The 72,089-nt window shown below is 44.7% G+C and overlaps 2 protein-coding genes across 3 annotated transcripts in view; both read right to left on the reverse strand.

The window, feature by feature from the left end:
- Positions 1 to 15,097: 15,097 nt before the first annotated feature.
- LOC147886715 (Leucine-rich repeat (LRR) family protein) lies at positions 15,098 to 32,679 on the reverse strand. The gene is made up of 6 exons (XM_087395506.1): positions 32,404 to 32,679; positions 16,520 to 16,750; positions 16,256 to 16,402; positions 16,007 to 16,149; positions 15,779 to 15,893; positions 15,098 to 15,691 (listed from the first exon to the last, which is right to left on the reverse strand). The coding sequence occupies exons 1-6, from the start codon at positions 32,668 to 32,670 to the stop codon at positions 15,614 to 15,616; spliced, it is 981 nt and encodes a 326-aa protein (XP_087251632.1). The 5' UTR covers positions 32,671 to 32,679; the 3' UTR covers positions 15,098 to 15,613.
- A 37,769-nt stretch (positions 32,680 to 70,448) lies between these two features.
- The window catches only part of LOC147886716 (uncharacterized), a 3,043-nt gene continuing 1,402 nt past the window's right edge, over positions 70,449 to 72,089 (reverse strand). For both annotated transcript variants that reach the window (XM_087395590.1, XM_087395592.1), the window contains one exon: positions 70,449 to 72,089. This exon is cut by the window's right edge and continues 556 nt beyond it. In XM_087395590.1, coding sequence (XP_087251716.1) covers positions 71,564 to 72,089 — 526 coding nt within the window. In that variant the 3' untranslated portion in view covers positions 70,449 to 71,563.

Genomic DNA, 72,089 nt, shown 5'->3' on the forward strand with positions numbered 1-72,089 from the left:
ATGAAATTCACCACCTCAATCTAGGTTTCTTGACATAGATACGACTTCACCATCTCTATCCCTTCCCCTTCAAAAAGACTTACAATTTGGCATAGGCACTGCAAAACCATCACGTCCACAACCAAAGAGATTTTGCAACTTATGCAGTGGGGAGGTAATTTCCAGGCTGGTGTTGTATGAAGCGGCAGGCCATACAAGAAGCTAGAGCATATCAGGCCAAGGCAAAGAATTAGATGATATGCTGCTGCTGTATGACCTCAATCAGGGCAGCCAATCGGCTTCCAAGAGCTGCTGTCAAGTTCTAAACAGGACAGCAAGACGATTCCACAGGAGTAGCCAGCGACAGTAACAAGCAGATGGCAGACTTGCTGCTGGAGGTAGGAGAGCTACTATTGGCCGACTTCTAGTTGCTAGAGTAATTGATTCTAGGCAAATGTATACTAGGCTATTTGCTCTGCTGAACCAGTTGCCAACAATAGTCTCCTAGGCCACAAATAGACTAGGTCGTCTGGTTATAGGTGGATGCTACAGAAAAACTTAGCTTCTTTTAAGAAAAGCTATATGCAGTTGACTGCTACCTTTTTTTTTTTTGCGCAGAAAGTAGTGCTAGTTATATTGCTTGAAAACGAGAGTACAAGAGGGCCTAAAGGCCAGCAGGCTGCAATCATAAAACGGATACAGCCCGTGGTAACAAATACTAATTACAAGCCTCTCAGGGCATAATCATCGGAGTGTGGACAAACAGCCACGGTGGGGGGGAGTAATGCCACTGAAGACTCTAAGTAGAGTGCTGGAAGAACAGCTCTCGATGGTCCCAGTCGCGAAGGAATCTGATCCCACTGACCCTTGAGCGTGTGAATGATCATGCTCCAAATGTCCGCTAGGGTCTGGGTAGCAGAAGAAGCCTGATCTCCTAAGGTCTGCGCGCATCTGGAAGTCCAGACATGCCAGCCTACAATACTCCCTACGATCTCCCAAACTGGGTGCCGAGTCATCGCTCCTGCATTTGTCTCTATCAGATGCCAAGGGAAGCTGTCCATGTATGCCCAGGTGGCCTGCATGATGAAGAAAACTGGATCTTCCCTAGAGAACTCATAAGCCAAGTGATGTCCCATCTCGGTGCTGCACCAGCAAACGGCTCCCCAAGTGACCGGTCCTAGCTCGGGTGCAGCCCTCGCTAAGATCCCCATGACTCCCTTCCACACTGTCTGAGCATGCGAGCAGCTCCAAAGGCAGTGCTTCAAGGACGACTCCTCCTGAAAACACATCTGGCAGTGCCCCTCCTGCCCCATCTGCCTCAGCCAGCTGCCAACTGGTAGCCCCTTGTGGGCCACCATCTAAAGAAAGTAAGAGATCTTCCTCGGCCGCCAGCTTGCCCGAAGAGTCTTCCAGAATGTGCGAAGAAAAACCAGAGATATCCCTTGGGCATACCAACTATGTGCCTGTGTGGGTAGCCTCCGCTGGAGAGCCCCAAGAGCACGCCTACCAGTACGCGCACTGTATGAGAAGAAGGGGGTAGGGTTCTCGGAGGTCTCCAGTGGTGGCCAGCGCACTCCCCTAGGTCCCACTCCACCTCTGTCAAGGAACGGCCCTCCCAAATCCACAGTCTCCAGTCCTGGTCCTGCATAATCAGGGGGTCTATATGCCACGTTTTCCCTTGCAACCCTATGATGCGAAGGCATTGCCAGGGAAGCTGGGGGTCGATCACGGCCTCCCTGCTCTGAAGACGGCTACCATCGGCAACGGAGAAGAAGTGAATCACGGAGTTCGAGAAAAGGCCTGCAACCACCAAAGGAATGCCACGGGGTGTGAACTGCCCTAGCCACCTCTCATCTCCCGGGAGGAGCTGTCTGGTGATCATGGGAATCCTCCAACCTGCAGGAATGGCAGCATCAATCTCCACTCGCCGAGCCTGGATCCCACGTGCTGTACCTATTGCTGCTGCCAGCTCGCTTGGGCTCAACTGGCTATAGACGTCCCTCCAAACCCGGAGCGAGCGCGCAGGCCCACGCGCCCATGGGATATGGGATCTCTCTCCAAGCTGGCGACCTGTATCATCTGTCACATGGATGCTCCAGATCAGGGGCTGTCTGTCTATCTCCTCTCGGCAGCCGGGGGGAACCTGAGAGAGGCTGTGCCGCAACTTCCTCCAGACCGAGACGAGGCTACGGAGGAAGGGGGAACGAGGCTGAGTCAGTGGGACAGAAGTGAAAATCCACCGGATAGACGGCTGCCAATCACCCCCTTTCTTGGGGATACACGCGCTGAGACCATGCTGAAGCAAGAGCTTCCACGTCTGTCCTCCTGGGGTCAGACCGCGGATGATTAACTTGCCAAGTAATGCCTGACTTTGCAGTTCTGGATCTACGATGCCAAGACTGCCCTCTGTCTGGGGGAGAATGACCGTCTGCCAGGCGACCCGGGCTCTGGTGGTGCCGGAACCATCAGAGCCAAACCAAAGAAAGTTTCGCACCAGTCTCCTCAGCTGGGCTACACACGATCTTGAGAAACACCAGCAAGATGCCACATACCAAGCGGTGGCAAGAAGAACGTGGTTGACCACAAGGGCCCTACCTGCCAAAGATAGCCGAGCCGTGCTCCAGAAGGCTAGCTTCCGTTGTATGGAGACTAGGACCGGTAAGAACTGCTGAGCCGGAGTGATATCCAGGCCCACCTGGAATCCCGAGTAACGTGTCGTCTGTCCTCTAGGGATCCAGCGAAACCCCATGAAAATACCCCACTGTGAGCTGGCTCCCGGATCCGTAAGAAAACCAACTGACTTATGCCAGTTGATTTTCGCCCCAGCGGCTAGGCAAAAAACCTCTAAAGACAGTCTCACTTGCTCCAGTGACTCGATATCATCCTGCACATACAGGGCCGTGTCATCTGCATACTCGGAGTCCAGAAGTTCTGCATCGTCCCGAATAGGGAGGCGCATCCCTTGAAGACCAGTGGTACAGGCTCGTAGGAAGTGAGTCATGGCCTCCGCAAAAAATAGGAAGAGGTAGGGCGCAAGCGGGCAGCCCTGACGCACCAAGCGCTCGAGGGTGAATCTCTCCCCCATTCCGCCGCTGATGATAACCTGACTGGAGGCCGACCTGTAGAGACTAGCAATACCTCTGATCCACTCGTTCGGAAAACCGAATCGAGAGAGTGTACCTTCCAAGAAGGACCAGTCTACCCTGTCGTACGCCTTCTCAAAGTCAAGAAGGAGTATGGCAAGGTGCTGGCCACTGTGCTGGGCCCACTCCGTCGCCTCTGAGAATGTGAAAATGTTGTCCAAAATGCTGTGATCTTGGACAAAACCAGTCTGGGTGTCATGGATCAAGTCATGTAGCAGGGGGCGGATGCGGCTACTGATCATCTTGGCGAGGATTTTGTAAGCAGTCGGGAGGAGGGTGATAGGGCGCCACTGTCTGATCTCCTGACGGTCCCCCCCTTTGGGGATGAGGCAAATCAAGCCTGTCACAAGGCTCTCTAGCATCTGTCCGCTGAAGAAGATATGCTGGAAGGCTACGAGCAAGGGCTGGTGGACCTGCTCCCAGAAGGTGGTGAAGAAAGCTCTAGAGAGCCCATCCTCACCTGGGCATTTCTGCCCATCAATAGCGCTCACCGCATCCTACATCTCTGCCACGGTGAAAGGGGCGAGAAGGGTTTTACTCATGCTAGGCTGCACGAGCGACGGTGTATACCTCCACACCTCCTCCCTGCAACGGCGGGCACGAGGGTTTGGAGGCTCCTGCTGGAACAGGGATCTGTAGAAATCTGTCGCCAAGTCCCGGACCTCGTCTAAATCTATCCTGACACTACCATCCTGCGCTCTAAGAGATTGGAGCTGTTCCCTGCTGACCTCTGGCCATGAGTCTGAAGAACTCTCTGCACATCCTGTCGCCTTTCCTAGCCCAAAAGGACTTGGAAGCATGAAACGAGAACTCTGAGCGTCGCTGGGTGATCTCCTCTAGCATGGCTCGGGCTCTAACCTCTTGTCGTCTGAGCTCCTCAGAGCCTGGAGAAGACTGCTGCATCCGCTGTATCGAGGCAAGATCTCGTGTGAGACCCCTCTCCTTCGCCCACCACTGCTGCCTAACCTGAATCGCCTCCTGCTGGCAGATGAGACTAGACTCGGCAAGAACCTGACATACGTGAGCTACCATATCCCCCATGGGGTCCCAATCCTACTCCCACAGGTCCACTATCCTGCTGCAAACTGCTGCTCTGGAGTAGATGGAGTCTGGGATCCAGCACGAGCGTGGAGGTAAGGAGTGAGAGGCTGAGTCCAGGACTAGGATGACTGGGGCATGGTCAGAGAGGGTCATCCCTGGAACCACTCCTGACTCTCCACCTCTGCCTAGCGCCCAATCGCTGACATAGAAACGGTCCAACCGCTCCAGAAGTCTGCCTCCCTCCCTCCTGTAACCCCAAGAGAAGTCCAGACTCCCTGTCCATCTACAAAAGGAAGGCTCCCTCCAGCTGTCCCGACCTCCCACAACGAACAAGGAGTCCCAATCTGCCTGCTCCGCCTGAGCTATACCGAGGAACTCTGGGCCCCGTCCCTGCTGATCCTCTAAAGTCTCAAGGTTATTGAAGTCCCCTCCTACAATCCAAGAATCCATCTCTGGCAATAAGTCTGTCAGAGAGCTCCAGAAAGCGGCTCTCCGTCTGAGGTCAGTCGGGGCATAGATATTGAGGATGCCGATGCGAAATTCCTCAATATTCAAGCCCACCCAAAGCGCTCGTCCTGCGATCAGGGTGCCAAAACCACACATGCTGAACTAGAGAAGCGTCAATGGAGGTACAAACACTCGCTCCTCCCCTGCTCGCCAATCGAAGGTTCCCAGTAGGTGTGGGAGCGTCCTGTGAGGACCTTCCCACACTTACTGGTCTGAGAAGCCGAAAGCTTGTGCTCCTGCAATAGGAGCACATCTACCCTTCCCACCAAGGCTGGCTGGAGCTCCTATCTGAGCACCATCTTCCTAGGGCCGCGGGTTCCTGATGAGTGGAACCCGTTGACGTTCCAAGAGATAATGCGTATACTCATGAAGAGGGGAGATGGGCCACAAATAGCTGTCTGCTTGCGATCAATGTCGAGGTGGTCGAAGGATGTCCAATGTGCAAACGAAGGCGTTTCTGTGAGGGTTTCGAAGGAGAGGCCAGATCATCGGACCCATCCTCTAAAACCTTCAACAGAGGGGAGAGGCCCTTCGTCCCATGGTGGTAAGCTCTCTCTAACCAACTCGAAGCCTCCACCAAGGAAATACTGTAGAAGCCCGCTATCTCTGAGGTCCTCCACGGGCGGAGCCCTTCCGCGTAGATCCACTCTAGAGGCGGTCGAATGATGACCAAAAGGCGGAATCGTTTGGCGCTGTGGCGCCATCTCAGACGAACGTCACCCTCCTTCCACTGCTGCTGAAGAAGCTCCGCTGCTCTGCTACCGATCCAGTCTTGCACCTGCTCCTCGGACTGATCTCGAATCGTCTCCCAAACATTTTCATTCGTCCATTGCTCATTCCCGTCACTGGTGATAGTGAAGGAATAGCTAGGACCATCATGGGGGGCAAGGACAGACACCTTACCCTCTGCCCCCTTTCGGAGGAAGAAGATGCTGATGTCTAGGCATGCAGGGAAGGAGCCAATACCCGCTGCATCCAAATAATCCCAAGGTCCTGCTCGGTAAAACTCCAAAGGTAGAGCTGTAGGAGCTGCCCTTGGGTGTGGGGACGAGGATGAGGAGTCTGAACCAGAAAGAGGGGTGTTGGCTGTCGAACAAGCTGGAGTGGTGCTGGCCATCTACGGGGAAGGGCCTCTCCCCTCCACCGGGCCAGGAGGGATAGGCGCGGAGGAGGTGTGTGCTGGCTTCGGGGCCGCAGGCGGCGCAGGCGGAAGGAGGGGTTGCCTCGGGATCATGCTCGAGGGAGAGAGGGGGGCTGAAACCAAAGGTGCTGGGGGGGATCCTAGAGGGGGGGGAGGTAGGGGGACCGAGGAGAGGGGGGGGGGGGGGCGGGGTGAAGGATGAGGGGGAGGCTGGCTGATCTTCTCCTTCCGTTTCTCCTTCCCCTTACCGGGCTGCTGCTGATTGGTGACCACAAGGGTCTCTTGCTGTAGATGGGAAGGCTTTTTTGGTCCTGTTTTGTTTCCTTTCCGTTTTCTTTTGACCTCAGTCCAGCCTTCCCCTTCGGGAGGGGGGGGTGTCGATGCTTGGCAGGGGGGATCCTGAGTTGCCTGGATGGGGCCATCTGAGGTTCTGTCCTCATGAAGCGAGGGTAGGAGCGCGCCTGGTGCCCAAAGCCGTGGCATCTCAGACACTGATCTGGGCGACCAGTGACCATAATGCGCTGCATCACCACACCTGTGTCCGTCTCAATCTCGAACTCCGAGGGGATACTCTGCGGATCTAGGACTGCCACTTTGACACGTGGCACCCCTTGGGCTGCCGCCGCATCAACGTAGGTGTCCTGCATGAGCCAGCCAAAGTGCGCCCCCAGGTCCTTGATGATCGGGCGAAGCTCTGTTGCGAGGCCTGGGAAAATGAGGGTAATTGGATGGCGAGGAATGCGGAAGCAGGCATCGAAGTCCGCTACACTGAAACCCCTATACCATGGAACCATAAGGATGATCTGCCACCCACAGAAGGATGACCATATCGCTCCAGCCTGTGCTGAGGAGAGCTTGAGGAAGAAGATACCACGTCCCATGAGTGCAACCTCCTCAATGTGACTGTCCTCAAGGTAGAGGGTGGACTGCAACCAGTCCCTGATGTTTGCTCGTGAAGGGGCGTAGCCAATGACTCTCCCATAAACGGACGTCTGGGATGGGATTGACTTGAGCTACTATATCTTGACAGGGGTCTTCAGTTCCTATATTTTATTTTCCACCTAGTCATTATTCACACACAGATGTAATGTTCCCTTATAGTAGACCATAGCTAGCCTATAATAACTCTAGAGATGCAATTTGCACTCCCTAGAGACCAAGAGATCATTTGGGCTGTCATGGCACTTTACGAGCGAGTTGCAGGCAGAGTCCGAGCAGGGGCTGGGTGGACAGATGAGATCATGAGCACTATTGGGGTCAAACAGGGGGGTTGGTTGCTCTCTAACTGGCATGTTGATCCAAATATTGCTTTATGCAGACAATGTGGCTCTTCTGTCTTCCTTTGCAGAGGGACTTCAGAGACACCTTGACGCACTTCAGTATTTTTGTACGGGTCACCTGTTGAGATAGTTTCATCATATACATATCTAGGGGTTGTCTTCTCCAGGCCCATCTTCACACTAAGACCTGCGATGCAGCCACGCTTGGGCAGAGGATACGCATCATTGGCCAAACTAGAGAGGCAGTGCTTCTGCTCACACTTCCAGGATCCACAGACCAAGGGGCTGCTGTTTGACTCCTTGGTCCGCCCAGCGGGCATGTATGGCAGCCCTTGTTGGGGGCCAGATCTATCCGATACAGAGTGGGCACGGGTGGAGCGACTACAGTGCTCATGCTATCACGGATGATTTGCAGTAAGCCATCAGTTCCTCACCAGATCATACAGGCTGAGTTTGGGTTATCTCCACTACAGCTAGATGCTGCATTTCACGTTATCACATATATGTACCGAGTCAGAGAGTATGGGGATTACCCTTCCGGACACAGGAGACTGCCATGGTTGGCATTGTCTTCCTCTATGACACTCTCAGCAAGAGGTGACCAAAGATGCTGGTATGCACGCACAGAGAGATGGTTTGAGAGGTTGGGACTCCCCATGGACACACTCCCTCCCTTCCAGTACAGTTTGGATGCTCCTTCCTCCCCCCTCATGTCACACGATGTCAACCAAGTGATCCGTGAGGATCTCTTATAGCTACACACATTCCGGCACTGATCCCAGTGAAGCTTAGCTTCTACAGAGATCACTGCTTACATATCACAGATGAGGGTTTCATTAATCCACCAAGGTACACGCGGATCCACTTACCCCACTCATTGAGGATCTCTATTGGGCAGTTTCGGGTCTCTTCACATAGACTTCATGTAGAGAGCCGCAAGGTAGAGCAGACGTCTACCTAGGGAGAGGCGTTTATGCACATTATGCGATATGCAAGAGGTTGAGACAGAGGAGCACTTTATCTTCAAGTGTCCCATCTATTATGAGACCCGCAAGCATTTCTACTGTCTCTTCAGAGATAGTTATAGGGCCCTGAAACCGGCCTCTAATTACTCAGAGGGAAGTGGAACTAAACCTTTAATCACTTCAACACTTATTTACAGCTCACAAAGCATATATCACAACCATTAACCATTGCATGATCACCATTTGGCATTACCTATTTGTTCACAAATAAAACCACTAAAAAAGGGATGGAGGCTAGAATGCCCCTGCTCAACAAACATAGACAAGTGCACCCGATTGACCCCAAACACCATGGCGTCCCTTTTGGTATTTCTTTATATTTCACAGTGAAATGATTACAAGTTGCATTTGGGAGACCTTCCCTGCAACTGAGCACGCAGCCCCAATTCACTGAGCCTTCGCAAGGCTTTCAAGCATAGAACACCATCACATAAGTGCACTTAACCCATAGGCTCAATCCAAAGGCATTCTCTTTTCCAAGTGCAATTCCATTGGCTGTCCAGATGCAATCACACTGCACCCCAGCTGCACTCTCTTTGAGTGGTTTCCAAATGGCATTCACAAAGCTTTTCAAAGCTCCAAAATAAAATCAGCAAAGTACCCAACCAAAGAATGACTCATGTAGCATTGCCTGGGTACTTGTCAACCAAGAAAGAGGCGGCACACGAGGCCAACCAATAGCTTATGGAAAAAAGAAATTGCAACAGCAACTCACCAAGCCTGGAAAACTCGAACCAAGTCCTCAATCACCAAGAGGACATAGTAGCCAATGCCCAATTGCATTCTCAGCCAAAGAGGAGTGCAAAGGCATGAAGAAAGAGCATTTACAAGAGCCGACCAGCAAGAATTTCACTGAAAAATGCGAAAAGAAGCACTTTTGTCGCGAAGAAGTGAGAGTTCTTGGGCTCAAAAGAAGCGTGCTTCAGAGAGGAATGCATTGAGAAGGTTTTGGAGAAGTTTCATCGCCGAAAAGTCCTCCACAACTGAGAAAAACCAGTCAACCAGCGCGTGGGACCACTCGAAATTCAACAAAAAGCTGTAGCTTTGCAAGAGGAGAGGCCCAAGAGGCTGTAGAAGCAAAAAGGTAAAAAAAAAGCCACTTTTGCAAATTCGACCAGCAAAAGAAGTGCTCAGCTCTGCCCGTTCTACCAAACACATAGAGGGAAAAGCATATCGCTGCGAAGGGGAGGCAAAGGGAAAGCCATCGGGCCAAACGGGTGTCGAGGAATCCAAACGGGTGAGGAGTTATGAAGGAAAACAGAATTCAGCTAAAGGAGGCTGAAAAACCAGTCCAAAATCTCAACAAAGGGAGAAGCTGAGAGAGAAAACCACACATGTGAAGTTTAGAAGACCCAGGAAGGTCCAGGAATGGCAAAGGAGCATGTAGAAGGCACTAGAGCCACCTGGAACTCTAGGGGGGCCACTGAATGTACATGGCCCTCTAGGGGACCCATTAAAAATGCCACGTCATAATTTCCCAACAACCACTCTTATTCCTTGGAATGCCTTTGGGCCTAGGGATTAATTACGCTTATGTGCTAGGCACCATGCCGCGTTTAATTACACATTATTAAGCCCACGCTTGGACTTTTAAAACCAAATTTGTCACAGTCTTCTAGTACATTAAAGTACTTAGAATTTCACGCCCCCGTGACATACCCCTCTCTTGAAACAGCAAACCACAGTTTGCTGCCCCAAAACACAGGAGTGAGCATAAAATATACCATGAAAAAGTATACAAGAAAGCCGCAGCTATAGTATACAGAGACAGTGAAAATATGGCTAGGAGAGGCATGCATCTATCCATATACACTGCTCAAAATCTATGTGATCCTCAGCGATCAATAGTCGAGATGCATCAATGAAGTCTCACAGCAGAAATACTGTCAACTCAGTATCTCGGATGTAACATACAGTGTCATCAAGCGACCTCATGAAATCACGATGAGCCCGTCTGTACTGAGGGAGTGGAGGTGCTACCCCCCTCTCAAACACCAGGTAATGCTCTAGACACTCGCTCTGCTAAACTACCTGTAGGAGCCCAAACCGCAGTCGGCTATAACTGAAAAGCATCAAGATAAAGCTGCAATATCCCAGGTGAAAATATGAGTTCACCTTCCTTCATCCATTTTGCATTAAGTGATGGGTAATTTTGAAATTTTACCAAGTAGCGACGGATAACTTTACCCTTGAGCTTTCTATCTCTGTGTGCCAGAATCTGCTCTAGGACCAGAAGTTCATCATGTTCTTCCACTTCAGCCTGTACCTCATCAGAGCCTGTACCTCATCGGGAACATGTTAGAAAATACCCAACAGAGGGTACACGCAGCGGAAGACTTATAGTAATGCCCAGGAGCTCACACAGTGTGCAGTGTGGGTGTGAAATCACAGACTTCTTTACTTATGTGCATACAATAGGTGTGCAGACTCATCAATAGACAATGAACCAACCAGATAGAGAAACCACCAAAATATATATTTCCGTCCACAACAATTTGTAGACCCACCGCGTTCCAATGGCATGCTTGCCAGGAGGGAGATCTACTAATTCCCATGTGTCATTTTTGGCAATAGATTGTAACTCAGCTTTCATTGCATCCATCCACTCTTTGCTGTCAAAAGCATCTTTATGGCACAAAGGCTCTTCATTGCAAGCTGTAGCAAGGAGTGCAAACTCAAGAAAGTGACCATGCTGTCTATTCCCTCATCTTGTCCAGGCAGCAAAAGGCTGATCTTGTTTGCTGTCCCTCAATGTATCAAGAAGCCATCTGGGAACTTGCCTTTGCTGTCTATTGACAGCTCTTTCTTCAATGACTGCATCATGAGTAGTGGGATCATTTTGTGCCAGAAGAGAAACCTGCAAATCAGCATGAGGTAGTGGCTGATTATTGCTTGGTAGAGGGCCTGCAGGAGGCTCATGTTGCTGGTCAAAATCCTCTTCTGATGATGGCAAAGGTAACCAAGATTCAAAGGCATCAAGCATGTCAACATCTGGCTTAGCTTTGCAGTCCACAAGAGGAGAAGCTGAATGTTCAGCAAAGATTACATCTCTACTGACAATAATCTTCCCAGTATTTGGTTGATATAACCGATACCCTCTGCTCTCCTGGCTGTAACCAATAAATATGCATTTGATTGCCTTGTCATCAAGCTTGTGTCTCAGCTGAGATGGTACATGAACATATGCAAGAGACCCAAAAACTCTCATGTGTGAAAAGGTGTAATGGTCTTCAATGCCCGTGTAGGTGATCTATTCAGCACATAGTTGGCACACATTACTGCATCAAGCCAAAATTTATTGGGCAAAGACTTGGCCTTAAGCATGCATCTAGCCATCTCCATTGTGGACCTCTTTTTCCTTTCAGAAACAGGATTCTGCTGAGGAGTGTAAGGAGTAGTGCATGAGTGAATAATGCCCCCTGAAGACAGAAATGCATCAAACTCCTTTGACATATACTCTCCCCCCCTATCTATGTTGAGGGTGACAAGCTTGCATCCTGATTCATTCTCAACCATATTCAGCCATCTCTGAAAGCATAAGAAAACTTCAGATTTTGCCTTTAAAGTATATACCTAGCAATATCTTGTGAAATCATCAATGAGAGTCGTGAAATACTTATACCCCCCAATGGCATTTGTCCTCATTGGGCCACAGACATCACTGTGTACTAGCTGCAATTTCCTTTGTGAGAGTTTTGGACAATTCTTTCGAAAAGGAAATCGATGCATCTTACCCAAAAGACAACCCTCACACACCTTTTTGGAAACTGTGTGAGCCTGAGGTACATCATTTGCCATCTGCTTTGAATGTAGCTTTGCAAGAGCTCTATAATTGAGATGGCCCATTCTCTCATGCCAAAGATGAGTTTCAGCAAGCTGTGAATCTGAAATAGCCAATGCTTCAATAGAAAGTGCAACTGGATGATGATCAAGGCGATAAAGCCCTTTTTGCAAAGTGCCAGTAAGAACTATGGCATTGTCATCACGAAGATCATAAACTAGACATCTCTAGCCATCAAAAATTACTCTAAAACATGAAGTAGCAATTGCTGAAATTGAAATCAAGTTGACTTCAATGCCAGGCACAAAAAGGACATTTGTCAGAGTGATAGGATGGCTTGAAATGGATGTGAGCTGCACATCTCCAACTCCTTTTACAGCATATGAAGCATTATTAGCACATGTAACAGTCCCCCCTCGAGGTGCATCAAGCTAAAGAGTGAAACAACTGTCTGCAAGATGTGACATGCTTGGAAGCACCACTATCAAAGTACCAAGATTGAGCATCATTAGCAGTAAAGAGTGCATCAGCTTTGGAGGGATCAAATGAGCAATGGACAGCCCATGCCTAATCAGCCTGAAGAGCATGTGCATGTGAAGCATCTTCTGGCTCATGGGATTCAATAGCATGAGAGGAATTAACTGTCAATCCTGCTTTCTTTTTCTCCGAAGCAATGTGCTTCCTGCATTCTGAAATGTCATGTCCAGGCTTGTGACAATAGTTGCATCTTTTCTTCTTTGCCTTATCTGCTGTATTTTTAGATGCATGGGAGGAGTTGCAGCTGCTATGCGCAGATTTTGGCTTGCCCATAGGCTTGGAAGCCTTGCCTCTTCTTGTCTGCTGTGAAGCAAATGCATGATCAGGAATAATGGCTTGTCTGTCAGCTCTACTTCGCTCTTCCTGCAAAAGCAAAGTAACTAGCTCATCAAAAGAATAGTGGTCTGGATAACCCATGGCCACTAATCGAAGGGTTGTAGTATTGACAACCTGTGAATTTGGCACCACCTCATCAATGTTGGCAAGCTGTTCCATGAGGTCCTTGACCTTTGTCAAGTATGCATCCATTGACTCACCTTCATTCATATTGACTTCCTCTAATTGCCTTCTCAAATATGCAACACGAGCTTCATTGCAAATCTGATTTCGAGAAGCCAATTTATCCCAAGCATCCTTTGCTGTCCTGCAGGACCAAATGTGTGGAATAATGATTCTCTTGCATGATAAAGCAATGCATGAATGTGCATTTGCATCTCTTGCATCCCATCTTGACTGTTCTTGAGTTGGAAGAGGAGCAGCAGGAGTGCTAGAGGAAGAGACATCAGGAGGAGTACCCCCTGCAGAAGGACCAGCAGTAGAGGCAACCACTGTAGCATTGGCTAGCCTCAGATCAGCCCCAGAAACAATATTCCACAAATGCTTTGCAACAAGAATATGTTTCATGAGATAAGACCACATCGGATAGTTGGTGCCATCCAACTCATCATCTTCACGAAGAACTCCAAATAAATATCCTTTGATCTGTTTTAATCAGTTGGAGGCTAGGGTAAGTTACCGTAAAGTCCTAAATCTTAGAAATTCATGTCCCCGTGACAGCACCTTCATATGGGTCTTCTAGAGACCCTTTTGGCGCAGCAAGAGACAATGTAAGGTCTCCCTTTTTCTGTGGATTGCACATGAAGACCTCTTAGTGGGTGGACACAGTCAAAATGATGATTTTACAAAGGAATGGAAGGCCTGTCGTCAAGAGGAGACCCTTATGCACTACTTATAAAGCCACCAGGCAATGTGCAGCACCTGTCCCACATAGTAAAATGATAACAAAAAATGAAACTCACTCATTAGAGATCCAACAAAACCTATGAGAGAAACATCAAACAACCATTTACAAATATAATGTCAAACAAACCATGGAGCAAACATCAATCAACCAATTACAAGTTCGAAGCAACCAAAAGAAAGGAATTCTTGAGGCGGCAAACTCATTATTGTATCCTATTGTATAGTGTTGCATTCTAACCATTATATAAACCGACCCTATCAATATCATCATCCTCCATCTTACATGAGAAGCCGGAGTGTGGCTTGCTTAGTTTACACAAGGTCTCACATTAAGGGCTGTTATGCTTGGATATCGAGGAGCAAGATCCGCAGGTTCAAAGCCCAATGATCGAGGGCGATGGCGCATCTGCACACATCGCGGTGTTGGCCCAGGGTGGGTTGGTGACGGGGTGTTGAGATTATTGTGGTCACCTCCCCACCTGTGAGCCCCAAAATAAGGACGTAGGGGAGGTGACCAGGAGCACCGTATGGGAAAGAGGGATACCACGTGGGCAGATTGAGAGGCTGCCATGGGGGCAGATCTGACAGAGGTAGCAGGGCTGCCACATAGGCAGCATGCTGCATTGAAGGCCTGCACATGACCTGGACATGGACTGTAATAGCACAGAGAAGACTGCTGCAGGGACCAATGCAGGTCTGCGGCAGCACTTGGACAGAAGTAGCAGTACCCATAGACAGTGGCAGCAACAATGACTGCCGGGCGGCAGTCTGCAGAGAAAGCCCTGCAAAGGGCGGTACAGGTTGGGGCAGAAGGTCACGCAACAGACCTGTCAGCCTGCCACGTGTCAGGTTGGCACATAGGTGGACCCTGCTGGGTTGGACAAGTCTGCAGACTGGTCAGCCAGTCTGCAGATCTGGGTCGCTGTTTTGGGCTCACTCATCCATTCAGTGTGCCTCACAACAGGATGCATTGCAGAGCAGCAAGGAGGCCAGGTGTCATCCACAGGAGCCTCACAATTGGCTGCACGCAGAGCAGCAGGGAGGCCCAAGAATTCAGCAGTCTACTCTGCCAACCCCCTTCCAGTGTGAAGAGCAGCATTCCAGAGGATCATTAAAGGTTCAGGGTACAAACAGTAACTCGCCTTTGGCTGTCCACCGGAGCTGCAAGGTCTGTTTGAAGAGCTGAGTAGAAGCTCTTGGAGAGCACGCAGGCTGACAGAGTTTTGAAGGTGCCAGAAACTAGGCAGTACCTTATTTGCTAGATGGTGGCACACTGTGCACACCTTTGTACAAGGTTTTGTCCATCATTAGAGGAATATATATGTATGGTTTCTACTCTCATGTGCATAGATCATCAACCGTCTGAAATCTATCTACATTCATATTGTGTACACTGTAAGGAACAGTGATTTCTGGGCAGACGTTTACACAACCTTCAGCTGCAGGAGAGTTGGCTACATCACGCAACCTCCATCTCTGTTTTCTAACAGTCTCTGTATCAGTTTCATACCTTAAAGGGATCCAGGAGACGTGCTCAGGTTCATCCCAAGAAGCAAATGTTAAGTGTCAAGCCTTTTGGCAACCTGGTGTCGAGATCTCTCTTCAAATCGGTTTCTGCTGCCCTAAAACTTACCTGCATCTTTCACATGCTGGGGAATAAGCCTAAGCGAACTAGGATACCAGAACTATCTCAAAGGATTTTTGTCCCTTTTCTTTAGAACAAAGCCAAGATGTGTCAATGAGTGATGCTACCACTGATGACATTTTGACAAGACCGTTTCTGAGTCAATCTTTTTATCACATAGATGGTATTGAAAGTATTGTATGGTTTAGCTGCTAATGGGCAAAATCAGAATGCTTATATAGCTTGATATCACCAAAGATGAAGGATCAATCGCTTCTTGTGGTGACTTTATGCAATGGCAACTATCAGTCAATCAAAAACATACAGAGTCGATTTGCAGCAGCTTTGGGAAATATCTTCTCAGTTTATCTGCATATGTGACATCAATTGCCTGCAAAAGTCAGGCAAGTACCAGTTCAGATTAACTCCAAGCACCAACACTAGTCTCTCTATGGAAATGACTTGATTATGCACTTACACAGGGATTGCGTTCAAGGTATATAGTTGTCAATGAGTCCCGTGATCCAGCAATTGCAATTTCGATGCCTTCCAAAGAGACTATTTGGTTGTCATTAAGCCACAAATCTTCCAATCTTTCAGAGAAGCACAGCCAAATATGAAGTACATCAATTTCTGTGGGAACTGTGGGACAACATACAAGCACTTGAAAGCACTCAGCTCTCACACCCATAAGGCAGACAAGTACCGTGTAAGTCCCCCAATGTCTTGAATCGTCGAGATCTTGTTTGATGAAATGTCTAAGATACGAAGGTTGACCAGACTTGAAAGTCCTTCCATTGTCATGATACCATTATGACTCAGATAGAGCTCCTCCAAACAAATGCAATCCTGAAGCCAAAGCCAACAGAGAGACATACTAACTGTCTAAGCCTAGAGCTCCCAGAAAGGAAGAGGCAAACCTGAGGCATACAAGTAGCATTTGAATTGATCATACCTGAAAGCCAAGCATCGAAGTAAGACGGTTACTCTGGATACTTATTTTGACAAGACAATTCAGACCACAAAGATCAACTGAACGTATCCGATTGCGGCCCAGCCACAGCTCTTGTAAATTCGTTAAGTTGTGCAAACCCTCCATCACCTGCCATGCTCTAACCTTCCATTTGTCAGGTTGATGAGGGAAAGAGAAAAGATACATCCATACACTTGATAAAATTATGGAACAGCAAACCCTTCTTTTTAAATGACAGCTGCTCACCCGAATTCTATTGGAACCGAGCTCCAGCAGCTGTAAATTGCACAAGTGTTCCAGCTCCTCCATCCTGGTCACTTCATTTTTTGATACATACAGCTCATGGAGAGTGGTTGAAGCTTTGGATAGACCCTTGAGAGCAGCAATTTCATTGAAAGACACATCAAGGATAGTAAGACTGGCAAATATACTAACAAGAGGGAGCGTCGTCAATTTGTTGTCCCTAAGCACTAATTCCTGCAGCACAAATGATGAAATAAGAAGCTGTCACAAACACTCAAGTGCCTCCTGAGTCCTTTTCCTCCCTCCCCTCTGCAAACCAAAATTCACAGACCAAGAGGTCTATAGGATTCATCAAAAAGTAAGATTTAAGGTACATGGCACCCCCTGTTAGCCAAGTTTAAAATCATATTCCAAGGACAGGTTGGACATCTTATGGGCAACCACACGTCTTAAAGAGTTTCACCGTATTTCCGCCTGTCAAGGGACAAACCACATCTATCTAATAATGTTATTGTTGGAAAACATGTTAGAGAATAGGAGGGAATGAATCACTAAAACCTCCACCCAAGATCTCTCCAACTCTTCCACACACTCAACTCAGATAGATGATCACAGATGCAATAAACACTCACTCAGAGATAACTTAAACGGAGTGAGAGAAAGAGTATATTCATGCACCAGAAGGTGGGCAGAAAATGGCTCCAAGGGAGCAATACAAAACTCAGCGAAGTGCTGGAGAAAACTGATGGAACTCAGCTCTGAGTGCACAGCACAGCCTTGGAAGGAGGCTTTCAGTCTTGCACTGGATGCTGGAATGACTGAAGGAGTGGGCCTTTTATAGGCACTGCCCAGGCCCTTGAGTTGACCGACCAGCAGGGATGGCTCCAAGGGAGCAATACAAAACTCAGCAAAGTGCTGGAGAAAACTGATGGAACTCTCTCTCACAAACTGAACCAGCTCTGAGTGCACAGCACAGCCTTGGAAGGAGGCTTTCAGTCTTGCACTGGATGCTGGAATGACTGAAGGAGTGGGCCTTTTATAGGCACTGTCCAGGCCCTTGAATTGACCGACCAGCAGGGTCGGTGCCCTGTTTGGTGGCCGACCAGATGGCCCTAGAAAACCGACCAGCGTTGGCCCTGGTTGGGCCGACTTGGCCTGCCACAGGCCCCTATTTAAGGGTGCCCTGTGCAGCCAGTCTGTGCAGCTGCAGGCACCTCCAAGTGAGGCCCAAGGCCCCCTGTTTCCCTGCTGTTGCAGGCAGCAACCAGCCCGTGTGCTGGTTGCCTATGATGCCAGCCTGAGTCTCTCTCTTTCCCAGCCCTCCTACCTCTCACTGCCCCTTGTCCCCTCAAATCGGGGGCTCACAGGTGGGCACAGTGAGTTTCTAACAAAACACACCTCTAACCATATCCTGATATACACCACTTGTACATCAACACATGCAAAATACACTGCCTTCATTGATATTCAGTAAGGGTATAGCTCACTTAATTCCCGACATGATGTTTAACAATAATGACTACTGACCACACAACAGATTTCTCAAGAGGCTTCTCAAAGGACACTATTTAATTCCTCAAATAAAGCATCAGGATCAGCCTAATGAGGTCGACTATGGAAAGTTGCTTCAAAAGATATACCTGAAATTTAAGCATTTTTGGAACCATAAGAAGACCAAAGAGGATGTTGCACCTCCTTTGCAGGATTACCCTAATCAACTCTGATGTCAATATCATCAAGCTCTTGATTCTTACTCTGAAGATAAATTATGTATATTTCTGTGACGGAGAGGACTCCTCGTGATGGGTCCATGAATATTCAGTTTTATCAACCCATGATCAATTAGTATCAAAAATCACTGATGAAACATGCACCTGTATCAATGATTGATAAATCATAGATACAAAACCTTCATTGTAGAACGACTTGTTTATTTTAGCCCTTGTGACCATAGTTACGGGAAACGCACGTTTCAGGAGAAAAAATAGGTGAAACGGCGTTTCGGGGTTGATCTGGAACAGAAACGGCGTTTCTGTGGAAAACGTTTCCCCCTAGGGGAAACGGCACGTTTCCCCATTTCACCCCTTGGGGAAACGTTTCCCCGGAGGGGAAACACACCGTTTCTGCCTGCAAACCCTGACAAAACAAAAAAATTCTTGCGCAGCCCGTCACTTGGAATTTTGCAATGCCATTTTGTTACTCTTGAGTCATTATGCAAATTGTAAATGCATGACACATGTGGTGTATATACTATAGTTTATAATGTATTGGAATTTGGCATTGATGATTGATCATTGGTTGAACTTTAATGTTGTCTTTCTTCATGTATTCTCAAATGTGAGTACTAAATGGTGGCTCCTTTTCCCTCTCGTAAAATCCCCTTGCTAACGTGGCGTTTCCCCGTTTCAGCCCTTTCAAAAAATCCCGAAACGTTTCCGTTTCCCCCCTTGCCGTTTCTGTTTCCGTTTCCCGTAACTATGCTTGTGACTGTAGAAACATAGAGAGAAAGACTTGCACACAATGCAGAGTTCACACAATATGCGCTACACAAGGTCAACTCAGCAATCAACTCACCTTCTCCATGCACCTCGAGGAAAGTTTTTAGTAAGCAGAGATAGTCAAGAACAAAAGAGGATAGGCACTGGAAGTGAGGAGAGAAAGAAAGAAAATCTATTAAAAGTCTTTGGAAGACTAAAGGGTCTATGAGACTACAAGAAACTAATACAATGAGCTGACAGGTGGAGCCACTAAGCAGGCATCAACACCCATGACAAATACAAAAGAAAACCCATAATCATGATCATAACAGCATCAGTACACGGAGAAAAATCTCCGAGCTCATGGAGAGGATGGGCATTGGTCGGGGCATGATGTGCGAGGCTGCTATGGTGGCAAAAAACTTGTGGAGCAGCCCCTATTGCAAAATGCCAGTGAGAACTATGGCATTGTCATCACGAAGATCATATACTAGGCATCTGTATCCATCAAATATCACTCTCAAACCTGAAGTGGCAATTGAAATCAAGTTGACTTCAATTCTAGGCACAAAAAGAACATTTGTCAAAGTGACAAGATGGCTTGAAACGGATGTGAGCTGCACATCTCCAATTCCTTTTACAGCATAGGAAGCATTGCACATGTGACAGTCCCCCCTCAAGGTGCATTAGCCAAGGAATGAAAAAAATGTATGCAAGAGGTTACGTGCTTGGAAGCACCACTATCAAAATACCAAGACTGAGCATCATTAGCAAAAAAGAATGCATCAACTTTGGAGGGATCAAAAGAGCAATAGACAGCCCATGCCCAATCATCCTGGAGAGCATGTGCATGTGAGGCATCTATTGGTTCATGGGATTCAATTGCATGTGAGGCATTTATTGTCAATCCTGCTTTCTTCTTCTCCGAAGCAATGCACTTCCTGCATTCTGAAATTTCATGCCCTGGCTTGCGACGATAGTTGCATCTTTTCTTCTTTGACTTATCTCCTGTATTTTGAGATACATTGGAGGAATTGCCATTGTTAGGCGCATATTTAGGCTTGCCCATAGGCTTGGAATCCTTGCCTTTTCCTTTCAACTGTGAAGCAAATGCATGATCAGGAATAGTAGCTTGCCTATTAGCACAACTTTACTCTTCCTGCAAAAGCAAAGTGACTAATTGATCAAATGAGTAGTGATCAGGATTTCCATTGGCCAAATTCTAAGGGTTGTAACAAACCCTTGATATGTGTCTAGCAGTCCATTCAATGTAGTGCTAACAAGATTCTCTTGGTACCTACGACCGTGGCATGCAACAAGGTTGAAGTTTCATTCCTCTGAATGGACTCCATGCTGCCATCCACTCTACTCGCTTTGGAATGTCTGTCACTTTGGATTCCTAGCACCTGCACTGTCTGGATATATTGTTTGGGCAAAGTCTTGGAAGGAGGCGGATTTGTCTTTCGACTTGGTCTCTAGAATATTAGGGATTGTTGTCATTGGTTCTTCTCACGACATCTTTGCTCACCATGACCTTCTTCATAGCTAGCCCCATGAGGATACATTCTTTGTCCAGCTTCTTCCTCTTCAGGTTTGGGATATGAACATGGACTTTAGATCCAAGAACACAAAAATGCTCAACATTCTTTCTATTAGTGATGTGGACCGCAATCTGTACAACCTCATTGTCAAGTTCTTTGGCTCCATCATTCTTTCGTCATCTCCATAATGACTCTGTTCTTGCGCTCCGCTACTCCATGTTGATGAGAAGTGATAACAATTGTCATCTCTCTCTTAATCCCCCATCACTTGTAGAACACCTATGAAATCCTTACCAACATCAATCTATATCTATGTGAAGTCTTCACTCGGTGCCCGCTGTGCCCCTCCATCTCTACTAGCCACTCTTTAAACTTCACAAAAGCATCATAATTTTCCTTTAGGATGTATACCCACACCCTCCAGTCATATAGTTGTTTGTAAATGTAAGAAAATGCAAGTAGCCACCAAAGGATATGTGGACCTGTGCCCACACTAGTTATCGAGTGACCCAGCTCTAAGGGTAGAGTGCTACTCTTCTAGCTTTGTGTAAAGAGCTCCCAGCGTTGCTTACACTCAATGCAAGTTGTGCAAATAAACGAATGTGGGTGAAACTTATGAATTCTTTTCACCATATTCTTTTTGTCACGATCTGTGACGTATTCCTTTCTCTATATCTAGACTTATGGATGGTTTGATGAATGGACACTTGTGGAAGGGTATGCCCTTTCGACGGGACACTTCCTATGAGGCACAACCCTTCACAAGAGACATTCTATGGAAGAGACACTCCTATTGTAATGTACCCTCTCATCAAGGGTCACACCCTTCACAAGGGGTACACACCTCTTCATGCACACACACTTTGGAGTACACACCTTTTCATGTGTGACTCTTCACTCTCTATATAAGAGAGGCCCAATTGTATGGATGACACACTACAGCTACGCTACAGACACTCAAGCAATACAAATATTCCTTGTTCTCTCCTATTTCAGTCTCCTTTCTGTTCCTCAGCACATTCCTAAATATAGTAAATCTAGGATTTCTTACAGTGGTATCAGAGCAAATTTCGCTCTTGCCTGTAGGAAATGCCCCCCCACCTTCTAGCGCCGATCTGATACATCTCTTTCCGCTAGAAGGATATCCGTGCACATTGTGCATGGAAGAGATGGAGAGAATGAGTGTAAAAATTTTTAGCGCCAACACTGCCTAAAGTCATCAATGGCCTCTCCATCTCCCACACATCACGAGTTGATGTGAATGGACACGACAAAAATCGTGTCTTTTCATGTGCTTGGGCTGTCCCAAAACCAAGGGACGTACCTTTTCCACCATCGGACACACCTTTTGATGAAGAGTTTTGACTCCTCACCCAAGGGACACGCCCCATCATGGAAAAGAGGACACACCTCTTCATGTGGGGACACCCCTTTTAAAAACAGGGACACACCCCTTCATGAAAAGGTACACCTATTCCAAGGGTCACACCCCTTCGAATAGGCACACCTTTTGGCACCAAGCACTTATTTTTAAAAAAAGGGTACCTAGAGGGGCTAAAAAGAAAAACCCAGCCCCATACCTTAGGTCTAACCCTAGGCTACCCAAGGGTTAAATAAACCCACCCTTTAATTTAATGGGCAACCACCCAACCTACGCAGCCACAAACGAAAAAAAGGGACGATCCATTTTGACGCCCGTACGGATTTCGTCAAGCAAGCTCGCCTCCCTATGCAGCCCTCTTTCCACGCCATATGCAGCCCCCCCCCCTTCGCCGGTTTGCTGCCCTGGTTTCCTGCGAGTCCCTGCCAGCCTGCAGCACTAGATCAGCGCCAGATTACCTGCCATTGCTGCCGCACATCAGCCTTTGATAGCCCGCAGCCTGTTTCGCCAGCCCTCTATCGCGATCCAGCCTTGGTAGCCGCAGCCTGTTTCGCCATACGCAGCCTGCCCCCTCTTTTTCGCAACCTTACCTGCCAGATCAGCAGCGGTTCAGCGCGATGAAGACAGCCTGTGAAATTCGCCCTGTTGCTGCCTTCCAGTCCTGTCCAACCAGGCCGAGCTCTGTTCCTCACACCCCACAAGCACTTGTTCTCTGAAATCAACGCAGGAAATCTGCCTTTTCTGCATCCAGCCTCAGCCAACGCCGCTATCTGCCTCGAAAGTCTACCCGGCACCTATTTCTGGTTCGCACATCCACGAGGATTTGCAAGGACAGCAGTATGGACCTCCGGACAGCGATCTACAGGCCTTTTCTATGCAACAAATTGGCAGATTAAATCATGCCAGATGGATTCTTTCCATTCTACTTCTAAGGATTCTCTTTCATATCGTCATTTGACGCTTATTATCAAATTACAGCAAATGAAAGACGCTTCCTTAAAGCATGGAAACCCTTGGTAATTCACCCGTCCCTTCAAGGGCACCTCAGGCATCATCTACCACACAATATCGTGTTCAGATTGCACAACCAGCCCATTTCGGAGCTATTGCATCGTGGGTCTTCTATCACGTGCCCTCCTAGTGATCTGGACCACATCCTATACCTTCTGCGTGAGGCACCTCAGTTACATTACTTACTCAGCACAGTCCAGGTTGTGTTCCAAGAGACACGAAGATACCCAGAACCCGATATTCCTCACGAGTTTGATGTCCATCTTTGGAGAGATTTTTACCCCTCAGCTTCAGCATCTCCAGGATACTCTCCACCTCTTTCACCTCCCAGATATCCTCCTATACAGGTTGTACCTTCCCCAAGACAGTATTTACACTCTGAAGGCACTCCTTCTCCTGGATATCCTCCACTTCCAACAACAGCTCCCTATCCCTTCTCAAATCCGTGGACTCTGCAACCTACTCCTGTACTCTCACGAGCAGTAACACCCATTTCAGCATCACCAGTGTTACCTCAGATAGGACCTCCTTTACCAGATTTCCACGGGTGGTTCCATCCTGCCTCGCCTGCCCCCTCCAACATGAGCAACCTCAGGGAGCAGCCCGAATCTTCTTCCAGGAATGGTACAAACTAGAGCGCAGGTTCGTGCTTTTCTCACGGGGACCTCAGATATGTCGCAACGCTCGTGTGCAGCCTCTCCAGAGATCAGCGACTCAAGTCCAAAAAAGACCCCTGAAGTCAACATACAAGGCGAAACACTACTGCAACTTCAAATTTCCCAGCTTCAGGACAGCATCTCCGACTTGGTCCAGAAAGTCCAACAACTCCAAGATTCTCGCAGTACCACACATACAAAGGATGACGTGACGCAACCAGATGACTATGTGGACTCATTCCCACCAAAGGTAGAAAACACTGAACTCCGTGCCCTCTACCGTTTACTCCAAGCTTCCAAAACTAAAAGACTTGACATTAAACTTCTGGAAGCCTACACTGGCTAACGAAATCGCCAAACAGTTGACCAATGGCTCGCGAAATTGCGCATGTACTTTGATACTGTTGACCTCACTGAAGGCAAAAAGATTGCCTTGGCAGCCTCCCTCCTCAAGGATACAGCTTTCCTATGGTGGCAAAGACGCTTAAAGGATGACAAAAGTGTGTTAACTTGGGAATGTTTCGAACACGTGCTCCGTAAGCAATTCATACCTGCCAATGCGGACTTCCAAGCACGTTCAAAACTCCAACAGTTGGAGCAAACAGACTCCCTGTCTTCCTACATCTCTCAGTTCACCACATTGGTGCTGGAGATTGATGGATTAACTGAGGATGATCGCCTTCATGCTTTCATCTCAGGCTTAAATCCCTCGTTACGCATTGATGTCGTCAAAGCAAACATCACCACCATAGCTGGCGCTATTGCTTATGCAGAGCGCATTACTGATTTCCAAAACACAGGGAAGCAAAGTGCTAATAGAACACACAACTCTACTATGGCCAAAGGTGCTCGCCCTCAAGATAACCCCAAGTTTAAAAAAAACTCGGGTAATAAAGGTCAGCGACAGTCTCAAGATCCCCACAAGTCTCAGAAATCGTATGCTGGATTCCAACAGAAGCACTCCTCCAAGGATCGCGCCTCTTCTTCTTCACAAAGTCATTACCGTCATCCCCAACATAAAGATGTGGCCACTAACAAGAAGAACAACTCCAACACAAAAGGACTTTGTATCATCTGTACAGGCAACCATAGATGGTTCGATTGTCCCAAGCGACCAAAGCCAAATTCCAATATGAAACCTAGCACTTCCCAAACAGAAGATGCTACCCCAGCACAAGACAAGAAAGGCAACGCTGTTTGAATGGCAAATACCATCCACCTGAGCCTTGCCAGCAACCCCAAACCTTCCCTGGCCACTCAAGTACTTTGTGTTCAAGGATCGATTCGTGGAGCAACGGTCACTATTCTCATCGACAGTGGCTGCTCTCGTAACTTCCTAGCTAGTTCTATGGTCGACAAACTTCGATTGACCACCAGTCCTAGTCTCATGGACTATCAGATTGAACTCGCAAATGGAACTACCTTCTAATGCAACACCAGAATCAAAAACTTGTCTTTTCGCATCCAACATTATACAGACAAGTTGAACTTCGACATCATGTCTCTTTCTCGGTACGATGTCATACTTGGACAACAGTGGCTCTACGACTATGATCCATCAATCAGTTTTCGCAACCATACTATCCAGTTTGTCCCCCAGGGAAAACTTATTGAGCTAACTAGTTCTAGGGACTGTCCTTCAACCCCAGTTGCCTCTGCCCTACAAGTAAAGAAGTGGGTTCGTAAACGTCAAGTAAAGACTTCAATAGAGGAGACACCAACAAAGGATCCTCCTGAATACCTCAACCAACCTTTTTTCCAGCCCTACCTGGATATTTTTCCACAAGAATTGCCAAAGCAGTTACCACCTCGACGACCAGTGGATCACCCAATCGAACTTATTCCCGGCAGTAATCCACCGTCGAAACCTCCTTATCGGGTTTCTTACACTCAAAATGAAGAAATCCAAAGACAGATGACCGAACTACTCGACAAAGGTCACATTCGGCCCAACAGTCGCAGCCCTTTCGGATCTCCTGTACTACTTGTGGAAAAAAAGAATAAGTCAATGCGCCTCTGCATCGACTACCGAGCCCTCAACAAGCTCACCATCAAAAACAAGTATCCATTGCCTCGCATCGATAACCTCTTCGATCAACTTCTACACGCAACACAATTCTCAAAGATTGATCTTCGTTCAAGTTATCATCAAATTCGCATACGAGAAGGCGATGAGTACAAGACAGCTTTTCGAACAAAGTATGGACACTATGAATGTTTGGTCATGCCTTTTGGGTTAAACAATGCCCCGGCCACATTCATGACACTAATGAACGACATTTTCAAGCCTTTCCTCGATAAGTTCGTCATCGTTTACCTCGATGACATCCTCGTTTTCAGCAGATCCCTACATGAGCACAAACAACATCTTCACCAAGTTTTTGAAGTTCTCCGCGTAAATTCTCTCTACATCAACGTTGAGAAGAGTGAGTTCTTCAAGACCCAACTCGAATAGTTAGGACATGTTATTTCAACTCAAGGCATCTCTGTGGATCCCAAGAAGGTCGAGGTAATCCAAAACTGGCCTACTCCTAAGAATGTTCATGATGTCCGCTCTTTTCTCGGATTGGCAAACTTCTACCATACAAAGGTCTATCAGTTTTCCGAAATCGCAGCTCCTATGTCCGAATTATTAAAAAGCAGTTTCCAACAACTCAAGCAAGCACTCACTACCACACCAATTATGGCTATTGTTGACCCAAGCCTTACATTTGAGGTCATGACCGACGCTTCCGACATCGCTACAGGAGCACTCTTGATGCAAGAAGGCAGAGTTATTGCTTTTGACAACCATAAACATCCTGATATCCAAACCCAATACCCGGTTTGTGATTAGGAGTTTCTTGCCGTTGTACATGCTTATCGCTCTTGGAAACATTATCTCATGGCAGCCGACTCGGTGGTCAAGACAGACCATCACTCTCTAAAGTATATCTTTACTCAGCCAGTCATGATCGCTCGACAAGCACACTCGGTTGAGTTTCTGGCCAACTTTCACATGACCATTGAGTACATTCCAAGACTACGCAATGTAGTTGCAGATGCTCTCAGCAGGTTAACTCTAGCATCAGCTATGGTAATCTCTACAATATCTGTGGATGTTCCGAATTCATTCAAAGGGAAGTATTTCAATGATAAAGACTTCGGCACAGCCGTACAAATTCTTTCAAAAGATCAACCTTCGACTTCCGAACAGAAGATTTTCTCATCCTATTCTTATACGGAGAACCTTCTGTATTATCAAGATCGCGTCTATGTACCACATGACAAGGATGTTCGACGTCTTTTGTTAAAAGCGCATCATCTACTTCCTTATGCTGCCCATCCAGGCATCAACAAGACTTATAGGTTACTCAGTGCAACATACTATTGGCCTCAGATAAAAAGCGACGTCATCAAAATGGTTACATCTTGCTTATCTTGTCAACAAATGAAAGCAAGCCGACGACTTCCAGCAGGACTTCTTCAGCCTCTTCCAGTTCCAACTGAAAGGTGGGACAGCCCTCTTTAGGTCTCCTTCACCTCCTGGGAAAAGGCCCAAGGAAGCCCCGTCTGCTGTGAATCTGCTGCTCCAGAGAATGAGATATGAGGGCACAAAGGCCCTCCTTATATAGGGCACAAGGCCCTCCAGAACCAACCGACCAGCCAGCCCTAATTGGCGACTGGCTGGTCTGTAGCAGCCCTAACCAACTGACCAGATGGTTGGCTGGTTGGCTGCCTATCCAGCCCTATTTAGGGCCCTTTTCCAGCCCTTTGTTCCATGCAGGGCCCAGCCTCTTTGGACTGCTTACCCCGCCACCTGCCAGCCCTGTTTGCTGGCCATAGACCTGCCCAATACCTGCTGCAACAGTGCAACTCCATGCTGCTACTGATCCGCCTCTGCTCAGCCCTTGTCCGGACACTGGCGCATCCTGCACACCTTCCGTATACTGCCCTGCAGCAGTCCGTACTGATCCGTACAGTGGCTGTCCCCTTTCTCTGGGCATACCTTGCCCTAGATCTCCCTCCCCCCCATGCTCTCCTCATTTGGGGGCTTACAAATGGGGAGGTGACCTTTCCAACAGATACCCCTTCATTAATGTCCCTTGAGATCACTCAAGTTTCATCTTCCCATCTAGACCTACCCCTAGCCTATGACCCATGCATCTAACATTCAGGGAAGGAGGGGGATGTTCCCTTTCTATTGTCCCTAGAACCTAGACACGTGGGTGCACACCTTTACTGATAAAATAAGTGTTGCATGTCCAAATTTAGTGCCGTCTGAAGCAATGGCTCCAACTCAACGGGCCCTATCTAAAAATGATCCACCGCCATAACAATATCAGTCGGTGTCTATCATAAATACAAACATATATCACACCATTAAATTGGCATATAATGTAATAATGTTCTTATATCTATTAATCACAAAATAGTGATTTCTCTTATCATAACAAGTAGCTCCACTGTCAATGTACCAGGCAAAAAAATAACTCGTCCTTTGGCAGCATTGGTCGACTAAGTGTCTTTAGAAAATAGTATTCCGATTTTGACGTTCAAGTATTGCTAGACATAGTTGAGGATGGATTCCCAAAAAGCCCATCTACCATATCAGCAACCATCAATTGCCACATTCATAAGTTGACCAGAGACATCAACAATGCCGGCAGCAACCAGTATTGTGCTGTTGCGCTCCATTCTCTTCACACGTCTACTCTCATATGCACAGTTTTGTTTTAAGTTATGAAAGATTACATGTGTACGTGTATAATAGCTAGCATTGCAGATTACATACTTTTATAGCTAGCATTGTAGACTACATGATTTTACTATCTAGGGATGCATCAGAATATTCAACCTATATCCATTGCACAGTTGGATCCGAAACACGCCGCCTATGGTATGAGGTGTCAGAGGCACTTGGTGACTCCTCTTACCCATAAAGGGCATGCCCTTTTTTTTTCCTTTAGGGGCAGGGGAGGTTACACGGTTGGGTTGGTGACATTTGGAGGGGAGGATTGATCTAATTAAGTTGTATTTACCAATTACAAGAACGCAAGTAGTATTTCATACCTTGCAGAGTCAATCTTTCAAAACTTGCACACTGCCCATACATTGATATGCTTATGTCCCTTCTCTCTCCATGGCGTCTCCACCACTACAAGGCCTCTCCATTGCTCAAGGCTGTGATCTCAAGCTTGTTGATGCTCATCCATGCTCAAGTTCTCAATTTATGTGATGAGTTATGAGTTATATCATTTGTGATATATCAGCTCTCAATTATATTCAAACTTGTAATATGTAGTATGTACTGAGTGTTAAACTTATGTGGCCTCGGTTACCATAGCTCAAGGCGATTTAAATTTCTACAATGCAGGCTGATCAATGATGGTTATGTTTCCTATGAGTACATATATATATATATATATATATATATACCTTTGTAAGACTAGAATAAGTCCAATCATACAAATTTAGATTTTTTGTTGTTCTAAAGACCAAATCTGTGATAGTTTTGCAGTCTACCCCCCCACCTAGAAAAATATCAAGTAAAAATATAACGAGCGCCTCTTAGCCTCTAAAATTTACGTGTTTAAAGTCTCATGCCTTATGCGGCTCTTACAGCACACCTCTCACCACCTTGATCCATTGGGCTCTAGACCAAGGGATCGGTATAAAGTGCTTTTAACTTCCCACAGGGTGAAAAGCCTACTTTCTATGAGATGAAAGTGTTATGCACTTTCATGAGGAAAATCTATAAAGCTCATCAGTTGGGGTCAAATTATGTTATGCCATCAAGTGGGATTGAAAATATAGTTGACCATAGTGTCAAAGCACTTCTTTTCAAAGTTTCTTAGGAACTACACTCCTGAAACTCAAGTGAAAGTTTACAGAATCATAGTTTGCTTTCACTAGTTTTGGTGTGAATGCTGTCAATGACACCAAAATTAACTGCTGAAAAATACATCCTGATACTGATGTTTTCATGGATCTACCTCGATAGTATAACTTGATGATAGGGGACACCAAGATATATGATCTGGAAAGGGTATATGCTATTATAGGAAACTTTCATTGAGAATATGTTTCTGTCAATGGTACCAAAATTAACTCCTGAAAAATACATCCTGATACTAATGTCTTCATAGATCTACCTCGATAATATATCTTGATGATAGGGGACAACAAGATATATGATCTAGAAAGGGTTTATGCTACTATAGGAAACTTTCATTGAGAATATATTTAAGAAAGGAGTCCAGCCATCAAATATGTTGTAAATTTTAGACTTGAGTATCTGCACATTGTGCATTCTCCTCGAGGAGACAGCAATATAGTACATAGAATTGTACAAGATGTTTGTATATTCAGCGAGTGTTGTTGATTGTAAGCAAGATTCAAAAGTACTCATCTCAAATGACTGATGACATACCTAGAGTGTTAGAAATTACCCAACACAGGGTACACACAGCGGAAAACTTATAGTAATGCCCAGGAGCTCACACAGTGTGCGGTGTGGGTGTGGAATCACAAACTTCTTTACTTATGTGCATTCAATAGATGTGCAGACTCATTAATAGACAATGAACCAGCCAGATATAGAAGACACCAAAATATATATTTCCGTCCAAAACTATGGACACAATACAAAAGAGATAGATCCAGAGTCCCACCAATGGTGTGGTCCTCTGATCTAACCACAAGGTCCTTCTCCTATCTGCCGGCTATCTCTAGACTCGAGTCGCGTGCTCCACCTCGAGCGTCTGTAGACTTTCCGTCCAGTGTGTTCTTCTCCATCTTACTGCCTGTGAATCAGCCTAGGTGGGCAGCCCCTGCCAAGCTTTGTCTGCAGCACACAGGTCCCTGTCCCACTGCTCCAGACTGCTTGTGAATGGCTGCTCCAGAAGGTATGATGATCACAACACCTTGCTGCCCTAGAAGACAGCCAAGGTCCCAGCCCTTAGGGAACTCAGTCTGCAGCACTCCTTCAACTCTCCTTTACCTCCAAGATGAGGCCAAAGGGAATGCCTTCAGGCTGCTCCTGTCTGCTCCACTTTCTGCTGGATGTTGGATGAATAATGGGGTGTGAAGCCCCTCCTTTTATAGGCCTAGGGGCCTGTCAAAAACCCGACCAGTCTGTCCCAATCTGGGCCGACTGGACAGACCAGGTTGGCTGGCCCAACCGACCTGGTTGGCTCAGCCCAACCAGCCCTTTAAGGGCTCACAAAACTACGGCCCTTTGGCCCACACTTCTAGGGCTTTTGGCCCTCCAATCAAGGCAGGGGCCCAGCCTATATAAGGCATGCCACTGCCCACTGGCAGCCCCATTTGCTGCTCTACCAGGCCCCATGCAGCCCTGTACACCTGCGCTCCTGACCTGCCATGTCAGCGCCTGTTTGTCCTGCTGGTTCTGCCCTCTGCCAGGCTCTTCTCCAGCGCCGTACAATTCCGTACACTGCTGATGTCAGCGCCATGCAGATCCATCCTAGCTCCGGGTACCTTCCATGTTCTTTGATGTGAGGTGCTGCCCGTGTGGCAGCCCCCTCTCTTCTTTTCCTCTTGGGCACATCCTGCCCTAGGTCTCCCTCCCCCACACTCTCCTCATTTGGGGGCTTACAGATGGGGAGGTGACCATTCCAACATAGAGACCTTAAGTACTATGATTAGCACCTGCTAACACGTCATGGTAATTGTGAATGATCATGTGAAGCATTCTGGATAGCTGTCCATGGCTTGGTAGTTGAGATGCGTAACTCATGGTAAGGATTGAATAATGAGGTCTCCTTACTGTTTTCTTCACAAAGTTTTGTTGAATGTGAGTAGAATCAAGCATACCTAGAGACCTTAGGTGTTACCCCTTTGCAGGGTTCCATATAAACATCTAGTCCAAAAACCTAGGAATTTCTACTGGACAAATTGTGCTTTGTGGTGACTATGATTGCCCAAAGACTGGTCGGCCAGAAGGACAGACTGTATCAGCAGTACGAAGGCTTGGTCAGCCAGATTGGAGGGGCATTCAGCCTGATAAAATGCCGCCCCCGGGAGGGCAGAAATACAGTTTAGTCCAGAGTGCATTCTAGTTGCAGGGTGCATCAAAGGCACCAGAAGTGAGTAGATCCAGCAGACCTAAGCTTAGTGTAGAGCTGCATCAAACCTAGAGCAGCAAGGGAGGACATAATGGCATGATAAAAGGCCACAACTGTTTTCAATTTTAAACGACACATAAGTACCAAGTTGCGAATTCTGAAGACTTCAGCTACAGCTGCGAAGGTTTTCTAATTTGTCTCGATTTCTTGATTTCCTGGTTTTTTTTTACATCAATGCAAAAATACTCAAGTTTCGCTCAGTATATCTGGCCTACGTGAACCCAAGAACATGTCGTACAAAAACAACACAAAAATTTGCTTTTCTGACATAAAGACAGTCATCCACACCAGGGATTGCATTTAAAGAAAGAGCCAACAGGACTTGAACTTTGTGAAATAAATTCTGGCCAGATGAATCTGTGACAATGCTTTCTAACTCCGGTGGTGCGTTTCTCCTGTTAGATACCCTGGCTATGCAATTCTCTTTCTTTTGTGGATGATCTTCAGAAGTGGTTAATTACGACAACTGTTTGATGGGGATGTCGGCATGAAGACCTTTGTCTACTATGATATAGATCCACCAGTAGGCACTGATGAAGCTGGAGGGGAAAGCATAGTAGCCATTAAACAACCGCCACTACTAGAAAAATTACCCACGCACGAACCACGTCATCGAAAAATTCGCTAAAAACGAGTGTAGCGCTATTAAACCTAACCGAGTGGGGCTAAAGCTGGAAAGTATGAGAAACGGTCACCTGCAAACCCGTAAGAGCTAGCCACTGTGTGAGCGGTTGAATTGCCTCGTCTGTGAGCAAATTTTGCCGTAGGCTGAGCTTTCGAAGCTGTGAAAGAGACCCGATCCTTTCATCAACAACGGTGAGCCGATTAGTAGTCAAATCCAATTCTTTGAGTGTGACGGGAATCTCCACGTCCGTTAAATCGTGCAGCTGAGAGCCAGTGAGATCCAGGACCCCTTCGTCATCGTCTTCGAGGCAGTCGCTCGCAATCTGTGGGGGGTTCATGTTTGAGATACCCTAATTTTCTACACGAGAGCTGTCATGATTTCCTAGCCCCTCCGATGTGGCCGTGAACGTGTCTTGGATGATCAAGCATTTTTTTGCAGCCAATAACTCTTTACCAACGTCCGTGAGGCCGGCCCTTGACTATGAGTTTAAGTCATACCTTTACATTGACTCTAGGTTTGCAAACTAGCTGGACTTCACTCGGTTCCCTCGTCGCATCCACGAAACCCGGTTGCTGCTTGGGCCCGTACTACTATACAGACATTAAAGTCGTTTTTGAGCTTGATTCGGCTTAGTGCACACCGTGCTCACAGTGGGGCACTGGTGGCTGTTTGCACAGAAATCGAGATCGAGGGAAAAGCCCCTCGACTCCAAATTGACAACTCAATTTTTGGAGGCGCCATTGCTCGCACCAGAGCACCACTGCTTCATCAACCAATGAAAAATCGGCATGTGGTACTGGCGTTGATTTGTACTGCCTTAATGCTTTGAAAAACAATTGATAGGCAAGCCAATCAAAAACCCCCAGCTCTCACAGGCAAAGCTCTCTGCAAAAGTAATCAGACCTGTATTGAATGCTCTATTCAATGCTTGAGGCAAGTTTTGCAATTAGTCATGTGAACACATCAGAGGTAATGAACTAGCTCCACTTCGCTTGTCCATGTGCACTAACCCTTAACCTCAACAAACGAGGCTTCTTTATATGTCGTCTTATCTTGTATCTCCATGCCTCTTTGCATATTTCCCAGCTCACACCCAAGGCCTACGTACAAACTCAGGCACTCTTCGTGAAGAGACAACTTCACTGCCTTACTATGAAACCAAGGCAACTTAAGGAAGAGACAACTTCACTGTCTCACGAACTAACCGCATTATGAAAAACTGCTAACCAATGTACTACAAACACACATATCTTGAAAATCTAACTATGATATGTAAAACTCCTAACTAATGTACTACAAGCACACATAATAACAAAGTAATGCTATGAAACCAAGGCAACTTAAGGAAGAGACAACTTCACTGTCTTACGAACTAACTGCATTATGAAAAACTGCTAACCAATGTACTACAAACACGCATATCTTGAAAATCTAACTATGATATGTAAAACTCCTAACTAATGTACTACAAGCACACATAATAACAAAGTAATGGTGCATTTAGTTAAAGAGAATGTAAGGGATTTACTGTAACTCTCAAAAATAGACTTAAAGCATGAAAATTAACTAGACTGCAGCCAAAAATAGTAGGCCCCAAACCAATATCCAAAAATGAATGATCTTAACCTTGAGAGAAGGACTTGTCATAGAACTAGAAGTAAGAATAAGACCAGCTAAAGATCTACTTAGATAAGTAGCAACAAACCTAGCACACAAGCAATAACAAACTATGGATCATAGAAAGGAGCTCAAGTCATACAAGATTTCCCATATGTTTCACAAAATGACTTTTTATCAATCAAAACAACACATCCAAAGGCAAATAAGATTTACAAATACACCCACATACAATAATGAAACAATGCAAGTCCAGAACCAAAAGAAATAGATATGAACTACTTAGGAAGAGAACAACAAGTGCAAAGATGTGAAAACTATAGAAGCATCTAAAGAAATAATGCTGAGCTGGAAAGTAGTGTGGGACAATCATGTAGGGCCAAAAATACACCTTCCCAATCTACCATCTCAATGTTAGATTCAAGGGAAGGAGAAAGAGCAGTCGGAAACATAACCTGGGAAACAAAAGTACTAAATGGAGTGCTATGATAGCACTGCATTTATAAGGTAGTCGTCATAAAGACCATGCAAACAACAGCCATGCATGAGAAAAGCATGCAAGAAAACCTATAGACTACATAAAAGTACGACAGCTATAGAGCTACCAACTTCGATTGTACCCCCATAGTTGTCAATTTACCCCCTTTCCTTGCCTCATGCAATAAAAGTTGCTCATAAGTGCAAAATGGGATCTTAACATACAAAACCATGAAGGCTTAAGCTACAGTAATCACTGAAAACAAGATACAAAAATGATCATACCAGGGTTGTGCATGAAATGAATCATTAAATTTAGAAACATTTAACTTAGATTCGCCATGATCTGCTAAACACAGATCCATGAAGGAAAGTAAGGAAGGCCTGCCCACAAATAAACACAATGTCAGACAATAAAGTCGGTGAAACAATAACAGTTAAGAAGTCTTTCGCCCAAGCATGAACAAATGTCATGCATCCTAGAAGAACTTTTCTCTTTAGCGTGTATCCATGCCTTTTCTATCTCATAAAAATGAAATCAATGGGTAATACAAAATGCATGGGATGACACAAAGATTCTGCAAATGCAATAAACATGCAAATCTATCACAAGATGCATAGAAGAGAAAGACAAAATGTATACAAGGGCTAGGAAATGGAGAAGGCTAAAAGTTGAAACCAGCCACCACAATGTAGCAGAGGCGCAATGAGAAAAGTAGAGGTAACGATGCGGCCAATTTATTAACATAAGACCAATATCAAAGAACTAAGGTTTAAATTTAGGCTAACATACTCATACTAAACCGCGTTAACACTGACTGATACTAACTAATACTAAGCACTCCTCTAAACCAATAAGCTTGAAGATATACATAGAAGCTCAAACATCTACACAAGCTTAGCACTTTTTCTCCATAGACCCAAAAAAGTCTTGTTGACCAAATAGACATCAAACAAAGCACGCCCCATGACCTGAAAAGAATTCCAACTTTCCATAATACTAACTCCTATAAACCAATAAGCTTAAAGATATACATAGAAACTCAAACATCTACACAAGCTTAGCATTCTTCCTCCATAGACCCGAATAAAAGTCATTTTGACCAAGTAGACACAAAAACAAAACATACCCCATTAGCCAAAAGAAATCCCATCTTTTCATAATACTAAGCGCTCCACAAAACGAAACATACCCCATTAGCCAACTTTCCATAATAACAAGAGCTCCCTTAAACCAAAAAGCTTGGAGATATACATAGAAATTCCAACATCTACATAAGCTTAGCAATTTTTCTCAAAAGACCCCAAAAAGTCATGTTGACTTAATAGACACAAGACCCAAAAAATCCTAACTTTCCATAGACCCTTATGAGGGCCAAAATTGCATTTGGGATTAGTGGATTCCCCCCCCCTAGCCAATTAAAATGAAGACACTCTAGGTCAAGCCGGTTTTTAAATCTCAAAACATATACAGTTGTTGGTATTTACACTAAATTATTCAAACTCTTACTCGGTATTTTGAAATATGGGAAATTTAGTCTATTTTTTTGAATTTCAGCTTCTGTAAAATACACTGATGGTTTGCAAATCACCCTGTCTCACTATCCAAGTTGACTTGTAGCCGGTTTTTCTACTGGCTCCTACTCTAGAGCAAGAGGCTCGAGGAGCAACTAGGATTTCCAAAATAAAGTAGCAATGTGTGAATGAGGTTCCAAATTTGGCGCCCTCATGGTTTGCAACCACCTTGTCCTTGTCAAAGCTGACCAGCAACCAGGTGTTTCTACTGGCCCCTACTGATGTTCCATTTGGACCCTGTGCTTGTTAACGTGTAGGCAATTTTTATTTTGAGATTAGATTTTTGTCAAGATTTTGCCCATTTTTTCTTAAATGAAAGCTTTAAGAAAAGAGTGATCTTTCTATTCCTGAGGGATTTCTAGAGCCTACACTAAAAGTTCTTCCGCACAACTGCTCGCTTCACAAAACTTGCCACACGGCTATAATTGGCACAATTCTGCTTGCATTGCCCACTACCTCTTACTGTCTCCACTCGGAATGTGGTTGCATTGGATGTCTGAGTGCAACCGCCTAAGCCTGTGGCATCACCTTCATCCTTAGGTCCGTGTCTCCTGGGTGGGAGTCCAAGATGCTCCATTGGTTGGTCAAGGGTCTGCAACAAAGCCTGAATTTTGCATAGTGTAGTGACCTTCTATTTTAGAGCTACATTATCCTTTGGGGTCTCTTGCAACTTAGCCTTGGCTCCTCGTAGAGAAAAATTTGGTTCTTCTTATTGAACCATCCTCTATGAAGCATTGCTGTCTTGAGCCTCGTTGCTTCATTGTACTAGTGTAGCACAGGGCTATGGTCGGCTTGGAGCTACTTTTATGTCTGGAGCTGAGTGAATTTTTCATCAATCTTCTTCTCCCGTTTCGAGATAAACTCCACCAACTCATGGTATTATTCTTGCAGCTCTCGAACATGTCCACTCTGTTCTTGGCGTTCGAAGAAGAGGACTTTATGCACACCGTGATGGACCATCCAATTAGCTTCCATTCCTGATTCTTGTAGTTGCCAGTGATTCGCCACCACCGATGGGCTTGAGAGATCTTCACTAACATAGAGGGTTAACACCCTCTTTTGGCAACATAGTTTCTGGTGGAGGAAGTCGTGGCACTCTCTAGGCTAATTGAGGGGGTAGACTTGGAAACCATCAAGGTGGTTGTTGATCCCTATCATCCTCCTTGTCATCTATGACCTGGAATTCCTTTCCCTTACTGGCTTTATGCTAGAGTCATTGGTGGGTACGTTTGAGATCCATGTTATTGCTCCACTCTCACCTTGGGGCAATCTATCTAAATCAAGTTCAATGGCCCCATGATCAACTCGGGATACCATTGTCTCTATGTCCATGGGAGCAACCAAAATTTTCATACCTAACCTTGGTTTGTTGTCAGCACTGGTGGGGTTGCCTTGTACCTTTCTCAAATGCAATTTGTTGAACTTCCTTGAAAGCTTCCTCTAAGCTCATCGGGACAACTACGGTAGCTGGCTTAGTTGATGACTCGGGATTGGCCTTGCCATTTCCTTCTTTTTTTGACTCAGCCTTTGGCACTTTAGATTTTTTTGACTCCTCTATGGCTATGTTGGGTTCCAATGTAGGTGGCTTTTCCTTCATGTTCTTAGCCACTTTCTCTTGCTTCTTTGCTACACCTGTGTTGGTTGCCTCTATTTTTCCTTGCCTAATTCATCTACACCTGGTTCATTTTTATTTGTCTCCTCCTCTGCCGTGGCCTTTTCCTATTCAGGTGAAGCTAACATAGATGGGGGATGAGAGTGCACCTCAAGATTCCTTAGAGAAGTGGGAGGAGTTAGCACATGTTGCTTGGGCTCACTTTCTGATGATGAGGCAATGGTTGTAACAGGGGAGTCCGTTGGGATTGGCTTCAATGTTTGTTGATGCAAATGAGCTACCATTGAATGATTCTTTCTTTAATAGGAACAGGGGATGGATCGTGTAACCTCCACTTTGGGCTCTTCAACTATGGAACTAGCCTCAACCATCATGCTGGATCCACCCACCTCCATCTAGCCTGCCTATTTTTTGAGCTCTGTTGATCCACTTGGTGCTCCAATGATCATCAACTGAGGGGTTGGCCATTCTAGGCTCGGAGTCCCTGGCCACACAACTGCTCCAAAGTCTAGACGGTGCTATATCATGCGATGCGAACCCAATTTGCAATGAGTCTAGTGTGTTAATCAAATGTCTCTGAAAATGTCCAACCAATCAATCTAGACCCTATGTTCATAATCAGCTAGTGCTTTTGCTACAAACTTGCGGGTTATGTGCCCTGGGCTCTTCTTGAGTCTGATATACTCGATGAGGAGCTGGCAAAATGGCTGGGAACACAGAATGGGAGAGACGAGGTTAACACAACGCAGTTATGCATGAGCCAACGGCTTGCTGTTGCTGTTGACGACTCGCATCTAATTAAAGTGTCCCATGCTCGTCCCATGGGATTCCTTGGCTGGAACCCACTGGTTGTAATCCTCATGATTAGTGCCTATAGTGGTGAGTTTAAGAGACTTAGTTCCATGTGGCATCTAATTAAGCCTCTCCCCATTGTCAGCTATTACTAAACTCACTATAGCACTATGATAAGGCTTAACTTGGCTTCCATTGATTAGCTCGGGAACCTCTTAGGAACCACCTTGCCTTCTAGATCAACCAATTCAACCGTCTCATTGTCATGAACTTCCACTAAGTTAAATGGACCATCCCAACCAAATTTGAAATTAGGCTTCACCTTATCATCCTGTATATGGTATAACAACACAAGCATACCCTTCTTAAAATTTTTTGGCATAATATACCTATCATGCCAAGCCTTCCTCCTCCTTTTAATTACTTGCTGTGTCCATGCAGCTCATAGGCACAATTCATCCAACTTAGTGAGCTATTCCAGACATCACTCAACTAACTAAGGCTCTCCTAGTTCAAGTTTTGTAGCTATCTATAAAATTGGAACTAGAAACTCGATTGGTGCAATAGCTTCCAATCCAAAGTCCATATGATAGTTGTTTTGAAAGGACTAATGAAGTAAAGGATCTATCTTTGAAAAGATTCCCAAGGCTCACTAGGTTGCAAAGGCATATGATATGGCTGAAGCATCTGTCCTGTATGCTAACAAGCATCACACTGAATAATAAAGGCACAGGCATCCCAAAACAATGTAATCCACCATAATCCTTCCTGGAAAAGTTTTCGGCATGTAAGATCTCTTTCAAAGTGACCTCTAGCAAGACCCTTATGAGCATTAGTGAGCACCATTGGTACTCTGGGGTAAAACACATCAACATAATATACCATCAGCACATTAGCGATACAACTGACAATCGATTAAATTGTGCTTCTAGGTTTTGACAACAATTTGTGTGCGCTTAACTTTTGGCATTTGCTCGAGAAAAGTACCCTGAGACAAATATTGTAGCAAGTTATCATACTTTTTTGCACTAAAGGGTGGTAGCAAGCTAAGGGTGTCCACTTTTTGTTCACTCCCCAATCCTAAGGAGGTGGAAAAACAAGCTTTTTAGCACACAAAAATGCAAATCTCACCTACTTCCCTATGGATCTAGTCTTTGAAGTCTTCTGACACAACATCACACTTGCTATTGTGCACACAATCGTATAGTCTGATCGAAAATTCGATGCACACACAAAAAATTTCTTTGTGTCACACGGCATGGTTCCAGGGTGGTCACACGTTTGTCACGAACAAAGAGTGTCATATTAAATTCTAAATTTCTCACTCATTTTAGATTAAATGTTATTGAAACTTTGTAAGTGGTCTCTTTGCATTATGTAGAGCTTAACTTGATTTATTGGTAATTTTTTGAATGATTTATCTAATTATAAATAATTATTTATAATAAATAAAGTCATAAAATACATGCATTTTAGTAGCACACCACATTTTTTTAGTATTTTGAATAATTAAGCAAATCCAATTCGGTGGAAGGTTAGTAGGCACATAGGGGTGTGTGGTTGAATCATCAAATCCCAAATCCAACGGTTAGATTTAGGAAGATTGAAGTTTAATTTTTACTTTTACTCCTTAGAGGATCAACAAAGAATATTAAAAATAAATCTAGTAATTCTCAAACATAACCAAACATTTCAAAAATGTCAATATTTTTAGTCCTCTGCATGATGAATAAGAGGAAAAAATTTTGGTTAAATTTGAGTAAGGGAAACGTACGATATGGCCTCCAACAGTTAAATCTCCCTTTTGTGGGGGAAAAAGGGCCACCCAAGCCTAATACCAAGACAAGGTAGGCTTGGTATTAGGCTTGGTGAGGTAGGCTAGGAGCATCACCGATCCTAGTGGCAAGCCTTTGGAGTCTGCATGCTGCCCATGTGGAAGGCTGAGTCATCAAAACCATGCCACGTTGTTAGACCACGTGGTGCCATCTCATCAAGCAGATGTGACATCACTCCTTGCCATGTCACCTTACATATCCACACGTGCTGCCACATGTGCCACCTCATCATTCCACATCATCAGCCATGTGATCACACAATGCCACCTTGGCATACCTCCTCAACCTTGCCACGTCACCAATCCCTCCACCTCAATTTGCCATGTCAATCTACCACCTCAAGAATGCCAACTCATCATGCCACATCACCTTTCAATGTCATCGAAGAGGCCCAGTACCACATCATGACCATGCAGGAAGAGACTATATTACCACATCATGACCATGCATGGTGCCACATCAGCCAGATGTACACACATGACGATGTGCGATGCATACAATACCTCGATCGAGGTATATATGCTGGGTGAGGCATACAATACCTCGTTCGAGGTATGTGACCGAGGACACCTAGAGATACCTCGATCGAGGTTCATACATACATGCGCAATGCACTAAATACCTCGATCGAGGTATAAGGTCTGATCGGGGCTCTGGGCATAGCAGACCTCTCCACCAAAACTAAGCCAATTAGTATCAATCTTAGCACCTCTCCACCAATAATAATGAAGAGCAATCTAAGAGCAATCTAGTGGATGAGTTGAGGCTCTCTATAAGACACCACGTTTTGGTTCATTTCACCCATTCTTAGCCATTCTTGCCTCCTCATCACTTTGTCACACCTTCCATCCTACTTTCATTGAGAATGGGTTCTCAAAGCCGTAGAGCTAGTAGACGTGAAAGATGTAGGAACCCCCCCCCAAATCTCATTGACGAGGAGCGCAAGCGGAAGGCTCGTGAGCGCAAGAGAGCCTCTAGAGCTCGAGCTCGCGCTGCCACCACTGATCCACCTCCAGCTCTACCTCTACATCCCACCTCCACCCCCACCCCCACCTCCATTGTCTCCCCATGCTCATCCGCTCCCCTACCTCTAGCCTCCGCCCTTCCCCTAGCCACCTACATTTTGGCCTGCACCTCTACCTCTTCCCCCTCCACCCTCCCCCCTCCCCCTCCCCCTCCCCCTCCCCCCGCTCCGCTTGGCGCCTCCCTTCCCCCGTCCACCCTACCATCTCCCATTGATCCCCTTGCCCCACCTTGCAGCAGCAGTGTTGCTTCACGACGTGACTTGCCGAAGTCCACTATCTGTCGTCGTACTAGCAAGATTGTGCAGTCTTTTTTTTGTGACCTCACGCCAGCTTCGCAGTCTTCTCTTCTTACGTCCCTGATTGATCACCCTGACTTGGTAGAGTGTAGGAGGCTTGCTGGTCTTGGTGCACGTAGAGATAGGGTTGTATCTAGCGAGGTCCTTAGCAGTGTTCGACGTTCCTATGCTTCTATTAAGCATAGGAACTCCAGTGATGCCTTGGCAGCACGTCGTGCTATTGTGGCTGCCATTAGTAGACCTCATATGATAGGCCATGTGCGTACCGCTTCACGTCTTCTTCAGATTGCACCGCGCACAGCATCATTAGGAGGCAGAGTCTAGAGGATAGTGAGACTGATGCTCTTTGGGCTTCGAGTGGTCGTGCACCTCGCAGCGATCGATTGTTGGATGATTCCACTAGGTCCTTCATACAACAGTTTTGGGAGGAGCATTGCAGAGCATCCCCGGTGTTCAAGAAGGCATTGCGGAAGAGGGTGTCACGCGGTGTGTACATTGAGCATGGTGCATGTTTTTTGGAGTGTACCCAGACTGTTGTACACTCAGTTTGTAGAGACGCACCCGGAGTTCAAGATTGGGTAGAGGTCATTTGAGCGATGCAGGACATGGTTTGTGCAATGCTCTCAGGAGCGTGACACATGCTGTTGTCGCTACCATGTGGATTTTGGATTGATGTATGACGTATTCCGTTCCCTTGATGGTCATAGGGGAGTGGTTCCTACTAGCCCTCGCGACTTCATTCATTCCATATTGTGTACACGAGATGGTGATGCTTTATTCCACTCCCTTGATTGTGTGGAAGGCACGTGTACTTTGTGTGGTGACTTTGCTAGAGTGCCACGAGTTGCACTAGATACTTGTGATGTGCAGATGGTTCGTTGGTAGCAGTATGAGTACTGTACCTTGACATTAGATGGTGGTGCACAGTCGAGGAGGTTGCAGCTTGTGGGGAAGGAGACACCACGTGTTGTATTCATTGACTGTTTTCGAGGGAAGCTGTACCGCTACATACGCCACTCGCACACTGCGAAATGGGAGGATCGTCAGTTTCGTGCATGTTTGAGGACATTTCCTATAGGGGTGGTTGTCTCAGTGGTGGACTTTGCAGAGAATTACACCTTTGCACCACAGCATGAGATCCAATCGGAGTATTATTTCTCTGAACAGGTGACGTGTGATTGAGTATTGATTTTTTCCCCGCCTCATTATATTGAATTATTTCAATAGTCATATTTTTTTTTCAATGCCATATTGCAGGTTGCTATATTTGTGCACATTAGCTATCGTCATGCACAGGCTCATGTGGATGGCATTGATAGCACCATGGACTCACGCATCATTGTGCGAGAGTATCACTTCTACATTAGTGATGATCGATCGCATGATGCCCATTTTGTGCAGCATTGCTTCACTTTGCATGATAGTTTCTTGAGGGATCATGGTGTCACATGGCAGCGGCGCTGGATCTGGTCAGACGGTTGCGGTGGTCAGTTCAAATCTGCTAGACAGTTTTATTGGTTCTGCAGATGGCACCGTGAGACAGGCATTCCGATCACATGGAGCTACTTCGAGATAGGGCACGGTAAGGGAGAGCACGATGGTGCAGGTGCTTGCGTGAAGCGTGCTTTGCGTTGATACCAGTTGCGTCACAGTGCCGATCGCTTCAAGGATGCACATGATGTGGTGCGGTGGTGCAGCCACAGCACTTATCCACTAGTGCTACGTCCTCGTTTTAGTCGCGTGACGATAGGGTGGTGAGCCGGTATTTTTGATGCGTGGACATTGGGAGTCTTGATCGGTCGAGGCCTTTTGATTGTCGTTCTGTGCCTGGCACTCTTGATTTCCATTCCATCAGGAGCGTAGGTGAGTCTCACCCCGCGATCTTTTCTCGACGGTTTGCATGTTTTTGCTCTGCATGCATTGATGATGATTGGGAAGGGTGCTCCATGATACCATGGGCCGATCCATGGGTACGGCGAGTGCTTTCTCCCTTCCAGCCTTGGGAGGAGATACATGATGATCAGGATGCGGGATTCAGTTCCTCTAGAGATTATGACCATCTTACAGATATTTTGCGTATTGGTGATATCTTCGCGGTTATTGCTTCGGAGGGCAATGAGGAGGGTGTGGATTATTACTTGTTGCGATGCTCTATGCTAAAGAGTGTGCTGAATGAGGATACAGTGGATGGGCATGGGATGCACTTCAATGCTCATAGCATGATCGTAGGTGGCCACTATTTTCAGCAGATACAAAGGCGTGGTCGCTATATTGAGTTCCAGGAGTACATGGCGGATCGGGAGGCATACATGTATTCTCATCTTGTTGTTGGGATCAAGATTACTTTGAGTCGTGTTCGCACTCGCAAGGCGACGTCCACTCCACGATGGCGCCTTGCAGTGGCGGATCATGAGAGCATACTTGCAACTATTGGCATGAGAGCTGATCCTGAGGAGTAGCACATTAGATATCATATTTTTTGGGATCATCAGTTGATCAGATTGATTTTTATTGGGTATCACTAGTTGATTACACTTTTTTGTATTCGATATGTATAGGCTCACTGTGTGACCGTACCATTGTAATTTTCATGGACTCATATTTTGTATTTCACTATGATGGCTGTATACACGTTCATACACATCATTGTATTAGATTCTATTTTTAACATGATGTCCGATGTCTTCTCAATGGGATTTGTTGTGTTTGTAATACAAAAAATTGTTTATTAGTAGTAATGTTGTAATTTGTTTTGTGCATTAGGACATTTTAAAAACGTGATTAAGAAAATTCGCGCACGTACTAACGAAATACGCGTGTGGACTTGCTTGTTGGGGATGAAACTTCGCACGACTCTTAGGCCACCCTAGACATACATCCACGCGAGATTCGGTCTGAATTGATTTGGTGTGCGCCACGTGGAAGGTACAATGCGTACATTTTTACAATCCCTACTAGCACTCGTGACTACGTATGAGCTATGGCGCATAACCTAACGAAATGCGCGTGTGGACTTATCTGTTGGGAATGAAACTTCGCACAACTCTTAGGCCACCCTAGACATACATCCACGCAAGATTTGGTCTCCAACTTATTTGGTATGCACCACGTGGAAGGTATAATGCGTACATTTTTACAATCCCTACTAGCACGACTACGTGTGAGAAATGGCGCATGTACTAACCAAATATGCATGTGGACTTATCTGTTGGAGATTAAACTTTGCACGGCTCTTAGGCTACCGTAGACGTACATCCACGCAAGATTTGGTGCCCAACTGATTTGGTATGCGCCACATGGAAGGACAGCTGTGTACATTTTTACAATCCCTACTAGCACGACTACGTATGAGCTATGGTGCATGTACTAACGAAATACGCATGTGGATTTATCTGTTGGGAATGAAACTTCGCACGACTCTTAGGCCACCCTAGACATACATCCACGCAAGATTTGGTCTCCAACTTATTTGGTATGCGCCATGTGGAAGGTATAATGCGTACATTTTTATAATCCCTACTAGCATGACTACGTGTGAGAAATGGCGCACGTACTAACCAAATATGCATGTGGACTTATCTGTTGGAGATTAAACTTTGCGGCTCTTAGGCTACCGTAGACATACATCCACGCAAGATTTGGTGCCCAACTGATTTGGTATGCGCCACGTGGAAGGTACAATGCGTACATTTTTACAATCCCTACTAGCACGACTACGTATGAGCTATGGCGCATGTACTAACGAAATACGTGTGTGGACTTATCTGTTGGAAATGAAACTTCGCACGACTCTTAGGCTACCGTAGACGTACATCCACGCAAGATTTGGTGCCCAACTGATTTGGTATGCGCCACATGGAAGGACAGTTGCGTACATTTTTACAATCCCTACTAGCACGACTACGTATGAGCTATGGCGCATGTACTAACGAAATACGCATGTGGATTTATCTGTTGGGAATAAAACTTCGCACGACTCTTAGGCCACCCTAGACATACATCCACGCAAGATTTGGTCTCCAACTTATTTGGTATGCACCATGTGGAAGGTATAATGCGTACATTTTTATAATCCCTACTAGGACGACTACGTGTGAGAAATGGCGCACGTACTAACCAAATATGCATGTGGACTTATCTGTTGGAGATTAAACTTTGCACGGCTCTTAGGCTACCGTAGACATACATCCACGCAAGATTTGGTGCCCAACTGATTTGGTATGCGCCACGTGGAAGGTACAATGCGTACATTTTTACAATCCCTACTAGCACGACTACGTATGAGCTATGGCGCATGTACTAACGAAATACGCGTGTGGACTTATCTGTTGGAAATGAAACTTCGCACGACTCTTAGGCTACTGTAGACGTACATCCACGCAAGATTTGGTGCCCAACTGATTTGGTATGCGCCACATGGAAGGACAGTTGCGTACATTTTTACAATCCCTACTAGCACTCGTGACTACGTATGAAAAATGGCGCACGTACTAATGAAATATGCACGTGGACTTATCTGTTGGGGACGAAACTTCACACGCCTCTTAGGCTACCCTAGACGTACATCCACGCAAGATTTGGTCTCCAACTGATTTGGTATGCGCCACATGGAAGGACAAATGCATACATTTTTACAATTTCTACTAGCACGACTAAACCCTAAACCCTAAACCCTAAACCCTGGACCCTAAATCCTAAACCCTGTTGGGCACGAACCCTGGACCCTAAATCCTAAACCCTGTTGGGCACGAAACTTCACACGCCTCTTAGGCGTACATCCACGCAAGATTTGGTCTCCAACTGATTTTGTTTGCACCACGTAGAAGCAATCCCTACTAGCACGGCTAAACCCTAAACCCTAAACCCTAAACCCTGGACCCTAAATCCTAAACCCTGTTGGGGACGAAACTTCACACGCCTCTTAGGCTACCCTAGACGTACATCCACGCAAGATTTGGTCTCCAACTGATTTTGTTTGTGCCACGTAGAAGCGATCCCTACTAGCACGGCTAAACCCTAAACCCTAAACCCTAAACCCTGGACCCTAAATCCTAAACCCTGTTGGGGACGAAACTTCACACGCCTCTTAGGCTACCCTTGACGTACATCCACGCAAGATTTGGTCTCCAACTGATTTGGTTTGCGCCACGTAGAAGCAATCCCTACTAGCACGGCTAAACCCTAAACCCTAAACCCTAAACCCTGGACCCTAAATCCTAAACCCTGTTGGGGACAAAACTTCACATGCCTCTTAGGCTACCCTAGACGTACATCCACGCAAGATTTGGTCTCCAACTGATTTGGTTTGTGCCATGTAGAAGCAATCCCTACTAGCACGACTAAACCCTAAACCCTAAACCCTAAACCCTGGACCCTAAATCCTAAACCCTGTTGGGGACGAAACTTCACACGCCTCTTAGGCTACCCTAGATGTACATCCACGCAAGATTTGGTCTCCAACTGATTTGGTTTGTGCCACGTAGAAGTAATCCCTACTAGCACGACTAAACCCTAAACCCTGGACCCTAAATCTTAAACCCTGTTGGGGACGAAACTTCACACGTCTCTTAGGCTACCCTAGACGTACATCAACGCAATATTTGGTCTCCAACTGATTTGGTTTGCGCCACGTAGAAGCAATCCCTACTAGCACGACTAAACCCTAAACCCTAAACCCTGGACCCTAAATCCTAAACCCTGTTGGGGACGAAACTTCACACGCCTCTTAGTCTACCCTAGATGTACATCCACGCAAGATTTGGTCTCCAACTGATTTGGTTTGCGCCATGTAGAAGCAATCCCTACTAGCACGACTAAATCCTAAACCCTAAACCCTAAACCCTGGACCCTAAATCCTAAACCCTGTTGGGGACGAAACTTCACACGCCTCCTAGGCTACCCTAGACGTACATCCATGCAAGATTTGGTCTCCAACTGATTTGGTTTGCGCCACGTAGAAGCAATCCCTACTAGCACGACTACACGTTAGCGTACCACCAAAGTCAAAAGAAAATAGTAAAATTAAATTGTGGCCTAACATGTCACACCTTCCTTGTACTCCCATACATGAGTAGAGTTTAAAAGGGAGAAGTGGGATTGTTAATATGTGTATATTTTTTTGGTGCATAGCCACAACAACCCTTTCTTTTTACATAAACCAAATACCAACACTTTTCCTTATACCAACCGCCAATCCTTTCTCTTGTACATAAACCACTAAATGCAAAAAAAAATAGTGAAATAAAATGGTGGGCTAAAAGCTCTATTAAAAAAAAAAAAAAAAATTTCACATTTTAAATAAAAAATCTCGTAATTCATAAATTTCAGAAAAACATTAAAATGCATTTTATAATTTTTCTTATAAACTAAAATTTTAAATTACGTTTTTTAAAATTAAAATTTTCACATTTTAAATTATAAATGTCGTAATTTAAAAATTAAGAAAAAAATTTACAAATACATTTCAAATTTATAAATATTTTATAATTATTAATATGAACGTTTTTTTATATACTAAAAAAAGCTCTATTTAAAAAAAATAATTAATTTTCACATTTTAAATAAAAAATCTCGTAATTCATAAATTTCAGAAAAACATTAAAATGCATTTTATAATTTTTCTTATAAACTAAAATTTAATCAAATTCTACCAAAAAGAAAATGCTACATAAAAAAAAACCCTACCTGGACTCTCCGTCGATGTCCGTTCGTGGCTCTCCGTCGCTCGCGCAATTCCGTCGAAGTCCGGCAAATCCGAAATCGGTGGATGAGGCAGAGCTCGATCGAAGTATGCGGAATGAGGGGGGTCGCTCTCCTTTTATAAGAAAAATTAGGGTTTAGCTACCTCGATCGAGGTATTCTTGACATGCCCATACATCTCGTCACATCTACCTCGATCGAGGTATTGGCATGCCACGATACCTCAATCGAGGTATTCTTGAGATGCCCATACATCTCGTTGGCATGCCACGATACCTCGATCGAGGTATTCTTGACATGCCCATACATCTCGGTACATCTACCTCGATCGAGGTATTGCCATGCCACGATACCTCGATCGAGGTATTGTGACATGCCCATACATCTCGGTACATCCACGTCGATGGAGGTTTTGACATGCCACGATACCTCGATCGTGGTATGTTGGCAGAAGCGGGATGCCAAGTCATGTGTCCAGCATACCTCGATCGAGGTATGTCATCCGCCCTGTTGGCTGCGCTGTCGGATGGCACATACCTCGATTGAGGTATGCTGGACATGCCACCTGACCTCGATCGAGGTTGAGCTAGATTGCCACGATACCTCGAACGAGGTAGATGTGACATGTATAGCTGGCTTGCCAGCAAGCCTCGATCGAGGTAGAGGCTCGGTCCGGTGAAAAAGCTATGTACCTCGATCGAGGTATTGGCTAGGCTCGGTTGTGCTCGTGTGTGATTTTCATTGGAGCTTATACCTCGATCGAGGTATTGGAGACCGAAGCAAAACCTTTGTATTTTCACTCGAGCGGGTGTCACACTCACCCGAAAGTGGTCCGGAAGTGGACACCCTTAGATTGCTACCTCCCTAAAATCCCTAGCAAACAGATTATTAGCATTAGTAGTGCGATGGTAACCCTTGACTCAGGTGTTTGTTGTGGAAGACAAGAAAAAGAATCTGCTCGTGCATGTGATTTACCACGCTTGTGAATAATCCTAAATTAAATGCTTGCAATAAAAGCATCCATCTCACCAACCTGCCTTGAATGGTAGTTTTGTTGATAAGATACAACAAAGCTTGATGATCCACATAGAAAATGAATTGATTAGCCAACAAACAGTGACAAAATTTTTGGACACCGTGAACCATTCCCAAGGCTTCTCTTTTAGTTGTGCTACACTCAGGCTTGGTTATCAGTCTACTAGCATAGTAAAGAGAATAATCAATCTTATCCTCTCGTTGAGATAAAATCATCCCAATAGCATAACTAGAAGAATCTGCATGCACATGGATTATGACATCCCATCTTGGTTGCTTGAGCTATGGTGTTTTAGAAGCCTTTCGCTTTAGTTCATGGAAAATTTGGACAACTTGGGAGTCTGCTGGAACTTGACATCCTTCTTAGTAAGCTCATATAATGCGGCTGCTATTTTACCAAAATCTTGATAAAACACATGTAAAAACTGATGAAATAAAAGATGGAAGTTGAGTCAAATTGGTTGGTTCAGGTATAGATTCAATAGCTTTGATCTTACTAGGTTCAAGTCTAATTCCATCCTTGGATATGACATGACCAAGCAAGACACCAACTTGGACATAGAAAACAAAAGAAATTCCAACGTGTCTGCATCTATCAAAGACCTTACTCAAATAATGCAAATGAGTAGTAACAACTAAATAAACACAAAAATCATCTAAATAAATGGCAATAAAATCATCTAAATAAATGGCAATAAACTTGGTAAGATAATCCTTGAAAGTCTCAACCATAAATCTTTGAAAAGTAGAAGGTGCATTCCTGAGTCGAAAAGGCATAACTTTAGTGGCATACACACCCCATTCAGTCACAAAAGTAGTTTTAGTCTCATCTTCTAGTGCAACAAAAATCTAATTCTAGCCATTATATCTATGAATGAGTACATCTCATGTTTTAGTCTCATCTTTTAGTGCAACAAAAATCTAATTATACCCATTATATCTATCCATAAATGAGTACATCTCATGTCTTGTAACTTTATCAAGTATACCATTTGTGAATGGAATAGGAAAAGGGTTTAGTACGATTTGGGAGGTACTATCGCTATAAGAAAAAGCCAATCACTTCTATCAATTGAGTAAATGAATCCTACTTGAATGAGCTTATCTAGCTTGTCTTTGACTTGATTTACATAATTTGGGCTCATTATGTACCTCTATTGCCTGATAGGTTTGACATCAGGGACCAAAGGGATTCTGTGTTGACAAATTTCTATAAGGACTCCTTTTAAATCTGTATAATTTTATACAAAACCATCCTTATACTACATGAACAAATTCTTACATATAGTGAGATAATCATCAATTGCATAAGCACTGATGACTACTATTTTAGGCTCCTATTTTGATCCTAGATTTAATTCCTAAGTTGGATCTAAAAGTAACTACCCAAAAAACAAACACAGAATTGTGAGTTGTGGGTCAGCAATGTCTCTTTTCCCAATCACGTCTTCATGAAATTGCTAGAATATAGGTTCTATTGTGCAGCTATCTTTCCTTATTTAGTCTTCTGCTTGAGGTTGGCTGCAATTAGGAGTATGTCAATCTCTCCCACTGGCAGGATCTGAAGCTCCATAAGTTGAGTTTCAACAACGTCTTATGAAAACTGATACTTGGATTGTTGGAATTTGGATCTCCTTATCCCCAGTTTTGATTATCATCAACTTGGTTCCCCAATAATCAATACCTTGGCACTTTTCAACTATGTTTATAGGTGCAATCTGGTGTTATGTTTGAAATGCGGAATACAAAAAGTATTCAAATAGCTAATCAGTTACTTTTTGACTTAGACAATGGTGGCTGATATGCACTCAAAAAGAAGATGAAGATACACAGCTAGGCACTGGGAGTGTGCAAACTTGTCTACATCTCCCATGCTACCATAGCAGCCTTGACCCTTACTACTCTTTTTGAACCTACAACAGTGATGCCCAAGTGAAGGTAATGATCCCTCGAAAGGGGCAAGAGGGGACGGTTGTCGAGTAGGAAAAGCCATCAATGTCCCCGATCTACCCCCAAGGGGTGCAAGAGTGGGAACAGTGTAGGTCCTCTACGTTTTACATTTTACTTACATTACGAACAATAAATACTTACATTTTACTCTTCTATGTTTTGAAAAGAGACCACCATCGTATCTAAGGATGAATAAATGCAAAGACAATTTACTACTCAAAACTCAAGTTCAATTTACTAAAACTCTATATTGCCTACAACTATCTTATATTATACATGCCATCTAGCTCAACAATAGAAAATAAAGATAAAAGGAGAAACTATTTTCGTTAAACAAAATTCATATTGATAAACAAAATTAGTCTCCATAAAAGACATTATCATATATCTAGATCTATAAACAAAATTGGTCTCTAAGAGAGACATTCTCATGTATATGTTAAAGAAACAAGATGAATTTTATTCATGTGGCCTACGAAGAGAGAGAGAGAGAGAGAGAGGGGGGGGGGCGAGAGGAGAAAAAGGTGAATCTTGCCCAATGTGAGAGATGGAAAGAAATGGAAAAGGAGAGAGAGGGAATGTTCAATGAATGCAAGTCCAAATTTTAACAAAAATGTGGAAGAGGAGAAGGAGGGAATGAATGCACTTCCAAAAAAGCAAACCCAAATTTGAAAGAGATGCTCTAAAGTCAACACACCAACCAATCAAAGAATTTGAAAGATAAACACATATGAAGAAAGCTAGAAATTATTTTTGGTTTTGAAAGTTGTTAAACCTTCACTAAGGCTACCTAACGGTGGTAGGCCAAAAAGATGACTACTGCTCTTCATTACTATCACTTGTATGGTTGCTCTCTTCCTCATGGCTAGAAGGACCTCATCTTGCACATCTTGTTCTATATACTAGTACTTTTCTTAGATGATGTACCCACAGTCCAAGAAGATCTCAACACAATCCATTATCTCCTTCATGTTATCCAATTTATCAATTTCAAGCTCAAGCCAATTCCTCCAAAGCTTGTGGAGGGTCCTCATGTTGGGTCTTGTAACCCACAAGAAATGCTCCTCCTCCCTTGAAGATCTATCTTGACCCCACCCACGCGTGTTCACTTCCACATTAAACTTCACCCATTCTTCATCATGCTTAATTTTCTCTATAACATGGGATAGCATAGAATCCAAATTCCATATGGTGGCAACATGAGCGAGAGGGTTTGGGTTTAGGGAAGACTGTTGGGGATTTGGACAGTCTATTAATTTGGTGGAAAATGAGAAGCAAGTAGGGGCATATAAAACATATTACAAACCAAGAATGTAAAAAATGAGAAAGGAGAAAGAGAGAGAGGAAAAGAGAAAGAGAATAAGAGGAACAAGAAAGACGGAAACACAAAAATATGAAAAAGCAAAAAATGCAAAAAAGCAAAAATGCGAAAAGATAGAAACATGAAAGAGAGTGGAAGAAGAGAGGAGGGGTTATAAAGAAGGAGAGAACGAGAGAAGAATAAAAGAAGAGAAAGAGGGAAAGAATGAAAGAATGAAAGAAGAGAGCCAAAAGAATCTCAGGAGGGAAAGAGAGAAAGAGAGGAACAGAGTGAAAGAAAAGGAAGGAGGAGCAAGAGGAAGGAGAGAAGAGGAAGAGCAAAGGGAAAGAAGGTAAGGAAATGAAGAGGAATAAGAAGAGAGGAGAAATAAGAGGAGGAAAGAAGAGAATAAGAAGGGAATAAGTAGAAGAATAAGTGAGAAAGAAAGAAAAGAAAGAAGGAAGAAAGAAGAAGAGAAAAGTAGAAAAGAAGAGAATAAGAAGAGGAGAGAAAGAGAGAAAGAAAGAGAGGAAAGAGTGGAGAGGAAGAGAGAAAGAGAGGAAAGATACAATGAGGGAAAGAAATAGAGAAAAGAGAAGACGGAGGAAAAGAGAGCAAACTAGAAGAGGGAGGAAAAGAGAAAGAAAAGGAAGGAGGAGCAAATTGAAAGAAGGGTAGGAAAGAAAGAGGAATGAGAAGAGAAGAAAAAGAAGCACAAATAGGAAAATAAGAGGGAGAAAAAGAACATTCTTACCTAGAAGTACGTGTCTTAGGCACGACCATGGATGATCTCGCTCAAGGTTTCGTGTTTTTTGCCCTATAAAAGAGAGGAAACATACCACTTTTAAGAAAATTAATTAGTGAAAGGAGGAGTTTGGAAAAGCAACATACCAAAGGAACGTAGAGAAGACAAAGAGAAGCGTACAAACAAAACCAAAGCACAAAAATAAGAGGTAGAGCTTTCCTACTCCTCTCTTTCATGAAATGTTTTTCATACATTGTTCTTTCCTTCATTGTTTTAAGAGAAAGAAAAGGAGAGGAGGAGAGAAACATAAGAGAAAGGGAGGGAAACTAGAGGAGAGGGAGAAGGAAACATAAGGGAAAGAAAAAGAAACCAAAAGAACTTGAAATAGAAGTAGATGAGAGAAATTCTTGGCTTAAGGTGGAGAGGGAGCTCTTGCAAGTCTTGTAGGTGGAGAGAGATAATGTAGGAGAGGATGGAAAGGTGGGAAGGGGAGGAAGGAGGGAGGAGGCAAGGATGGTGGGCGATCCTAAGCTAAAAGCAAGGAGGGAGGATGCAAGAAAGAAAAACATGAATGGCATCATGGAAAGGGATGGCGCGGGTTCTATCTTCAGTGCCATCAGTACGACCGACGATATCGGCATTGGTATGTATAGCTGAGGCATCGGTATAAGCGTCATTATGAGTGTCAATATATACCTATTCCCATACTAATGAAATAGGGGTTTGGGGATTCTAGGGGTTAAGGGTTAAGGGGGTTTTAGAGACTTGGGGGATTTTGGGGGGGGGGGGGGGGTGAACAATGTTTGAGGGGATTAAGGGGGTTTAGGGGGATTTAAGGGGTGTTCATGGTTTAAGGGGGTTAGGGCTTAGGGTTTGGTGGGTTTATAGAATTTGGATGGGTTTAAAGTGTTTGGGGGGTTTAAGGGTGTTTGAGGGGATTTAGGGTATGCTTTGCCAATGTGTGAAGGTCTCCGGTCTACCATGGTAGTGTTTGAGGTGTAGGCAGAAGGAACACCTAGCCAGAGATTGTACAAGAGGAATGAGCAGGGTGCATTCCTCCTCGCAAGAGTCACAAGGGAAGCATAGTGACACAAGAGAGGACAAGAATCAGAGTCCATTTAGGCAGGCACAACAACACTTTCAGTGACAACAGGTGGAGTCCCAGACTCCTTGGGTGGATCCCTCAGAGGAAAGATGGCCAAGGCTGGAAAAAAGAAGAGAAGAAAATGGGCCAAAAAGAATCAAAGACATCAAGCCAACTTCAAGAGGAAAGCGCAAGCCAACTGCAAGAGGAAAGCACAGGCACCAGATCGAGGCATAGGGTGCTCAAAGTGGTGACCCCCCGATAGGCACATCACGTGATCCAGAAAGTGTGCCCTCAACTGTGGGACATTCTTTAGGCCCCACTGGAGGAGAGACTCCTTGCCCACCATCATAGGACCCAAAGTAGCACCAAGAGTGGGCATCAGAGATCCCTAGATCACCAGTGCCCCTAGTCCCCCCTCAAAGACCGGAGAGGGTGTCACAAGGTCCGCAGGTACCACCACCACAAAGTGACATTCTATGCCCCCTGTAGTGATAGCAGTAGCTGACTCCATCCAACTACCTTCACCCCCCCACTAGGATCCACCTTCCCCTCTCTGCCACCCTTTCTACACTTTCCCCACCTCAACCTTCTCTGTCGGGCCCTCCTATGATGGTTATCCTCACTACCCGCCCTTCCCCGTCAGTCCCCTCTCCCTCCCCACACACAGTAGCAATAGCCTCTCCAAGGACCTCTTCCTGGGGCACCTCTCTAGGCCTGGCATTGGAATCCTCTTCCTTGTGGGTAAGGGGAAGGCACAAGCTTTTATGCCTACCTCCCCCAGGTTGTGGACCACTCAGAATATAGCCTCTTCTCATAAGTCTAGGGAGAGGGCCTCTGAGACTACTGAGCTCTTAGACCTTCACATGTGAGTGGCTAGCCATTGCCGAGGGAGTTCTAATGACTGGGTCACTAGAACTATTTGGAGATCCTAGATAAGTACCCTATGCCCTTGAAGATGACCTTTCTGATTCTACAGCCCCAAAAAGGGGGGCATTAGTGGAATGGGCTCCCACACACATGCAATTCAAATCCTCCATTTTTGCATCCACTGGGATGGAGAAGTGGATTCCAAAGGTTTTTGATGAGATGATGGAATGTCGGGTATACCAGATGATGGACGAGTGCATGGGACCTCATGGTATGGATCTCTGGTTGTGGCCCATGGTAGCTTTGCATATTTTTAGCTTTGCTTTTCTCCACTAAAGCCTGGATTAGGCTTGTGGCTATAGTAGCAGTGATCCACCTACCTGTAGAAATAGTCTTTTCACAGCTCCACTATTGGACGCTTCAGCAATGTGCCAACCTATTTGGCGTAGATGTTTCTTTCATGCAGCATTGGGATCAGGGAGTGGGTCTTGGCCTAGTGGTGGCGATGCTGGCTCATTGGCGCAGAAATACCAATTATTCGCCCTCTAAACCTCGACAAACTCACTGAAATCTGGCTTCCTTGAGTAGGCTCCCACACACAGGCATGCCTTGTTCACTATCATCCCATCTCCATGAGTTTGAAGGTGGCGAGTTGGAATATGCATGGGTTCCATGACCTTGCACGCAGTTAGTCACCGTAGTATCTAATTTTACATCAAGAATTGTAGCTAGCTGGCTAAGGTAGGCAGGTCAGTTGATCTTCTCTTGATTCAAAAGCATATGTTATCAGCAGACATGGCACGCCAGCACCACCTCCTCCTTGGGAGAGGCTCAAAAATCTAGCCCCTAGTAGTTGGTAGGAGCAGCCAAGTTTTCATTTTAGTATTGCAGGCACCTGGCCCCATATATTTTTGCACAAGGTGAGGTCATTTTAGGCCATGTAGTTTGGATGGGTCTTCAGGTAGGAGAGGAATGGATTGGTATCTTGAACGTGTACACACTAGCTTGTAGGAAGCACCTCCCAAATTTTTGGCAATGGCTCACAAATTGCCTCCCAAAGGTGGACTCATGGATTGTTGGGGGAGATTTAAGCAATCTTGAGTTCATGGAGGATAAGCAGGGAGGAGCCTCTTTTGCAGAGATGCCAACAGGGGAGAAAAGCACTTGGGAGCAGTTTATTTTTGTGGTTAGTGAGAGGGATCCTTTGTAGGTGCTAGAGTTTACTAGACTGCCAGGCAACCTGCACTTTTCCTTTGGCCAGAGACAGCAAGATGGACTGCTAGAGCGCCTGGACGGATTCTAGATTGGTGATTGGGCCTTACTCCATGGCAGGGCCACCAGCATTCTAGCAGGTACCACTATGTTAGACCACTCGCCAACAGTTCTCCATGTGGAAAAGCCCCGCCGTGGACTCCCCAAAAGAGAATCTGCATATTGGATAATTGGTCGTAGGAGGAGGACATCCAGCAGGTGTTGGTAGAGATCTGGAGTTAGCCCATGGAGTTAGCCCGTGGATAGTCCCATCAAGGGGTGGGCAACATGGGTGACCAAGTGGATACAACAGAGCAGTCAGGAGCTACAGAGCCACAGGCCCTAAGATGGTGAGCCACCCTTCAGGAGTTAGAGCGAGCTTTGTGTCGAGATCTTGCATCCATTGAGACACTCAAGGAGTAAGACCTTGGATCCTTGTGGCTTCGGGTGTGCCTGGAGTGCACATGCTCAGAGCTATAGGACCTAGACGTCTGTAGAGAAGAGTTTTCTTGCCACTCTTCTAGGGCCAGGTGGGTCCAATAGGGGGACAAGATGACCCACTAGGTATTCCAGGCCATAGGACCACGGTTTGTAGGGATTCAGCTTCAGCGTCTTAGGGACTCCCAGTGACAGATGCACTCAGACTAATAGGAAATCCTCAAGATGACAACGTCCTTCTATAGTTAGATTTTTGAGTAGGAGGAGGCCTCGGCTACCATTCTTCTAGCTAGAGAGGCAGTTTGGGAGCAAGTCCCCACAATTGTCTCACCGAGCCTTAGCAGACAATTTGAGGAGCCTTCCACGGATAAGGAGTCATTGGAGGCCCTACAAGATCTTCTAGCTCAGAAGTGCCCTGAAGAGGATGATTTGACCCTGACCTTCTTTCATTACTTTTGGGAGCACATCTCCACCCCATTTTAGTTAGCTTGTCAGGAGATCTTTGACTCAAGACTCTTCCCCATTCCCTGAGTAGGGATTGGATATGCCTGATTTTGAAGGGGAGAGATAGAGCAGATATTCAATAGTGGACATTGATCACCCTTCTTGACATTACAAGATCTTGGATAAGGTCTTGAATCTGTGCTCGAGACCCCACCTTATGGATATCATTCATGAGATGCAGACCGGTTTTGTCCAGGAGTGCAACATCCTAGATAATATCTTCACTTTCTGGGAGGCAGTTGACTGCTATCCTTTTCCTTGATTTTGAGAAGACTTCTGATAGAGCTGAGTGGTCCTTCTTAGAGGGGACTATGCAGAGTCTTGGCTTTCTAGAGAGGTAGATCAGAGGGATGCCAGCTCTATATGCAGGCAGCTCTAGCCATACAGGCGAGATCTTCCCACTCTCTCACTCAGTGAGATGTAGGGATGTCCCTTGGCTCAGTATCTTTTCCTTTTTGTGGCGAAAGCCCTGGGCTACTTTCTATGTTCTTAGACACTTGGACTTATAGATATGAGGTTGTTGATCCGATAGGAGATCCTCGATTTAGAGTTTGTAGATGATACAACTGTTGGGGTAAAGGCCAATGGTCTAGTTTATACCCCTTTTTACCATACATACATAATAAGAGCTTACCTTGATTTGGGTGAGTGAGCACCCACTATTTTCTGGTGTTCTCCCTTTCTTTGTTGCTCTCTGATAAGACCTCCTCTCCATCAACTGGTATGAGAGCTTGGTTGAGTGAAGCCAACAAGGAGATTGTAGCATTGCGGTGTTGCTGTGCCAAGAGCTCGAACTTGCTACGTGGAGTCTCCTATTGCCCGTGGGCTATCGCTGGGAGCTATATTTTGACATATACTAGCTCGTTTTTATTGTTTTAGCCTTATATATCAAGTTGCCTCGATTGTTCTAGCAGTCTATTGCCTTGTTTGAGTGGGGGAGAAGGAATATTATCCATTTACAGTAAAAAACAACTTGCTGCTTTGAAATTCTAGCCTGCCCCATCTTTTCAGATAGTCTGTTGCCTTGTTTGAGCAAGGGAGAAGGAATATTATCCATCTACAATAAAAAACGACCTACTGCTCTGCAATTCCAGCCACTGGAAGTTGCTTTTTTGGGGCCTGAAAGCAAAAACGTCTTTTGCTTATGACGGACTCCAGTTGATCAAAGGTGGCTGGTACATTCAAATTTCAGTTGGGTTTATGCCTTCAAGTTGATGCATATCAAGCCAAAGGTTAGTTGAAAGTGATTGCTTACAATTGATGCATTTCGAGCCTTTGTTTAGCTGAGAAAGTGAGCATAAGTAGGCAGTGTTTTTTCTAAAGTCTTATATCCTAAGAAGGGATTATTTTTGAGTGCAATACTCTTCCCACTAAGGGAATTTCTTGGACAACAATTTTCAAAATTTTTGGGCTATTTCATTGGAGTTTATGCCTCAAATGCTTCAAGAAAAGTTGGTGATTGGCAGTTTGCAATCTTATGACAGCAGTAAAAAGTGAGCAGGTGGCTGTTTTCAAAAGTGAATATCAGAGAATCCATGAGGAATTGTCTTCTGAGTTGAACTAAGAAGTTTTGGTTTTTTGGACAATCTACAATCTTGTTTTTAAAGGCGTTTCAATTCAAGATTTGGAGAAAAAGTTATGATGCCTGGTATGCCCATGATTTACAGTTTTAATAGTTTATGACAGTAGTTAGAAAAAGTGAGCAGGGGGCTGCTTTCAGTAGTGAATATCGAAAAATCCATAATGAATTTGAACCTACAACAAACTAGAAGATTGTAGATCTATTAGTTATCTACAACTTTGGTGTTTATAGCAAAGGCAATCAAGTTACGGCTGGGAAGATATTGGTAGTTCAAAACAGGCCAAAACTGATGCAGACTATTATTATAGCAGTAAAAGCATGCAGGTGGTGGTTTCCAACATCAAATAGAAGGAAATCTGTAAGGATTTTGGACCTGCTATAAACTGAGAAGTTGTAGAGTTTCCTATAAGTTACATTTCTTTTGTTTAACTTTCTACATCAAAGCTACTGTACAAAAGCTATTGGCTAGTTTTGGGATGCCCTGAGGTCACTTACAGCTAAACATGTATTTGTGACAGTGAGTGTGGCTGTTGTCATTGCAGTTGACATTTTTTGGGCTTGAGTTTGGTACATTAGTGCAGTGTATCCTAGTTGTTCTGTCATCCATTGTGATGGCTTCAGCATCAGAGAATGCATTGTTTAACATTGAGAAGTTGGATGGCACAAACTTCTCCTATTGGAAGGAGCATAAAGCCAGAGGACTGGGAGGATGATGAAGAGTGGAAGGAATTGGATGAGCTTGCATGCTCCACGATCATGCTCACACTTTCAAAATCGGTGTATTTCAATGTGAAAGATACTGCAGGTGGTGCCTATGGTGTGTGGACAAAGTTGCATGATCTTTATGAGAAGCAGAGTGCTGCTTGTCAAGTGTATGGCTGAAGAAACTCATAGATCTTCGCATGGAAGAAGGGACTTCAATGTCTAGCCATGGAAGAAGGAACATAATTTTCATTCAACTTTCAGCTCAGAAAATTGCCTTTGATGACTCAGTTAAGGCAATGTTCTTATTGGTCACCCTTCTTGAAAGTTGGAACACTTTTAGGATTGCTATAAGCAATTCAGCCCATGCAGGATACTTGACAAGCAGTGATGTTGAGATTAGCCTTCTCACTGAGGAGGTAAATAGAAAGAACAATGCTCGAACTAAAAGCTTAAGTGCTCTCAATGTAAGAGGGAGGTCATGTTCTAGGAGGAAATACCAGGACAAAAATACAAGCAAGTCTAGAAGCAAATCTAGAGGAAAATCCCATGCCAAAAAGGATTTGGAATGCTTCTATTGTGGGAAGAAAGGCCATTTCAAAAAGGATTGCTACTACAAATGAAAGAATGATAAAGGCAAAGGCAAAGCTAATGTGCAGCCCAAGAAGGAAGAGAAATCCACGGTCAATATAGAGGAAGTGAATGCCATAAGCAAAAATAGTGATGAGGGTGACATTCTTTGAAAATCAGTCGGGTAAGAAGCTCCAATGCTTGCGCACTGATAATGGAGGAGAGTATACCTCTCATGCATGTAAGAATTTTTTGTGAGCTACATGGCATCAAGCAGGAGTTGACTACTCTTGAGAATCCTTCTCAGAATGGGGTTGCTGAGAAGATAAATAGAACTATTCAAGAAAGGAATATAAGCATGCTTTCTAATGCCAGTCTACCTCATGGCTTCTCGGCTGAGTCTATCAAGATAGTAGTACATCTTATCAATAGATTGCCTAGCAAGGCACTAGATGGGAAAGTGCCAGAAGAGGTTTGGTCAAGCAAGCCACCATCTTATGGGCATCTTCATGTATTTGGCTATGAAGCTTATGTTCATATCCCTGAGGAAAAATGCAACAAGCTTGATACAAAGTCAAGGAAGTGCATTTTTCTTGGATATGGTGATTTAGGCGAGATGGGATACTGATTGTGGGATCCAGAGGCCAGGAAGATAGTACGCAGCCATGATATTATCTTTAATGAGGATAAGAAGCCAGAGAAGACTATTGAGATACGTAGAGTGGTGTTTTAGGATAATAGACAACCACCATATGAGAGGCATGCATAGCCTATTCCACATGATGCAGGGCATGACAACCCATAGATCGTGAGGTGGGAGAGCCACATCTAGGTGGACAACCTCAGGTTATGCAAGAAAATCGGTTGGGATAGCAAGATGCTCATGGTGAGCAAGTGTTGAGATGTTCCACTAGAGTCTCATGACCTCCATAGAGATATGCTCCATCTCAAGATTATGTCATGTTGACAGATTGTGGTGAGCCTTCATGCTTTGAGGATGCTATGTCTAGTGATGACAAGCACAAGTGGGAGAAGGCTATGCAGTTAGAGATGAATTATTTGATGAAGAATGCTACTTGGGATTTGGTTTATTTGCCCAAAGGAAAGCATGCATTACCATGCAAATGGGTTTACAAGCTAAAGATGTCTCCAGTAGATGCATTGCCTAAAGTATATAAGGCAAGGTTGGTAGCCAAGGTTTTAAGCAGGAGAAGGGTATTGACTTTAATGAGATCTTTTCCCTAGTGGTGAAGATGACTACCCTTTGTATAGTGCTTGCATTGGTTGCCAGAGAGGACATGGAGCTTGTCCAAATGGATGTAAAAGCATCTTTTCTACATGGAGATCTTCAAGAGGACATCTATATGCAGCAGCCAGAGGGGTTTGTTGTGCAAGGCAAAGAATGGATGGTATGCAAGCTTTAGAAAAGTCTTTATGGGATGAAGTAGGCTCCTAGGGAGTGGTACCATAAGTTTGATGGATTTATGCGATCCTAAGGGTACAAACGGAGTGAGACAGATCATTGCCTCTAGATGAAGAAGGCATCAAATGGCAGCCTTCTTATTTTTATTTTATATGTTGATGGCATGCTTATTGCTGGGAAATCTACTTTCGATGTGGATGCCTTGAAGAAAAGGTTCCATGAGACCTTTTGACATGAAGGATTTGGGTGATGCCAGTCACATACTTGGCATAAGGATTGTTTGGGATAGGAACAAGAAACTCCTTCATTTGTCATAGAAAGAGTACATTAGCAAGGTACGTGAGCATTTGAATATGGAGAGGGGGAAATCCATAAGTACCCTGTTGCCTCCATATGTGAAACTCAACCAAGTGGACAGCCCTAAGTTAGATGAGGAGCGGGCTGAAATGGCAAAGATTCCTTATGCATCCACAGTAGGAAGCTTGATGTATGCCACGGTTGCTACACGCCCAGATATTGCTTTTGCAGTGGGAGCTATTAATAGGTATATGGCAAATCTTGGCAAGAAGCATTGGGAGGCAGTGAAAGGTATCATGAGATACTTGAATGGTACAAAGAACATGTGCATTTTCTTTGGGAGGAAGGACACATCTGTTGTTGGATATGTAGATGCTAATTTTGTAAGGAATGTAGACACCAGGAGGTCTACTACAGGATATGTTTTCTCATTCACTGGAGGTGCAATTTCATGGGTCTCTCATGTGTAGCCATGTACGACTTTGTTTACCACTGAGGGAGAGTATGTTGTAGCCACTGAGGAATGCAAGGGAGCTATATGGCTTACTCGTTTAGTGGGAGACTTGAGCATTGCAAGAGAGGTTCTAGTTTTGCACTATGATAGTCAGAGTGCCATCTAGTTGGCATAGAATCTTGTCTTCCATGCGAAGACAAAGCATATTGATGTGAAGTATCACTTCATTAGAGAGGTCATTGAGGACAAGCACATCCAACTTGTCAAGGTTCACACAGATGAGAACCCTGCAGATCTTCTTACAAAGAGTCTTTCCTCAGAGCAGTTTGCACATTGCAGAGTGTTGATGGGTGTAGGATGACATTAGGATGCCCATCTTCTCCCTTAAAGGCGCATTGGCCTTTAAGTGGGAGGTTGTTGGGGTAAAGGCCAATGGCCCACTCTATACCCCTTTGTACCATACATACATAATAAGAGCTTATCTTGATCTGGGTGAGTGAGTGCCCACCATTTTTTGGTGTTCTCCCTTTCTTTGTTGCTCTCTGATAAGACCTCCTCTCCATCAACAACACTTTATGTTGACAACTCTACATCTAGTCAAGAGGGTCAAAGGTGCATTATTAATTTATTGCAAGGCCTCGAGAGCTTGCATAAATTGGACCAAATCTATTGGCTTCTTCACAAGCATGGAGGAGAGCCAAGAGGTTTGAGGTTGGGGCACAGATTTTAGATTTTGATGGATCTCGATAGGAGAGATGGCTAGATACTTGGGCTGTCAGGTGGGCATCGATATTTTGGTAGAGCAGTAGTTTAACCTGGTTCTCGAGAGTGTTTGGGGGAAGCTCCTGTATTGGAGTTCTACAAAACTCCCTCTTGCAGGTCATGGTCTAGTGGTGAACTAGGTACTCCTTGCCACATCCTAATACATCGATTCTTGTTGGTGCTTTCATCGAGGTTGAATGGGTCATCTACGCCGATTGGTTCGGAACTTCCTCTAGTCCGATCGGATGGCACCCACAACACCAAAGATAAGGTTGCTTGGCAGACAATGATTTTGCCCTAGGCTTAGGGTGGACTTGGCGTTATTGATCATGAGATGCAGAGTAGAGCCCTCTTGGGCAAGCTGATAGTGCGAGGCCTCACCTCGGGGGTGGAACCTTGGAGGCTCCTACTACAACGGGGGATTCTTGGGAACATGCCTCGCATTAGGGGCTAGTGGAAGAAGTCCTATAGGTGGATTTTCTCTGAGGATCCACTGACAGGAAAGGGTTCTCCACTGATGTAGAGTCTCTATAGAGTGTGGCAAAGATTGGCACTAGGACTCATCTAGGCTAGGCCGTCTTGTAGAGAGGATTTTAAGAGACAACTGCTAATTTGCAACCTAGAGGTCAGAGACTCGAAGGGGCAGCAACAGACTCATATTGGATGGGCACAATGGGATAGTGGACTGGCCAGATCCTTTGGGTCATGGATATGACTTCCCAGAGAGATAGACACTCATAGACATGCTCTCTCTTGCCTTCGAGGAGTAGGCACCAAGATATAGGAGATTGAGGAGGCGATCCTGGACTCTTGGTGGGAGGAATTATGGAGCCCCTAGACCCCCCATTACTAGTCAAGACAGTTCTCATGGGCAAGAGCACAATTCCAAATATGCTTCTTTTGGGAGACTCTTGGCTTCCCCCAATCTTGCTTTTACCAAGTCGGACCGGGAGGATCTCTGTAGGCTGAGTCGGAGATGGAGGAGGAGAGAAAGGTGGGACTTAGAATGGCAGAGGGTTAGGATAGTGGGCCGCTTGGGCACGTCATGGTACATTGATACCTCCATAGTCTTATCAACCCCAAAGGGATCAATATGGCGCTTATGGATTTGGGAGGGTAGAACTTTATGTGACCTTTAGTGGGACCCAGGGGAGTGGTTGTGGGTGCCGTTTAGAGCTCATACACTACTCGTATTAGGCACCATTTAGAGCTTGAGGCAGCAACATGCCCCCCCACGATAGAACATCACTGGCTAGAGTAGGATGTCCTACGGGAATTCATACTAGGCCGCTTTTGGTCCCCCCTTTGGATGAGTTTGCACCGTGCAAGATCTCTAATTTCTTTTAGCTATTGGTGCATGGGAGCCTACCCATTGGACCGTGGCTAGAGCATATGAGGATAGATGGTAGATGCACTAATTGTATGGATGGGGTTACGAGCTAATTGATTCAAAGGAGCTTCCAAAATGTTTTGTATTGTTTTGAAGGCTAGATTTTCTTTAATTATCTTATTATTTACTTCTGATTTCCTAAATGTTTTGTGTTAAGCATGCCTATAGACCATTCATTGTATTTAATATGGAGTAGGGTAAAGATTTGATATTGAGCTTTTTATTCATATTGCTTGGAGGTTCCTCATCCTAAACACTTTCTTGTCATTCTAGGCTGACTTGCTAATCATGTAGGTGTGCTTGATATGCAAAAAAAAATGTGGATCTAATGTTTCTTTCTCTCTTATAAGCTTACATTTTGCTTGACTTGCTCGTCATGTATTCAACACTAGCTTCATTTTCACAAGCTAGTCCATCATATGGAAGAAAAGGACTTGCCGAATGTTTTTTCTTTATGAAATGTTTCTTTTCTATTTGGCTTTGATATATTACTTCTTGGATGCGTTACTTCACATATGTGAAGGCGCTTCTCACATGTTTTCTTGTCATTTTTAAGACACTCCTTTATTTCCAGGCTGAGCTCAGATGTTCTCTTTTATCACACTCAATTGTGTCTCCGAGTACATGCAAGTTTGCACAGGTGCCTGGATACAATCCAATGGACTAAATGCACATAAGTAATCCATATGTACCAAGGTTCAATGTCTTTTAAGTAATAATATCTATGAACACATATGGCTAACTACTTGGATACTCGTCTGGACGTGGCATATGGCTAACTACTTGAGTACTCGTTTGGATGTGGCACATTGATTAATATGGGTCCTCGTTTGGATGTGACTCATATTTATCTGGCTTTCACAATGAACACATATGGATGACTTATTGAGTACTAGTTTCGACATGGCACATATGGATTATTTATTAAGTACTCGTTTGGATGTGGCACATATGGATTACTTATTAAGTACCCAGTTGTTCGTTACTTCTAGATGCCCTAGTGTTCAATACTTTCGAATGCTGGGATGCTCATTGTGTTTCTAGATTATTGGTTCTTGATTTGCAAGATCTTTATGGCCTTCCTATTATGTTGCTATGGGATTTCTTACACCATGCAAGCGACATTTCAGCCATGGCTTTATGGACATCTCAAATCGCTCCTGCATGCTCATCTTTGAAGTGGCCGGAGCAATTTCCTCATACATTCAACCTTGGTACAATAGAAAAGGACACTTGAATATTTGCAATGTTCGTATACACCGCATGAAACCAATCATTTTAGGTGGATGAATTGTGCAAAACATGAAGGCGTGATTACAAAGGTTTGAGGAGCTTTGATCAGATTGAACTTGGAGACGACAAGCTCTCCTATTTAGATGAAGAGCTCAAACATCGAACTTAAAGATCTCAAGCCCTGATTATGCATCATCACTATGTTAATCAAGTTCATATTTCTAAGCATAGTTTTCCATTTTCCACACATACTTTGCACTGTATCATGCACCAAACATAGCACCTATACTTTGCACTATACTATGGACAAGTGCTTGTCTTATCAGTGGCTCATCGAAATAAACTCCAAGATTGTGCAATTAAGACAATCTTCATAGGCTATGTCGAGTCCCATGGAGTTAAATGGTATCGACTCTTTGATTCTCAAAGACATCATTTCCTCTTCTCTTGGACGATCGTCTTTGATGAGGAATCTTTGCTTTCCATACCTGCACCGAATTTCATAGACAAGGCCTCAGCTTCAAACACTACAACGTCAATAACGCAATACCACAGACCCTTACACACCAACAAAACTCCGATCGACCCACGACCTCCATGACTTGGGAGGCTCCCCTCAGTCCTGTTTCTCTTGTGGTAGCACCGAACGTACAACATGCAATTCTACCATTACCACATGCCAACCCTTAAGCTAGTGCTAATGCTCCCCAAACTCCCATCATAGCCGTGGATTGACGGACACGATCTCACCCTTCCACTCATCATCCAACACTGCACTACGAGCCTAATCAATGTGGATGCATGGATAATCACCTAATCGACTTGCACACATTAGGGCAAAAGGGAGCTCATTTGGAGGCCCTGAGAGAAATTCACGATTTCTTCATTTTTATTTCCTTTAAAACAATAAAATATGACGTAATCCCACTGACGTACAGTGTAGAATTTGGTATTTCTGATATCATCGACATGTTTAGAGCGGGCCAAAATTCTTGGAAAGGCTTTTGAAACATCGAAAACGAGCCCCTGGAGGCCCGAAAAAGCCCAAAAAGGCTCGGAAAGCAACCCATACAAATGAAAGCGATTTGACATGTTGGACTGAGATGGTGTATCCTTATCCTATGGCGATATAAGAGATTGGTTGTAGATTCTCTCTTAGAACATATGGGATTTTCTCAGTCAAATTACCAATCCGTTTTGCTAAGAGCTCATGTATTTCCTTTCTCCATAGAAGTAATCACAATTGATATAGGTAAGAATAATTTCACTTTCACAAACAAGGGTAGTGATGACGAAGGCAATGGTGGTTATTGTACTCCCTTGTTTATTTGTCATCAGCATGAGACAAGAGTTGAGGAAGCTCCTCCACAATTGGCACTGCCTGGCTTCATAAATCTGCAAATTCTCTCTCCAAGATTGAAAGATCTCCAAAACAAGGTCCATCCTATCAAATCGCTGTCATTTATACGAGTTGCTTTTCAGAGATTTTTGGCCTTTTATGAGCCTCCGAGGAACTTTTTTTAGCACTTCAAAAGCCTTTCTGAGGGTTTTGGCCCACTTCGGACACACCGATGATGTCCAAAATACCAAATTCTACACCATATGTTATAGATATAATAAAGTATCTCAAGTATCCTCATTGAATGCAAACTCAACTGCATGTCTTTTATTTTTCTTTTTCTAAAATTTTCAACATTACGTTGGCCCTCCTTTGATTGGTGGAAGGTTATTTTCTTTCTTGGCTAAAAGGCCCAAAAATGAGCTCCCTTTTTTCCTAATGACAGTTCCCCAGGACATGCACGCCACGACATGTAAACACCTAGTTCGCATGGACAACACGTTGATGGTCGATCCCCTTGGCGACTTGGTGGATCCTCTCATGCCACGTGTAGTGGGAACGTGCAATAATGCCTCCACCTTTATCCACCCATGCATCCCACTTCCATTTGCCACATAACCCCAACGATATAACCCCATCACAAATGATTAACCCTCTTACTTCGCCATCCAAAGTCAAACTTCATTCACCATCCTTCCTAGATGACCCCTTTGATCAAAACACCTTGCACCTGCTAACACTACTGTCTGTCATATTTTGCTGAAAATTATTCTTTTCAAGAATAAGATGAGATACAAAGTGCTCATTGGTATAACAAGTAGATAACAATTCTTGTGCATATCACATACAATCATTTGCTTGATTCTTTTAGCCTGATGCGAATCTACTTACTGACTCACAAGAGTTCAACTTAGTGCAACGCACATACCATTTCTACATTTCAGATGATAGAGAACATGATACCTTATTTGTGCAGCATGCTTTTGTGCTATATTGGGAATTGTTGAAAAAAAAGAATCCCCGTGCAAAAAATATAAAAACATGTGTACTCTACCATTTCTGAGATCCCTACCTCCAAATCCATGGATGATCCGATATCCGTCGCTGAGGCTCTAAAGGGTCTTGAATCTAACTCCTGGTGATCAGCTATGCAAGATAAAATTACCTCCCTTGAAACAAATCAAACTTGGACTCTTGTGCCCCTACCACTTGACCGCCATCCCATCAACTGCAAGTGGATCCTTCGTTGCAAGCTTCGACTTGATGGCTCGATTGCTCACTACAAATCTTGCTTAGTAGCTCGAGGCTTTAGTCAAATCCCCGACATTGATTGCCAAGAGACATTCTCTCTTGTGCTTCATATGGCCTCCTTCCGAATTCTCTTTGCACTTGCCACAACCTTCGACCTCGAAATGTATCATCTTGATGTACAGATAGCTTTTACTCCATGACAACGTACCGAAAGAACTCTACATGAAGCAACCACTATATTTTATCGACATTAAGCACCTGAGCTGCGTCTACCACCTCCAATGCTCACTCTATGATTTGAAGCCATGGGGATATTCTTGTCTCCTAACTGAACCTAATATTCCCATACGTCACATCTAATTCGTTCCTTATTGTTGCATTTCCACTCACAGGTTCTAGTCACCAAGTCAATGAGACCACACAAAAAAGAAAATATCTATCACATTTGCTATCGCTGATCTTAGACCTCTCACCTACTTCTTCAGCATTGAACTTTCACGTGGTCCACAAGGCACACTGCTAGTACATCAAACAAAATTTATTGATGAAATACTTCATCACTTTGGATCAGGCACCCTCAAGCCCACACATACGTGCATCTTTGTCACTTGCAAGTTATCATTAGCTCAATGCCCCACCTCTAACTGCTAGAAACAATTCATGCAACAATTTCCCTATCGACGATTGACAAGAAAATCACATTACTAACTTGCTTGCTTGTGAGATATATGCATGAGAGATTATCACAATATAATAGTAGTGATAGCTTTGGAAGTAGCTTTAGTTCTTCGAGTAGCATTTGTATCCACAATCCTTAGTTGCCAAGGCTACAGCCATGCACTTTGCTTCCGTAGACGATAATGTTACTGAAGTTTACTTCTGTGATTGCCAAGTAACTGCCACACTTGTAATCACAAAAGTAAATCTAACAGTTGATTGTTGTGTATCAATTTCTCCCCCCCAATTGGAGTCTGACCATCCAATAAGGGATGTGAGTTGATGAGGAGTGTGATGTTTATATTGTACGCCATAATTGCGTGTGAAATTGAGTTAGCGTAGACACGGAGTGTCTTCTATAGCACAAAGCACTCAGAGAAAACAAAGCATGTTGATTTGAAGTATCATTTCATTAGAGAAATGATCCAAGAGAAGAAGCTAAAACTGGAACATACCAACAGATCTGATGTGGGCAGATTTCCTCCCCAAGCCGTCGTCTACTCTGAAACATGAGTCTTGTTATATTAATCTAGGAATTAGAAGAGTAGAATTAGATAATCAAACGATAAGCATTAAGAGGGAGTAAAGAAATAAAAGAATACTTATCGTAATAAAGAAAGACAAAACAAAACAATTAACGATGAGACGTAATGAACAGACACGCCAAATCGTAATTCAAACTATGTAAAGGTTCACAACATCAATGCAAACATCCGTTCAAGCTTTCTCTGTGTCCGTTAAAATTCAACATCTTGGAGCAGTCCCTTTAGGGTCTAAATACTCGTCTTGGCCTTTCGCTTCCCTGCATCACTGACAATCCGCAAAGTGTGTCCTCGTTCCATCTCCCCCCTTCATTCTTTTTTGGCACTAATGCTGTGTGCTTCGAGTGCACAAGCCAAAAAATACCAAGAACCAAAAAACTTAAGCAAGGAAGCAAAACCATCTCAGACTTTGCATTGCCTTTGCATCAAAGATTGGGATTCAGGACGTAATTTCACGAGAGCTTTAGTCATATCTACAAATTGCTAGTTTTAATTGCCCCATCAAAAAAACTGTTCTTGCAGCTTGACAGTTGTGGCTGAGCGAATCAGAAACAAGATTCACAAGAGATCAAGAAAGATGCTAAACCACCTACATTAAAAATCTGTTTGATTATGAGATACTCTATGTTGTTCATCCGTTTACCCTTTTTTTTTTCATGAAATCCTTTCACTACATGCCAGCCATGCTACTTTGTTACTCACCTTTTCAAATACTGTATGTGTTTTGCTCGGAATAGGATACACAGACTGAATTCTCAATTTATGGCTAATATTAACATGCTCATGTATCCAATCAACATTGTGCAAAATATAACATGGAATTTATTTTCCCCGGATGGACGGTTAGATACATGTATAAAAAGTGACGAGAAAATGCCCTGACGCAAAAAGAATTCCTTTGCGCTTGCTCACATCAGCCTGACAGTATATGTTATCTTCGTTCTCACAAATACAATTCAAGCACTGCCCAATCCCGTGGCTCTGCCACGAGTCTCTACACAACAACCTTTGACTGTTTTCCACGAGACATTCCTGCCTTGGACACGTGCTACATGCATCTGTGGAACAGTTCAGAATGTGCATTCTTCAAGAGTTTGAAGATTACAGAAACAGGTGGGCTGTATGCTTCATCCAATTGCAGAATGCTTTGGCATGTGGTACGAAAAACCTCACCTTCAGAACTGTGTTAAAAAGGATGGTGCAAGCTGGGAATTTGTTGCACAGGTACTTGAAACCTGTGCACGATCTATACCACAGAACAAGCTCTGAGACATTCCTAGAGGCGACCCATGGTAAAACGGAGAAAAAGTGGCACGCTGGACAGTAGATGGAGATGGTTGAAACCTAAACATCCCGGTTAGTATTTCTTTAAATGGATTTCTAGACACGAGATAAAGGGATTAAACAAAGAGATCGTAGAATACATGTAAGCTTGATGGCGGAGTTTTGGTGGAAGCTGGCGTGTATGAATGTATACGAAACAAAAATTGGGATGGGCCTCCACTCAAGCCTAGAAAGCAGGCAAGGTTTAAGCCAAAAACATACAAAGGTCTCTATAAAACGGGAATGGTTACCGGCCTGCAAGTGCAGATTTCTTGACTGCAGTACGAGAAGCTGCATCGCTCTCGCTCATGCATATGCAAGCGGTTATAAATTGGCCCTGCTCAGCGAGACAAGATTTCTATAAATCCCAGCTCACGGACTACAGAGCAACCAGAGCATGGAAAATAGAGTGCTTCGTTTGATCGCCCTTTTAAGGCTTCGCAGCTCATTTCTCTCTAGCATTACATTCACATGCTGCAGAGCAGAACATTTGAAACTCGTTGAATCGTATTATCCGAGTCCAGACACCAGCCCGGGAAGCTACAACCGAAGAGAGAGATCCAATGAAGTAGTAGTCGCGTCCGCCCTAGCAAGCTGCTGATGAGTATTAGCCATCCTCGCTGCCTGTAAGTGCTCCATTTCTTGCGGCTGCGCATTCGTAGTCAAGCGATTCCAGTTCCGCAAGTTACCACCCCATGTCAAACTCACCTCGCCTTCCATAGCAGATGTGGTCGACAACCTACCGGCGAAACCAAAGGGACTATCGAATTTGCCCACTCCTAGCATGGACTTGTTAATGGGAAGCTCCCCAGGCGTGCATTTTCCCACTCCAGGCTGTTGCGCTATCATCGCAGGCGACCATCCGTATTGTGCTTGCGGTCCTCTATGGGAAGCATCCGGCCCGAATGATGCTGGCTTATGGATGAGGGAGTGGGCTTTGATACCCAGAGAGCGTGACAAATTGCTGGCTTCCGTAGCTACGCTCGGAGAGCCATGGAGGAGTGCAAAGCTCGGATACCTCTGAGCAATGAAAGGAGGGACTTTAGGTGCTTTCCTTGATGCTGAT

The sequence above is a fragment of the Dipteris shenzhenensis genome, chromosome 24 (genome assembly GCF_047967505.1).
Source record: "Dipteris shenzhenensis isolate YYH24624 ecotype China chromosome 24, Dip_SZ_1.0, whole genome shotgun sequence".
NCBI lineage: Eukaryota > Viridiplantae > Streptophyta > Polypodiopsida > Gleicheniales > Dipteridaceae > Dipteris > Dipteris shenzhenensis.

Coding starts and splice junctions, on each gene's coding strand:
- LOC147886715 (XM_087395506.1), bottom strand. CDS start 32,670: ATGAACCCCCCACAGATTGCGAGCGACTGCCTCGAAGACGATGACGAA. Junction 16,751..32,403: donor TAGCTCTTACGGGTTTGCAG/GTGACCGTTTCT, acceptor TTTGTGCTGCAG/GAATTAGTGCTTAGGGACAA. Junction 16,150..16,255: donor CTTCGATGCTTGGCTTTCAG/GTATGATCAATT, acceptor CTTTGGCTTCAG/GATTGCATTTGTTTGGAGGA.